This window comes from Cupressus sempervirens, chromosome 11, assembly GCF_028749045.1.
Source record: "Cupressus sempervirens isolate cs-2001-9-10 chromosome 11, ASM2874904v1, whole genome shotgun sequence".
NCBI lineage: Eukaryota > Viridiplantae > Streptophyta > Pinopsida > Cupressales > Cupressaceae > Cupressus > Cupressus sempervirens.
Window position 1 is genome coordinate 163362667 of NC_143128.1, and position 72089 is coordinate 163434755.

The 72089-nt window shown below is 33.3% G+C and overlaps 1 pseudogene; it reads right to left on the minus strand.

Annotated features, from left to right (window-relative positions):
- Window positions 1-23629: 23629 nt before the first annotated feature.
- Window positions 23630-26266, minus strand: LOC149528698 (protein CTR9 homolog pseudogene; annotated as a pseudogene).
- Window positions 26267-72089: the final 45823 nt, after the last annotated feature.

Genomic DNA, 72089 nt, shown 5'->3' on the forward strand with positions numbered 1-72089 from the left:
CCCTTTGAATTGTGTGGGCTCCTTTGTTTTATTGGCTCCTTTCAATGTGTGTGGACTTGTCTTTGACTAGTGTGGATCTCCTTTTATGACTATGGATTCCATGCCCCTACCATTGCTCTTCCTCTCTTTTCGTGGGCTTCCCTACCCCTATCTAGTGGCTTCCTTTATTAACATGAATGGTGTTCTATATCTCCTTCATCAAACAACAATTTTATTTCTTGAGGGTTTTCGATGACTATTGGCATCTCCCCTACTGATGATGTGGATGGTGCTCAGCCTTTTCGTGGCATCCAACAATGTTCTTATCTTCTTTGTCTACTTTACCACATGCCATAACCTTCAAAGCATCAAACTTCAAATAAGTATTAAAAATAAGAGGGAGTTTCTTTTCTCTTGACAGGCTGCCTTCTACTGATGTATTGAATGTGCCTTTAAATCCCCAACTTCCCCACTAGATAATACAAATTTCCTCAAGGTAATTTAGATGCCCAAAAGATGGAAACTCTTTAAGAATTGCACAATCCGATATGGATAATCCATTAAGATCAAAATTACCAAACACTCTATTCACAATACCACAACTAGTCAACATGAGGTTATTGAGCATTCCACATCCATTAATTAAAATTATCTCTAGACACCTTTGGCCACAAATAACGAGAAAGTTTTTAAGCTCTAGACAAACACAAATGTTCACAACTCAAATCATTTCGAATGATATTCTTGATATTGTTTCCAAATTTTTACAACCAATCAGCTCAAAACAAGTTACCTTGACTAACCTATCAACTTTTATCCTCTTAAGACTATTCAACCCATCTAGATGCAAATCAAGCTCTAGCATTCCAAACCAAGAAATTCTAAATTCTAGAAGCTCTAGAAGATGAGATAGTCTTGTCACGCTTTTCAAATGATCACATTTGTTAACTATTATTTTTTCAGGCAATTCAGATGGCAAAGATTTGGCTCCTCAAGCATTAGGCATTCACTAAAGATCAATTCTTTAAGTTTTGTAAGACTAGATGTTGTTGATAAGCTTTTGGGATGCTCGCACTTGCTAAACTTAAGACAATGCAGTGTTTCAAGTCTTGTAAGTAGAACTTCAATAAGCTTCCTTATAGAAGCTAATTCCAAGGATTGAAGCCTTAGATAATAATTTTCGTCAATTAAAATTTTTCCTATGTTTTCTTCTTCTATAATTACTAGATCTTCAAGCAACTCAATGGGGCCTTAACTATGGTAGATTTTGTGCCATCACTCAATAGGTCCTTAAGAGATGAAGACTCTCTAGTAGAAGTTGTAGGGAAAGATATTTAAAGTCTTCTACATGCCTTCAAAATCATTGACTTAAATTTTGATATGTGTTGAACATTACTCAATTTATTTTCAACTTCATTTTCTACATTCCTTTTGACATAAGGTAATAGTCCTAAGAAATCTGGATACTCTTCTAAAAGGGTTCCAAAAAGCTCCAGCTTTTTCAATTTGGAGGGAGCCTCTACATCATCCTACCACAATTTTTTTTCGTGGCATGGAGCTCTTCAATCCATACATAATTCCATCAATCCAATGTAATTAGTTAGGCCCCAAAATGGGTCCGATTGAAAAAAAAATTGTTTTTGAAAAACTAGATTCTCAAAATTGATCCACTGAAATCTTCAAACTAGCCCAAATCAAAATCAAGCATTGAATTATCCTTAAAAACTCATTTTTGCCCGTTAAATCCAACTAAAATTTTAGTACCAAAAGGTCCTTTGACTGGCCTTAAAAATTGACCAGAACACCTGATCAAGCTCTGAAAAATTGCACATTGACTCTTTGTTCTGTACACTTTTACTTTGTCAAATCTTGTCTCATGAAGAATTTTCAGTCAAAAAATATCGACTGTCAAAGTTGACCTCTCAGTACTGCCTGCAAGAAAACATGTCAGAAAATAATAAATTGCATTCGGGTCTGGGTTTGAAAACTAGGTAAAAAAACACTTGGGAGAACGAAGACTAGGGCATTGGTTCACTGTCACAAGGAGAGTATAAATCTAGGATTTGGGCTCATGACAAATAATAAAATGCAAATGGTGAGTGGTCAAAGTGAGCAACTTAGAATTTGCAGACTGGAAACAATGTTAGGAAAGCATTTTTTTCAAATGGAATTGACTTAGAAAAGTGTGCGGACAAATTTGTCAAAATTTGAAAATTGGCACACTTAAAGTATTTTTAGAGTACAATGCAGTGGTATAATCCATTCAATCTCATCTATCAAAAATTTTGAGATATGACATCACAAATAGTGGTACTGACAAATCTGCACTTCTTGACACCAGTAAAAAGTTAGAAATTGCATTTGGAATCACGTTTGAAAACTGATCAAACAGATTCTTCATAAGCTCCAAATGAAAAAATAGTGAGTCTCTAACCTCTAAAATGCAACACAAAAGGAATTTCATCATTTTGGTCAATTGGGTTAAAATTATAATAGGTCAAACAGGGCTTCCTAGAATTCAGAATTAATTGCATTAGCATGACATTAATGAATGACCAACTTTGAGGGATTCAAAACCTAGTCAAATAGATTTGAAATGACTCAAAATCTAAAACATAGGCTCTCTAGTATGGACACTAGAAATTCCCAAAGTAGCATATCATGGAATATTACTAGGTGTCAGATATTCAATTGTAAACAAGGCATAATGTTGCTATTTGACACTTGGGTAAAATTGTAGATTTGACAATTGCTCAAAACGGGGCTTCACAAAATGACTCAGAATGGAAATTCAACTTCATGAAACACATAGACACATTAAATACAAGGTGTTAGAAATATTAAACACCCGTTAGACCTCGAATGGATAGTCAGGTAAATATGCATTTAAAAGCATTTAAAGGGCTTGATCTCTCAATGGTACTCAAAATTTGGGCTTCAATTTTGAATCCCAACAGAGGCTCTATCTAGATTCAGATCTCTAGAAGAAGAAGACGTTTCCCAAAAATAGAAAAACTTCTCTGGAACAACTTTATTGAAAGCAAGGAAACAACTACTCCTACTATGTACAAATGATGGCCCCAGACCACCGAACTTCAACAAGAACTTTTACCTCTGTCATAAATCTGATTCTTATTCCTTTCATCATGAGGTAAGTTGACATTATTACCCATATCAGTTTCACCAATTTCTTCAATTTACAAAACAAAATCATCACCACCATTTTCATAGTGCATGTAAAAACTTGGCATAACTTCAACATCTTGCTCACTATGAAAAAGAACATTAGAATGCTCATGAACATCAACATCAGATTGAAACTAATGCATGAACATCATAAAATGGAAATACAAAGGCCTTATATTCAACTTCCTCAAATGAGTATATATATATATCACTCCTACATTGAATTTGCATCTCCTCAAATGTTGCTAGCTGGGTTTCAAATGAGTAGTTATATTTATACTCAAACGTGTCATCAATGCAATAAGCTAAGACTAATCTAGGATCCTCCAATGGTTCTTTAAAATCAACAAATGGATTAGCTGTCAATTAGAGTATTCATCATAAAACTCATTACAAGGTGCATGCTGATTTTCAACAATTACTTCATCAAACACCTTGTCATCCATCTCATAAGATGCAACATCATCATCTTCACTGTCATACTCAGAAGAAGAACAATCTAATTTCTCACAAATCAGGATAAAGTATCATCATTAAGATCATCCTCAACTAAATCTGAACTATCCATGTGTTCTTCAAAAAGAGGATTGATAACTCCATGCAAAGCACTTTTGTAGACATTATGACAAGTGATGTGCTAATCAATATCAAACTCCTCACCATATAACAGATTAGTGAAAAATTTAAAACCATTTCTAACATCACTATCATGGACACTTTTAGCATATGAAGAAGAAAAATCAAAATCATCACAAGAAGACACACCATCAACTCCATCAACGAAGCATGCAGAATATGAATCAACATTACTTGTGTTGTCTCCATTAAGGTGATTCAAATGTCTTGTAAACAAATCATTATTTATCTTACCAATAGGTGTTGATGCATCAATCTTAGAATCATTCATATGCTGATTATCATTGCACACATCCTCAAGACATTCATCTACGCAATTAGGTAGTCCATCTTTATAAACAATCCATTTATATTCACATTGTGTAGACAACTCTTCTTCAAAACTTTCAACCTCAAGCTGATTTGCGTAATTCTAAAATAGAACTTCACGTTCTAGAAAAAGAACTCATACTTCTACTAGTATAAGAGTACTCACGTCTATCATTACTTTCTTCTTCCTAATCAACATCAAACTCATTTAAAGATGAACATGTAGTATCATTTTCCTCACTTTGATTCGAGTAACCACTCTCATCATCTCCTTCATATGATACCTCTTGATTATATATCAGATCAACAACTTTATTGTCATCACTTGAAACATGAATTTCAGCTCCTTTATTCTTATATTAAGATGAATATCTTTCAACTTAGATTTTATAACATTCTCAACATGATGCAATCTATGAATATGAGAAATCATTTTTTGCTTATCTGACTGATCAAGTCAATCCACCTTACCATCCAGTGCTAAAACATTATAAACATGTGCACTCTATTTTTCTAACCTTAACTAAGATAAATGTGATTCACATTCTTCATCTGGTGTTATCTCTTCATGGCATGTCAAATCAGCAATACCAAATTCATGACTAGAGACATAACTCTCAGCCTTGTCACTTGCACAAGACTGAGATCTAGGTGAAGCAACTTCATTAGGAACAACATCATGTACATAATCAGCATTACAAGAACTCACTACTATAGCTAATCCTTGATCTAAAATATCATCACATTGCTCATTTCTATCAAAGTCTGAAATACATCTTACTCCTACAACATCATGAACATATGTGTCTTCATTTGTAATCAAACTAACCTTCCTTGTACACATAGTCTGATCTGAATTTTCTAATCTAATTATACATTACAACAGGGATGTTGATATTTCTATTTGGGATTAAAGTGTCAACACTATCTTCCCCTTTTCTTTCATAACCATTATACCAAAAATCAATCATAGAAAAATGACCTCAATCAATCCATATTTTAAATTATTTTCAATATCCCTAGTGGTCATAAAAGCCTGATATAATGTCAATGCTTCTTTATCCCTTAGTAGATAGTTCATTTTCTTGTAAAATACATTGAAGTAAATAGCTGAACAAATTTGAGCATTGGATCTATAACTCTTAGGGATCTCATTCAAGGCCTTTTCAAATCTAATGTTAAATTGAGGAACCAATTCACCACTTTCAATGTGAATCCTTAAAATTTTATTATAAGGATCAAATATGCTTACCCTTTCTCCAAATTACTCAATGAAGGTGGAATGCAACTCACCCCAAGATGAAATAGAACATGCTAGTAGAAAAGGAACCTAGTCTCTAGCATCACCTTCCAAAGTTTGAACAAATAACTTCATGTTCACGTCCTCGTGTGCAATCTCATACTCACCCATCAAATCACTAAGAAACTCAACATGATGACTAGCTGAAACAAGATGGTTCCCACCAAACTTAGGCAATTTATTTTTAACATCATTAGGAATGACATTTGGGAAACCATGAATTCCATTGAAATTTAATGGCATTTATTGCTTGGTAGAAATAGATCTAGAAATTTCACTAATAGGTTGCATTGTAGATGAAAGAAAACTTGACATTCTTCAAAAATTTGAAACTCATTCAGCCATAATAAATCTCAAAATTCTTTACTTGCAGTGGATCTAAAAATTGTCTACCAATTAACTCTCTTCAAATTCACTTCACAAACTTAAATACAACATGCTGAAACTCAATCCAATGAAGTGTATGAAACTTTTAAAACTATTCTCCTTTTCTTAGTGCTGAAAATAACTTGATGGAGAACAGACACCTTTTAACAATCAACTTACCTGAAATTATGTTAGGATAAACCACGAACAGAAATAAAAACTACATGCAAATATAACCAATAACAGAAAATAATAGATCACACAGAAATGAACACAAGGCACCAAGATTTAGCGTGGTTCACCCAATCCCTGGGCTATGTCCACCAAACAATAAGTTTGATCTTATTACAATCTAGTGATTACAACCTAATTAAAATCTGATCCCTTACAGCTCAATACTGTCGCAAGAACCAATTTCGCATGACAACATAATGAAAATACCTAACCCTAAAACCTTTTATACAAGTTTTTTATCTATTTTAGGGTTACAACATGTCAGCCATATGTCAGCCATAATATGTCAGCTACAATGTCGGCCATGGCCCAAAAATTATGGAGTATATATAGTACTTTACTAATCAGTCACCATAATCTACAAAAGATAATACATGAAAACAAAAATACCTCAAGATTTGGATGACTAAAAATTCTCTATCCACTACTTACAATAGCAAACCCAAAATCTTATCAATTATTTACTAAACTTTTTGAACCATCACATCACAAATCTTACCAACCATTTGAATCTTTAAACCTATTCAAATATGCTCTTCTCCTGTAGCAACTAATCACAATTCATGTATAGAACTACACTAGTATAGAGATTAATTTTAAGTCACCACTCACCTTAAGTGAGACATGAATTGCATTGGTCTTAAAGATACAACAAAATTATTTAAAGAAATAGTAGTTAGAAGACACCCCTTTAGATTTATCTTGAATTTGAAACCTCTACACAAAACTAAAACATAACTTTCTTGACTCTGAAATTACAGCAGCACTTTGCAGACAACAACCAGCTGAATTGACTAAAGATGAACATCTTTTAGCAATACAATTTACATTCAACCTCAAAGCCACTTCTATAAATGGATAAAACTTGACTAGGGAACATGAATCTTCAACAAAGAAATGGAAAACACTTCATCAAAATGCCATTTATACCAGAGATTCTAGTACTTCTAATAATGAATTTTTTCATAGACTCCTCAGTAGAGTCACCATTTTGTTGGTTCCAGATTTAACAATTTTGAAAATAACCAAGAAACTAGACCATTACATCTAAGGCTAGAAAATTCCTATTATGGATACACTCAACTATAGTCTTTGGCCAACTATAAGGCATAACTCCTTCTTCACTTCAATCTCTACAAGACCAAGGTGGGTTAACCTTAAGGTTCTGATAAATGGTCCTAGTGTAATTAGACATAGATCTGAACCTAATAATAGCAGATGAAAACCCCTTTTATCTTATGATACTTATTCAATGAAATAGGAATGAAATAACTACAGATCACAACCTATGAACTGATAACCTAAGTGAGGGTTAATTCTTTTCAACCACTACAAAACATGAAAAACTAAATTGATCTGATTAAAATGATTTGTGCAAATAACATTCATATCAGCTTGCATCTAATTTAGTGATTAGTGCCTTATCCATTACAAAATAGTGTCATTATGATCAGGATGACCTAACTCGATTGCCTTACAATGAAGTTTGTTAGCTGAAATCCCCAAATCTGATTCTTATGAAATATCCCATTCATAAACCTAGAAACCCTATAAACTTTGAAGCATTTACTTAGCTCCTTAAGTCAAAAGAAATAATAGTTTTGACATACAACTCATCCAAGATACTTTAAATTGAATAAACCTTATTCATTCAATTACAAAGTCAATAGCATATGAAGAATCAAGAGACAAAATAAGAAAACCTAGATAGTTCATTGTAAATCCCTTTTTATATTCATCCTTGGAAAGATTAAATACATAAACTAGTAAAACTAAATGAAACTCTAGACATACCACAAAATATATCATCAATTTCCAATATCTCAGAATAAAAACAAATGAAAATGACATGAAAATATGCACAAGAGTGGATGTATGGCCTTCACTACTAGAGCTTAGCTCAATTAGATAGGAATTAAAACCATCAACAACCTGGTTTCACAGTAGAAACTGGAACCCTACTAGTTTCTCTAAAGAAAACTGCCCACCATATCACTACCATGTGTCCTTTTGTGGTTGATCAAAATTCCACATCATGATTAAGTGATTGCACAAATTGCCTAGCTTCCACTTTTCTTCCTTTGGTTCATCCACATCACTACTATTAGGTCCCACATTTCTTTCTTGCCAAATTTTGAGGTTTTCCAGCTGGTCGCTATGTTGCTACTAAAAAACCTCACCATTTTTTGGTGGTGATATAGGGCCTTGCCAAATTTTGGATTTTTTGGGTGAGTTTCAATTGCACTAACATCATCAGCTTTAATTTCTTGTTAATTCAAAATTTGATGAAGTCACCTCCAGCTATCATCAGTCAGGCCCACACACATGGTTGAGACTTCTAAAAGAAGTGCATCTTGTAGACAATATAACTAGTGATTGAAATGGTTTTCCCCTACTATGGACAATCTATCATGGGTTTCCTTTGAATGTTGTGATCTCTCCCTTTTGAAGTGAGCTAAATGGAAAGACCATGTGGCTATGAGGGGAAACAGTTCTATGGCTATGCCTCAAATGACTCCTACTTCTGCCATTGCAGTCTTTATTTCTTTCCTTGTAGACCATCCCCACTTTGAATTTGTTGTCTTCTTCCTTTGATTTTCATGATGAGTGATGTTTTTAATGCCATTGTTGTTGTTTTGTATGGAGGAATTAAGAAATTGGGGTTAACATTATATTTCCTTCAAATTTCTTGCCTCCTCCTTTATTGAAAAATAGTTTTCTCTTCTAACATCTACAACTTCCTTTCTCTGGCTATGCATTTCAGAAAGCATTTTTTCCTTTGACCTTCCTCATGCATTTCCCTTTCAATGTTGTGGACTCCACTATTTTATCGGCTCCTTTCAATGCATGTGGACTAGTCTTTGACTGGCACGGATCTCCTTTTATGATTATGGATTCCATGCCCCTACCACTGCTCTTCCTCTCTTTTTGTGGGCTTCCCCTACCCCTATTTAGTGGCTTCCTTTATTAATGTGAATGGTGTTCTATATCTTCTGCATCAAATAGCAATTTTCCTTCCTGAGGGTTGTTGATGACTGGTGGCATCTCCCCTGGTAATGATGTGGATGGTGCTCTACCTTTTCCTAGCATCCAAAAATGTTCTTATCTACTTGGTACACTTTATCATATGCCATAACATTCAAAGCATCAAAATTTAAATAAGTATTAAAAATAAGGTGAGTTTCTTTGCTCTTGATAGTTGCATTTTGTTGATGCATTGAATATGCCTTTAAATCCCCAACTTCCCCACTAGATAATGTAAATTTCCTTAAGGTAATTTAGACACCCAAAAGATGGAAAATATTTAAGCATTGGACAATCTAATATTGATAATCCATTAAGATCAAAATTACCAGACACTCTATTCACAATACCACAACCAGTCAACATGAGGTTCTTGAGCTTCCCACATCCATCAATTACAATCAATTCTAGACACCTTTGGCCACAAATAACAGGAAAAATTTTAAGCTATGGACAAACAAAAATGTTCACCACTCAAATCATTTTGAATGATATTCTTGATACTAGTTCCAAATTTTTACAACCAATCAGCTCAAAACAAGTTACCTTGACCGACCTATCAACCTTTATCCTCTTAAGACTGTTCAACCCCTCTAGATGCAAATCAAGCTCTAGCATTCCACACTGAGAAATGCTAACTTCTAGAAGCTCTAGAAGATGAGACAGTCTTGTCACACTTTTCAAATGATCACATTTGTTAACTATTACTTTTTTAGGTAATTCCGATGCCCAAGATTTGGCTCCTCAAGCATTAGGCATTCACTAAGGATCAATTCTTTAAGTTTTGTAAGTTTTGTAAGACTAGATGTTGTTGATAAGCTTTTGAGATGCTCTCACCTGCTAAACTTAAGACAATGCAGTGTTTCAAGTCTTGTAAGTTGCACTTCAATAAGCTTCCTTATAGAAGCTAATTCTAAGGATTGAAGCCTTGGACAATAATTTCTATCCATTAAAATTTTTCCTATGTTTTCTTCTTCTGTAATTAATAGATCTTCAAGCAACTTGATGGGACCTTAACTATAGTAGATTTTGTGCCATCACTCAATAGGTCCTTAAGAGACAAAGACTCTCTAGTAGAAGTTGTAGGGACAGATACTGAAAGTCTTTTGCGTGTCTTCACAATCATTGACTTCAATTTTTATACGTGTTGAACATTACTCAATTTCTTTTCAACTTCATTTTCTACTATGTTTTTAACATAATGTAATATTCCTAAGAAATCAAGATACTCTTCTAAAAAGGTTCCAAAAAGCTCCAGCTTTTTCAATTTGGAGGGAGCCTCTACGTCATCCTACCACAATCTTTTGTTGTGGCATGGAGCTCTTCAATCCATACATAATTCCATCAATCTGATGTAATCATTTGGGCCCCAAAATGGGTTCAACTAAATAAATTTCATTTTAGAACAATTGGATTCTCAAAATTGATCCACTGAGATCTTCAAACTAGATCAAATCAAAATCAAGCATTGAATTATCCTTAAAAACTCATTATTTTCCTTTAAATCCAACTATCATTTTAGTTCTAGAAGGTCCTTTGACTGGCCTTAAAAACTTATCAAAGCACCTGATCAAGCTCCAAAAACTAGCACACTGCCTCTTTGTTCCATACACTTTTACCCCATCAAATCTCATCTCATGAAAAATTCTCAGTCAAAAAATATCGACTTTCAAAGTTGTCCTCTCAGTACTGCCTACAAGAAAAAATTTCAAAAAATAATAAACTACATTCGAATTTGGCTTTGAAAACTGGGTAAACAAACACTTGGGAGAAGAAAAGCTGAGGTGTTGATTTACTGTCATGAGGAGAGTATGAATCTAGGATTTGGGCTCATGACAAATAATAGGACGCAAATGGCGAGTAGTCAAAGTTAGGTACTCAGATTTTGTAGACTGGAAATAATGTTAGAAAAGCATTTATTTCAAATGGAATTGACCTGGAAAAGCATACAGAAAGATTCGTCAAGACTTAAAAATTAGCACACTTAAGGTATTTTTAGAGTACAGTGCAATGGTACAATCCATTCAATCTCATCTATTACAAATTCTGAGATATGACATCACAAACAAGGTTACTAACAAATCTACACATCTTGACACCAATAAAAAGTTAGAAAATGCATTTGGAATCGTGTTTGAGAACTAATCAAACAAATTTTTCATAAGCTTAGAATGCAAAAACAGTGAGTTTCTAACCTCTAAAATGCAATGCAAAACGAATTTCATCATTTTGGTCAATTGGGTCAAAATTATAACAAGTCAAACAAGGCTTCCCAGAATTCAAAATTAATTATGTCAACATGACATCAATGAATGACCAACTTTGAGGGATTCAAAAGCTAGTGAAACAGATTTTAAATGACTCAAAATCCAAAACATAGGCTCTCTGGTATGGACACTAAACATTCCCAAGGCAACGAGTCATGAAAAATTACTTGGGGCAAGATATTCAATCGCAAACAAGGCGTAATGTTGGTGTTTGACACTTAGGTAAAAATATAGATTTGATAATTGCTCAAAACAAGACTTCACAAAATGACTTGGAATGACAATTTAACTTCATGAAGCACATAGACACACTGAATACAAGATGTTAAAAACATTAAACACCCCTTAAACCTCGAATGGATAGTTAGGTACATATGCATTTAAAAGCATTGAAAGGGCTTGATCTCTCAATGGTACTCAAAATTCAGGCTTTAATTCTGAGTTGCAACACACTATTTGAAAGTACATAGTTATTTCCTTTCACATTTTATTGTTAGCTTGTAAATTTGTATTCTTTTGGCATTTGTGTCAAAATCAAGGGAGAAATAGAAATATCATAAACAAGGAAGATATGTATATACAAGAGGGATTACTAAGGGGGAATATATCTACAAGAAGAAATTCATATATAACAAAGCTACAAAAACAATTTTGAAAAATAAAAAATAGAATCAGTGTCTACCAAATTGTTAGCATAGTAGTCAAAACCGAGCTATAGACCCAAGTACATTGATAGGAGACTTTTGACTTATATTTTTGAAGTATTTAGAATGTTGGTATGATAAGTGTTTTTTTAACTAATACCAAATGGGTAGATTGTTGACCTTATGGTCAAATCATTTGTCAATTAGTAACTAAACACTTAATCATTTGGTTGGTTACATTGCTACCAAGATTCATAGAGCCTACTAAGATTCTCAAGAAAAAATTAGTGTAAGTTGAGCTTCATAGAGTCTACCAAGCTTCACAAGTAGAAAGAAGTGTAAGATGAGCTTCACAAAGTCTAATAAGCTTCACAGTGCAAAACATCTAGAAATGTAGTTTTAACCAAGCTACAATCTCTATCGAGCTAGTCATGTTAACCAAGAACAAGGAAGGCAGTGTCAACTGAGTCCTTCAGTGTCAACCAAGTTCTGCAGTGTTCATTGAGTCATCAGTGCTAACTGAGTTCATTGTTACTCCAAAGTGATCAATGTGGACCAAGCAATAGTGTCAACCTAGTGCTAGGGCATTCCAAGTTGACTATGTTGTTTTGTATTAGAATATCACTTGAGCGGTCTTCAAAACCTAAATATTAGTAGTGAGATGACTCGGTAAAGAATATAGAATTTGGTATTATAGTCAACTGCAAAAGTTAATTATTTGGTTTAATAAATATGTAATACATCTTGTCATATCCATATGTGGAAGAGTAACAAGTAAGAAGAAGAATGAATTTTAATAAGAAGAAAAAGGTTGCAAGTAGTATAAAGAGTAGCACAGTCTCATCTATCACTCTAAAGTGATAGTTTTATATCAAGGGATCTCATACAGAAAACCAATTTGTATAGTAAAGATCAACTATTGTCTCATCCTAATAGGTGCTTTAGTCAAATCCTCTAACAAGATGGACTTAACAGTCTTATGTAGAATCTCCTAACCAAGTGCATACTTCATTGTATTGTATAAATCCTTTAATAAGGTGGACTTAATAGTCTATATTGCTCTTAGCTAGGCAGATCACCATAAGTGATCAATTGTAAGCCTTAATAGGAAAACTTTATAGTGCATTCATAAAGCTTGTGGTTATCATCCCCACCCTAATTTTACTTTCTATTTGGAAGGTTTCTAGATAACCAAATATTGTGTCAAGTGTTATGAATTTTTTATTACTTTTAATCTTTCATGCATACAATTAGATTAGAATAGCTTATGAACGATTAGTTGGTGAATTAAGTTAAAGCTTTTTTGGTTTTTTATTCACCCCCCACCTATCCCACCTTATATTTCCAAAAGAAGGTACTTGAAACTAAATATCAAGATGTATAGAAAGGAGGTGCCCAAGCTAAACAAGGAAATTTTTCCTACATGGAAAAGTTTGATGAAGATGCATCTAGGTGGACATGGAGATTTTGCATAGTCAACTATGACCACTACATATATGGAAGTTATTGGGGCCCCTACTACTCAACAACTGAAAGAAAGAAAGAACACAATCAGGCAATGTTGGAGAGTACATCTGCCCTAAGCTATTGAAAGTTTGAAGACATCAAAGAATGTCCTAATGCTAAAGAAATATAGGATTCACTAAAAATGATCTATAGAGGAGAAAAGATTATCCTAAGAGCCAAGGGAGAAAGTCTAGGAGGAAATTTTGATGATATGAAAATGCAAGATGGTGAGACTATAGTTTGGTATTGTGGAAGAATAAAATATATTGTAAATTCAATTAGAGGATCAAATGGAAAGATTGAAGATGAAACTGTGATCAAGTATTAAGAACCATGTTGCCTATCTATGCTATTAGAGTCTCTACTATACAAGAACTAAGGTGTACTATAGGTAGTGATCTGACCCTTGAAGGACTGCTTGGTAGACTTATAGCTTTTCAACTTTCAAATTTTGATTATTTCAAATCTAAGAATATTGACTCTAGCTTCAAAGCTAAACTAACACTCAAAGAACCTAAGAATAAAAGAAAGAAAAAGGCAAAACATGTTGTTAGTGATAGTGAAATAGATGATGAAGATCTAGAAGAACTTGAGCACTATTGGCTATGAAATTTCACAGAGTCAAAGAGCATACAAAGGTAAGTTACCCATCATATGTTTTAATTGTAATGAAGTTGGTCATATTGCAGCAAGGTATCTTGAGAAGAAAAACAATGAAAATGAAAACAAATTAAGAGGTAGATAAGATGATAGTGAAAAAGACTATAATGACAAGGGAAAGAAAGCCTACTACATTTCTAAAGAAGAATTTGATCACGAATCAGACTATCATGATGATGAAGTTGTCTATGTTTCTATGAAAGATGATTCTAATGAAGATGAGGCAACTGCATTGGTATATTATATAACCAAAAGTGATAGATGGATCATTGACAGTGGGTATTCTTGTCACATGATTGATGACAAAAATAAGTTCATAACCCTTGAGCATTATAATGGAAATAATGTTAGATTTGGTAACGATGCACCCTACCTAATAAAAGGTAAAGGATAAATAAGATTGAAAAATAAGATCATGTGTGACAATGCTTACTATGTGGAAGGACTTAGCTATAATTTGTTGAGTGTGTCACAATTGAATAGCTCAGGATGCAAAGTTGAATTTGAAAATAGGAAGGCCAAGATCTATGATGTTGATGGAAAACTTATTGGAAGTGGTGATCATACAAGAGATAATCTATTTTATCTTTTGTGAATAAAACAACCTATCTTCTTGTACAATTTGATGATGTGTGGCTATGGCACAAAAGGTTATAGACCATGTAAATCTTGATAACTTGGTTAGTATCAGTAAGATGAAGAGAGTCAGAGGTTTTCCAAAACTAAAGAAACCTGATAATGTGGTTTGCAAACAATGTCAATTATGCAAGATGATAAAATCTAGTTTTAAGAGTAAGATTCATACTTCAAATAAAATTTTGGAATTAGTTCATACTAATCTATATGGACCAATTGATGTGCAAAGCTACAAAGGTGACAAGTATTTCATCCTATTTGTCAATGATTAATCTAGAATTATGAAAGTGATGTTTTTGAGAGAAAAAAATGATGCTTTTCAAATTTTTAAGTGGTATTTGGAAGGAGTTGAAAAAGAAACTAGTAAAACTAAGATCTAATAAAGGTGGAGATTTTACATCAAATGAATTTAACAATTTCTATAACGATAAAGGAATCAAAAGAAAAACTTCTACATCGATGACCCCTTCACAAAATGGGATAGTTGAAAGAAGAAATAGAGTTGTGATATATTGTGCAAAAATACTGATGATGGAGAAGAATATTGCTTTAAAATATAGAAAGAAATTGTCAGTGCAGCTATATATGCATTAAATCGAATACAAGTCAAGAAAGGTACAAATTTCACACTTTTTGAGTTATAGCATGGGGTACTCACCAAATATCAAATATTTCAAAGTATTTGGAAGCAAGTGTTACATTCTAAAGGACACAGAAAATAAAAACTTGATGTAAAAATTGATGAGGGAATATTCATAGGATATTCAACAAGAAATAAATCTTATAAGTGTTTAAATACTAACACTAACAAAGTTGTGGAAAGCACAAATGTAAAAGTTGATGAATATACAAAAATACATGAAGATGAAAAAAAGAAGGAACTTGAAAATTACAAAACCTTTATGTAATACTATAAAGGTATGTATGTTAATACTGATGAAACTAAGAACCAAGATACTAATTAACAAGAATCAGTGACTAGTGAGTCACAAATAATGGATATCGAGTTACATTCAGAAACCAAGATACATTCAAAAGTCAAGTTACATTCAGATGGCTAGATGATTTACAACAAAGGAATGTCGAGTTACATGGTAGAGAAGTACAAATTGAACCTAAGATTGAACTTCATAAATGATCTATTATTGAAGAAAGAAAAATAGAGCCAAGATTATCAAAATATGTTGAAAGACATCATCCTATTGAACAAATCATTGGAGAAAAAGAGGATGGACCAATGATAAGGAATAGGTTAATAAATGAAACATGTTTTTTAAGCATGCATGGACCTAAAATAGTGAAGGATGCACTAGATAATGAAGACTAGATTCAAGCCAAGAATGAAAAAATTGATCAGATTGAGAAGAACAAAACATGGACACTAGTACCTAGACTAGAGAAAAAGAATGTTACTAGAACAAAGTGGGTATTTAGTAACAATTTATACGAGAATGGTGAAGTAACAAGGAATAAGGAAAGATTAGTCTACAAAGGATATGCACAAGAAGAGGGAATTGATTATGGAGAGACATTTACCCCAGTTACAAGATTGGAAGGAGTAAGAACTCTATCTGCTTATTTTGCTTATAAAGGGTTCACAATTTATCAAATTGATATTAAGTTAGAATTTTTGAATGGTATACTAGAAGAGGGGGTCTACTTTGAACAACCTAAAGGATTTTTTGATCCAAACAATAAAAACATATCATGTTGATTGTAGAAATCTTTATATGCTCTAAAAAAAAATTCCAGAGCATGGTATGAAAGATTGCACAATAATCTTGTGAAGATTGGGTTTGAGAAGATTGATGACAACAACAATATGTACTTAAAGATAGAAGGAGGTAAAGGAATTTTACTAGCTGAAAATTTGTTGATGATATCATATTTGGAGGACAAAATGCATTATGTAAGACATTTGCAAATGAAATGATGAAATAATTTGAGATGTCTATGTTTGCAGAGATGAATTTCTTTGTTGGATTAAAAGTATATTAGATGAAATAAGGAAATATTGAAGAGTTTTTGTAGGGAAGATTCAAAATTGCTTAACAATCCCATGGTGACAAGACATAAATTATCCAAAACTGATGATTATGCTAAGGTAAATCAATGATTATGTAGGCCTATGATAGCAAAGTAACAATATGTAGTTTATAGCAGACTTGATATTGCACTAGTTGTTGGGATTGTTGCAAGATTCTCTACAAATCCTAAGGAGAATCACTAAATGGTTGTTAAAATAATTATGAGATACTTAAAAGGGATAGAAGATTATGGTCTATACTACAAGAAGGATGACAAGATTGAATTAAGAACCTATATAGATGTTGATTTGGCTGGAAACATTGATGACAAGAAAAGAACAAGTGGTGGAGCATTTTTCTTAAGAAAAATATTAGTTTCCTAGACTAGTAAGAAATAGAATTATATTTGTCAATCTACTATTGAAGCTGAATATGTGGTTGTTGTTGTGAATTGTACAAATGTAGTATGGATTAAATAGTTACTCAAAGGAATGAAGGAAGAAATCACTAAATCTATGGTAATTTACTATAACAATACAAGTGCTATAAATATATATAAGAATCATGTGATGCATACAAAGACAAAGCACATTGCAATCAAGTATCATTATTTGAGAGAATTGGTTCAAGACAAAGAACTGAGAATAGAATATGTGAATACAAAGGAATAGATAGTTGATATACTCACAAAGCCTTTAGCTAAAAATGCTCATGAATATCTTAGAGTTAAACTAGGGGTGATACCCCTATCACAAGCTACTTAAAGAAGTAATAGTAGTGTCATGTATCAACCAAGTTGAATGGCATTATTCAAAACTTGATGTAGTAGATCATACTTTAGGAACTTCCTAAAGTAGGGAAGGAACTTAAAAACAAGATTTGTAGTCACAAGCAAGGTGATAGAGGGAGAATCTTATCAAGGAAACCTAAATTGCAGATATCTACATGAATAGATAACAAGTCTTTGGAATTGTTATCAAAGAGGGATAATTTACTAGAAGTAAGAGGGATAGTTAATCAAAAACTAAGGGAGATTTTTTATTGAGTTGATCAAAGAAAGAGAGAGAGTTTATCTAAAGAAGAAGAAAGATTGCAAAGCAAACAATAACCTATTCAAAGAAAGGATAGATATTGATAGAGGGAGAGATTTTAGTAAAAGGTATTAAGTTTCTTTTTGATATTGTTGTTGGTATTGGTTTTCCATCAATAGAAAAGAGGGAGATTGTTGAAAGAAAATTGTTGAAGTATAGAAACATATCATGGGAATAATCAATATTTTATCACTAATGTCAAACCTAATAATTTTTGTTAAGATAATTGCTTACCTTGGTTAGAATGATATCATTTGATTTATTGATGAAGAGGATTTGCAAATAAATAATAACAAGAGTACCCAGAGAAAGGTTGAGTTATATGGTGTATAAAAGGAGCACTAAGACCAAATAAGACTTTAATGATATAGTGTATTATTTATCTACTTAAGGCTACAATGAAAGGGTACTGAAGCAAGGACAAGAAGAAGACTATTCAAAAAGAATGTGTTTGCAAATCTTGATTGAATACATAGTATAAGTCAAGCATTTAGTTCAAGACAAACAGAAAGATAGTATGTGTTGAGAAAAGAGAAGTTTAGTATGTGTCAAACATCAAAAAATTGTAGTACTAGTCAAGTAAATATTTAGTTTATGCCACGCAACCTAGTGTTGGACGAGCATCCAAGGTAGTTGCTATTGAGTGACAACATAAAGAATTTGAATGAATATTTCATGAATTTGAGCTAAAAAATCTGATTTCTTGAATTATGTGAAATATGTTGAAGATAAGCATGATGATTTCATGGCACAGAATTCAAGATAAATCATTTTGAGATAAATTTACTAAGGATTGTAAGAGAATTTTCTAGAGGTAACAAAATGGAAAGAAGGGAGGATTCAATGAATCTAACCTAACCCTAAGATGGATGATTGTGATTAAGCTTTAAAAGATCAAAATTGTTTATTTAAGGGAATTGCAGTAGGGGATATGAGTGAGTTTGACAAATAAGCATATGAATTAGCTGTTGGTTAGCCCTATGTATCCATTTATTTATCTACTATATGCAAAGTCCTACTATCTATAGGGCCATATCTTGATGAATGGGTAGGAGATTATTTATATATGTCTTTGGCTAGAGGAAAAGTGTCTAATTGTGTGATTGAAAGAAAAGAAGTATGAAGTGTTGCTTCATATGGTAATGAAAGGAAGGGATCTACAGTTGGCATACTAAGCAAGAAGGCTTGACGATATGAAATCTTGAAGGGTGAACAAGCAATCAAAGATGAAAGGGAATGAATGCAAAGAAAAATGGAGAGCTAGTTGAGAGGTTAGAAAGTTGATCATTTTGTTATCAAATTAAGTCCTACTATTACTTTCTAACAACTATATCAGTCTAGATAAATCCTTTGGATTAAGGTTGACCTAATCATCATAAGTAAATCCTTTGAAAGGGTAAAATTCTAATGGAATGCTCTAATGTCCTCTAGCAAGGCTCAATTTAAATAGGGTGACTGAAATACTTTAATCAAGTTCACATTTAGCAGTGTATATTGTAATCTTTAATAGTGTTGGCTCCTCACAGAGCTCACTTTAGAAGAGTGAAAATTGGTAGCATGTTACTGGTGGTTTTTCCCAAATTGGATTTCCACTTTAAATCCTTGTGTTAAAATCATGTGATAACTTATGTTTACATTTAGGAAAAGTTCATTTGACATAGGACAATAATATACAAAGGTTTGTGATATTGGATGATCTAATCAATGCATAGACATATACTTGTTAAGTAGTAAAGAGTTTTATTTGTACATTTGGACCTTAGATAACTGATTCACCTCTCTCTCTTAATTATTCTAAATTATTCTAACACTCCTAATAGATCTCATTTCAGAAGAGTGAAAAGTTGTAACTAGTTGCATTGGTGGTTTTCCCAAATTGGGTTTCACTGTTAAATCTTGGTGTCTCATGTGTTCATGTTATTTTCTTAATGCTTTATATTTCTATAGCTAAGTTACTAAAGGTTAATACAAATTAATATCTTAACTCTTCTTTGTTAACTAAGTTACATTGAATACCTAGCTCTAACCAAGCTGAGCAGGGATTTGGTTTACTAAGTGAAAAGTTTGTATTGACATCTAATGGACTTGGAATTTTTTGTGGTAACTGAGTCACCCCTCCCCTCTCAATTACTCATTTCATTTCTAAAATTTGGTATTATAGTTGTTGGTGCTTGTAGGAAAGGTTTCAAAGACCTAAGCTAAACATCAAGATGTCTTAGAGAAGAAAGATCCCTAAGCTTAATCGAGATAATGTTTTAGCATGGTAGGAACTAATGAAGCTATATTTGAGAACCATTGCACATATAAGTCTACACTTCTTATTGAAATAATATGTGGCACCACCTAAGCCTTTAACTATATGGATAAGATGGTGGACATGAAGAACCACAATACAATGATGACTGGTATTGCATCCTCTCTCAACTATTCTAAATTTGATGAAGTCAATGATTTCCTTAACACCACTAGTGGATTTAACCCTAAATGGTAACCAAGTTTTTAAAATGGTTTGGTTGGTCACGTTATAAAGAAAAATTTTGTTTTTTTTTAATAACTAGCCCGTGTTGGTCACAATTGCGATGAATTACTTTGGTCGGAATTGCAACCAACATAGTAGCATAAAACAAAAAAAAAAGGCAAAAATGTAATTCACATTTCATTTGCACTGTGAGTCTGCGACTCTGCGTCAACATTTGCACAAAAAGGGCACAAGGGCATGTCTGCATCAATATTTGCGCGAAAAGGGCACAAGGGCACAAGGGCACGGGTGTGTTAAACTTTTTTGTGACTTATTGCTATGTATTGATCATTCATGTTATGGGAATTTTAGCTCTTCTTTTTGACTTCTCATTTAGAAAAGGTGTTTAAACTTTCTGTCGGCTACTCTTTGCTACAGAAATGCCTCTCCTAGCTGGCTTGTTTCTCCCTTTTAACACTTGCTACATTCTTAATGCAGCTTCTCTTTGTTTGTGCCTTGAAATCTCCCGCAATGGCCACAACTTTCTATCACTTGCATGAATTTCTTCATTGGCCTACTCTCTGTCTTTAATCTATGCGTGAGATGGGAACCTCTTCAATAAGCTTCCTCTTTGTTTTTTGTATGGGTGGCTTTCACTGCATTTTTCTTATATTCAACTACTCGTCTGCTCCTTTAATCAGCTTTGAGTGTAGCTAGGTGCACTTAGCAATTGAGGCATTTTCTAAGGACATAAAATTAAGACCCCACTAAATACACATGGTTTGTGTTGTTAACATGGACTTGGAAAAAATAAAATCCCATCAATACACTCAGACTCCTAAATTTATGAAAAAGGAGTTGAGGAGCATATATGTTGTGTTTTTTCAACCCTAAATGAATCATTTTCACCATTCAATATTTTGGAATATGAAAACTTCAAATACAAAGAGTCTCTCCTTAGGGTTTGAACATAATCACTAATTCTTTTACTGAGCCTTCATGTGGTTTCCTGGAATTTTTTGCAGATGATTTTTCCACTATTGTTTAGATCTTTTCGCCATATTCTCCATAATTTTTATATGAAGGTAACTATGTTTGAGTAATGAGAATATGGTATCCTATTGCTTTCAGACCTTTATAATAACAAACCCCTTATCGTCTTCCTGTAGCATTTCATTTTTATGTTTGGAATAGAATCTGTGGCTTTTCCTACTAAACATTTGGGCATTCTTCACCATTTTAAAGGTATATAGTGGGTTATTACCTCCATAGAAAAAGTTATGTTTTTCCTTTCTATTCTCTGCATATAATTCTTCCATCTTCATTGTAGGAGTTTGAAGAAAATCATGGGGTTCTGAAAATCTGTTATTATTGTTGAACCCAACTTTTTTCCCTATAGAAGATTTGAATTTGTAACTCACATGCAAGTATCTCAAATGTTAGAAATCAAGTTTCATTTTCTTAGAGACTTCTCACTAGATATTTTTGTTGGCATTTCATGAGTATAGCTATTTGGGTCTGGTTATTATCATGTGTGTCTACAAGTGTTTGAAAACTCGTACACTTTTTTCTTTTTAGTTATGCATGTAATATCTCCAATATGTGGTTCTCTTTTACTTCTTCTCCTATGTTTTAGAACCCCTTCTTGCAGGATTATGCTTTGAAACAAGACTCCGACTTATCTTTGTGAGTGACAAAAAAAAATGAAATCTACATGAACAAAATTTCTTTCATTCTTGCTACGATCGTGCACATAGAAGCTTAAACCCCTTCTAATCTTGCCTTCTTTCTATTTTATAAAACCTGAATGTATATATGTTTCTTAATTGTTAGAATTAAATCTTCGGTTGAAGCTCTAACTCATACATTTTATTAAAAATCTTTTGTCTTGATGATTCAGAACTTTGGATTCATAGAATTTTTATTGTGAAACTAATTAGATGGAAGCAATTGAAAACTTTTGAAGAATATGAATATGTTTACATTTTTATTCTGCAATGCATTTGGTGATTCTCGTGGATCACCATGAAAAGTGCTAGTATGAAAATTGTAATTTGTAATTTATTTTTTTAGTATTATTCTATTATGGTATGATTAATATTGCTACAATTGATGAATTAGATGAAAGTCTTCTAGGTTCAAACTATATGTACTAATTTGATCAACGTTTAGTTTCTATTTATATCTACCAATTTATCACATCAAGAAGAAGTGCTTGAAAAAATAGATTACGATCTTCTTCCTTTGAAATGGATGTCGTTTGAATTGACACAGAGTTTCTTATCAAACGCAATTGGCTATTTTGCATAATTTACACTAATAGAAACAGCAACACCAACTACTTGTTACTCTAATAGGAAGATAAAGCATATACATTGAAGTACGCAAAAAATGATATAAAAAAAGGAAAAGTATAGGCTTCCATAAAAACAATAAAGATAAAAAATGTAAAGATGCCCTACAGATGATTCGTTTGAGGCTTTTTGAATATATCTCATTTAATTACGTCAAATAGATTTGGAGGGGACAAAGCATATTTGATTGACTAAACTTTGAGGTATCTTATCCATCGTCATCATATGCATCATCTTATCTTGGAATCTGTTAGGTTAAACCTCAAGAAAATATATAATCTATTTTCAATTATATGTTCTTCTAATCTAGAATCTGATAGGAAGATAAAGCATATACATTGAAGAACACAGAAAATGTTCTAGAATAAGGACAAGAATAGGTTGCCCATATAAAACAATAAATGGAAAAAAAGAAAAGATTTCATACATATGATTCAATTGATGTTTTGACTTGGAACAATGTCAAATAGATTTGGAAGGGACAAGGCATATTTGATTGACTAAATGTTTAGGTAGCTTATCCATCATCACTCTATGCATCATCTTCTCTTGGAATCTATTTAGTTAATCCTTAGGAAGCCTAGACATCATCATTAAAAGTATTGTCTTCTCTCAAACTCTATTTCTGAAAGGGTTCTTCATCTTCAGAATTAGTGTATGCACGTCTCCTTCGTGATTTTTCTGAAATTGAAGAATTTGTCTCGCCATCATCAGAGTCTTCTAAACCTGCAGCTGTAAGAAGATCTTGGGCATTTTTCGTATCAGCTTCTACCTTATCACTCATATAATTTGCCTCATTTTCCATGGCAATATCAGGTTCCTCCATATTAGAATCATAAGCCTTGTGATCCTTATCCTTCTTCTTTTTCTTGTTTTCCTTCTTTCTTTTCTTTTCAGATTGACCAGCCTCATCATCATCATCATCCCTATCCTTACGCTTACTCTTCCATAATTATTTCACACATTCAAATTGCTCCTCTTGTTGCATCACCTGCCGCAATTCTTCTTCTTGCTTTCTCCTTTCCATAATAATCCTTCATTCTTCCTCAGCTTTCCATTTTGCCTCATCAGCTAGGACAAGTTGGTGTGCTACTTCTAGCTTTTGATAGCTTTGTTGTTCTTTGCATTCTGCTGCTTCTCTATGAACTTTGCCAGCATCAAGCAAGTGTTTACAGTAGTCCATCTGCAACTCTATCTTCTTCTCATCAAAGCCATGTGTATGAGGGCTTGGCACTACTGACAGTTGTCTAAACACACGGAGTGCATTCTTTAATTCAAACACTACTTGACGAACCTCATCAATAGTACATTTTTGCTTTTGAAGTTTTGAAGTTGAAAACTTCTGCATGGCAACACCAACATCAAAGTGTAACATGTAATTTGAGGGTGCCAAATGTACTCCTCTAAAATAATGTTCTTTTACAATCTTGCCACTATTTTGCTTCATAATGTGATCAAGCTAAATATAATAAAATTTGGGTGTCAGTGCCAAAATAGAATTTCCTCAAACAATTTTGATACATTTTCACTACAAGCCCAAACTGTCCTTGTACAAAGTAAACATGTGCTAGATTTACCCACACATCAGGCATCTAAACAAAGATGTTTCTTGCTGTAGCTTCTTGAACCTATGTGAAAATTTCCTTTGAAATATCAAAATGACCCCTTTTAGCTAGCACAATGCCTACCCCATTTGTAGCATAGACTTTTCTAGGTCTCTGAGCCAACACTTTACAATACAGTTCCCTAGCCTTATCAAGATGTATTCCCTTCGCATTTGGATCCTTCTTCTCATTGCGTGAAGCTAAAAAATAATTCCAATTTCCAAGAGAATTAATGTCATCATAAGCATCCTTACCATCTGATACATTTTGTACAACTTTAATTGTTTCTTTTGCTTTAAGCCAGTCATCTATTTTTAGTTCCAGGTTGCCAAGCAGGGTAATCGCATTTACTGAGGTTTTATCCACCTTAAGTGCCTCGCCAATAAATTCTAGGCTTAGTTGGATCTCATTTTGAGCCTAGGCCATGGCTACAAGTCATAGATATGCATCCACATAATCAGGAAACTTGAACAATATTAGCCTGTACAAAAGATTTTCCTTTTTAGTGTCATGTAGCTATTCAAAAAGCCTGGCAAGATTAAATAGTATGGTCTAATGATTTGAGAGAAAGAGTTGCGAGACAGATGGAGAGAGAGATAATACAAGTGATAGAAAGACTCCTAGATAATATTCTTGAGGACAATGTGTATTATAGTCCTTACCATGTTTTCCTTTGATCTACCAAAAGGATGGTGGCGTCCTACAAATGGCATGGCTCTTTCTACCACTTGTATTATCTCTCTCTCCATCTGTCTATCCATTCTTTCTCTCAGATCATCTGACCAACATTCCCAAATCAAATCTTGACCCTATTTAGTGGATTCACAACATAAACTTCAAATGCTTCTCCTATCAAATATGTAGATTTCACAATAGCTAAGAAACATAATTGTAGGCATCATAGTCACATTTTTTTGGAAATGTAATTGGGTTGTGTACCCAAGCAATGCAAAGCAACTTCCACACCTTTGATTCCAAGTCTAATTCATCTGTAAGAATGATCGCTTGCCAACAGTTACTAAATACATCTGTAGCTCATGAATAGAAGGTCCTCCAACAAATGTATTCAACAACTGTTGGCAAGCGATCATTCCTAGCTCATAAATACAAGGTCCTCCCACAAATCTATTTAATAGATATTGGCAAGAAATCATTCCTAGCTGCTTTTGTTTTATAAGGTTTGTCTCAATCCCAATAGGTTGTAGTTTCATTTTCTAGATGCACTTCGTCGCTTGGGTATACAACTCAATTACTTTGATTCCAAAAAAATGTGACCATGATGCTTACAATTATATTTCTTAGCTGTGTCCTAAGATCTCTTATGACCCTTTACGACCGTTTATGATCCCTAAGAATAAATCTTAGAGCTCTTAAAATGCCGTAAAGGGTCATAAGAGACTCCTAGGAAGGGCCATGATGAGCTTCCACCTTCACGTGGTTGGCCCTGTTAAGTACAGAATGCTATAGTTTTCACAAAACAAAGAGAAGCTCAATAATTTAAGGTCTTAGTCCATAGACAAATTAAATTAGACTTATTATCCAAAAAACATAAAAAAAAATGCACATAAACATGGTAGGCACTAAATAGAGATAGTTGGAAGAGAATTAAAAAAAGATTAAGGATTATGTTATTTTAAGAAATATTTAAATAACAATTATAAATTGAGTTAAATCAATGAGTATTTGTTACTACTTTTTCCAATATAAATTTAAATATTTAATTTTAAAAAATAAATTGTTGACTCTAAACCAACAAAAGAGTAAGTTTGAAGAACAATATTAGTTTTACAAATTTTAAAAGTGATACGGATTAAGTGACACTAGAATAAGTAACGTATGTACAAGATATCATAACTGAAATTTGTATAAGTAACATTTATTTGCATAGGTGACATTTTCATAACCTCATCAGCAGTACGTTTTTGCTTTTGAAGTGTTGAAGTTGAAAACTTTTGAATGGCAACACCAACATCAAAGTGTAACATGTAATTTGAAGGTGCCAAATAGTAGTAGCGGCCAGCAATTTCATAATCACCTTTTCTATGATAAGATTGTGCAAGATTATAATATGAATGAGATTTCATGAGAGGGTGGTCTGTCAAAACAAGAGCTATCTTAGTCAACTGTTCATTTGGATCTCCACATTGCTAATCACTTGGATCAATGCTTTTCTCTTTCTTCACAAAATAGGTTTGGTCCTAGAGTTCAACAAGTCAAGAAAGTGAACCATTTAGGTTAGTGTCTCCCCTCCCAAATGATTTCCTCAAAATCAATATAGATGGGTTTTGAAGGAGTAATCCACGTCCAATAGGAATGGGTGGTAATAGTAGTGGAACTTTAAGCCCTGTTTAGTTTTTCTTTTCTACTTCCTTAAGTACTCATTCTAAAAATTACATGGAAGCTTGGGCTATTCTCTATACTCTTGAGAAAACCTGTGTATCAGTCTGGAAAATGATTTTTTCAAGATGGACTATGATTCTTGTCACCCTTCTGAATAGTGGAAATTTTCTAGATTGCTCTTGGAGGCTAGCCCTGGTGGCTATGCTGATGTACAATTTAATATGTTTGAGAATGAATATGAACCTTTTTTTTAATATGATTCTAGATGTTAAGTAGTTAGCTATAGATGCACCCTTATGTGTGATCTTTTTTCTTAAATCAATATAAAAAGGTGTGGCCCCTCAAGCCACAATTTACGTGGAAATGAAAAATGTAAAATAAACATAGATATGAGATAAGAAAAATAATAAACAATGGAATAATAACAAAAGAAATAGCCATTTCTAAAGTCTACCCTTCTCATACTTTGTCACTTGCATAAGCTCAAAAAAAGAGATGATATAAGCCCTAGAAAAGACATAGCTATTGAACCTAGGAATTCTCATAAAACTTTTCAATGTGGAAATCATTTCTGATCATGCATCTAAAAAATAAGTCTCGCCGTAGATTTTTCTTAAAATCACAGTCAATGAATTTAAGGCCCCAGTGACATTTTTTGTTGTTCAAAAGCGGCACCATACTAGACTATTTGCAAACAACCATGCAGATAGGCATTCTATAGATAGACTTGGGAACATCTTGCCAAGTCTTCAGTACATAATAAAGCAACTGAATTTCATAATTTGTTTTTTTGATAGTCGATTTGTTTAAATATTGCCCATCAAAAATTACTTAGTACATCTCATCTTTTTTCTACATAGGAGCTTGCAGTTTTGAAGAATTTGATAGCGAAGAATTTGAAGAAGATATTGTAGCAAAGGTATATTTGGTGTTCTTTTTTAAGTGAAAATGTGATTGGAAATTTTATATATTGTCATATTTCACTTGCAGAAAGGTCAAATTGTAAATAGAGGTGAAGTTGTATGGATTTAGGTTTCTTCTTCATTATTTATAATGCTCTCGATTCCTCCTTTGTAGCTGTAAAAATACTTGTTTATTTTCACCTTTCTAGATACCCTTTACTAGGTTCTTCAAGATTCCAAAATATCTTGGGCTGACCCCACTCCAGCATGTCCTAACTCCTACTTGGTTCAGAGACCTAACTCCTTTTTATATGTGTCTTCCTCTTACTACTCCATCTGTAGGTTGCAAACAAATCATCCTTCTTCCACCAACGAGTCATTCCATTCAAGAAAGACCATGTCTGACGATATCAACACACAAAAAAATAGGGAGGCAATTGCTAGACTGTGGTCTAACTTAAAAATAAAAGGTGATGGAAAATGTTATTGTCCTTGCAAAATGTGTAAGGGCTTAAAGACTCGAAGATATTTAATCACAACAGCTGAGCAACATTGTAGGCAACATGGTTAATAGAAGGTCATCATTTTCATATAGGTCAACATCCCTAAGTTTCATGTTATGGACCATGACAATTCAGAGAATGCGGATTTCCAAACGAGGGAACATGGAGGTGTGAATATTGAAGTAGAAGGTAATGATACCATGGAAGAAGATCAGGATGATGAAGATCACGATGATCAAGATGATGATGATGATGATGATGATGGTGATGATGACTCAGAGTTTGATGTACCTTTACTTGAGAAGGCAGAGCAGTGCCTATATGAAGGCTCCAAAACAACTCTTCTTTTTGTTGTATTGCTATTGGTTAACTTGAAGGTAATGAATGGTTTATCCAATGTAGCAATGACACGTATGTTAAGGTATGCCATCTTCTTTCATTATTTTACTCGTAGTTCCCTTACAATTAACATTGGGTTCGTGTAGCAATTAATATTCTTTAAATTAAGAAATTATATTTTTGGTCGTAGGTTGATTGGTGAGTGTTTGTTACCACCGTCAAACATTCTACCTCGCTCATACCAAGAATTATCTGCCATCATGAAAGATATTAGTGTTTGTTACCATCATCAAACATTCTACCTCGCTCATACAGAGAATTATCTGCCATCATGAAAGATATTGGAATGGAGTATCAAACAATAGATGCATGTCTGAATGATCATATTATATATTATAAACAGAATGAATTTGCAACACAATGCCCTACTTATCATATCAGTAGATATCAATCAGATCGATTAACAAAAAAGGTGCCTCGCAAGGTTCTTTGGCATATTCCCATTATTCCATGTTTGCAACGATTATTCAAGTGTAATAGCTTGGCACAATTTATGGATTACCATGCACACAATAGAAGTCAAGATGAAATTATGCGAATTCCTATAGATGGATCAGCATTTAAGGAAATAGAGGAAAAATGGCCACACTTTAAAGAAGAACCTCGTAATCTCAAGCTTTCATTGGCAGCAGACGGTGTCAATCCTTATGGAGAGATGAGATCTACTTACTCAGTGTGGCATGTTTTTGTTATCAACAATAACATACCTCTTTGGTTGTCCATAAAGAGAGAGCACATAATGTTGACACTGATTGTTCCAGGTATTTTTTGATTTAGTGGTCATCTAAATTAATTTATTATTACTAGTCCATCAAATGGTCAAAATAATTATGTAATATTTTTTCTCATTCAACTAGGTAAGTACCAAGTCAAAGATATCAACATATATATTGAACCCCTTATTGACAAGTTGGTGGTGTTATGGAATGGAGTTACTATGTATGACATTTTTTAGACCAATAGGAAAAAGACAATTTCAATTTCATGCAATGCTTGTATGGAGAATACATGATGCCCCTGGGCTAACACATTTTTGTGGTATGTTCTCTTCTTGACACCTCTTTTTTGGTATGTCAAAGTTAACACATTTAATCCAATTATACACGATCTTGTAGGTCTTTAGACAAAGGGTAAATTTGCATGTCCAATTTGTGGTCCAAAGATGAAATCTCATCATTCAAAAAGTTTTAAAAACCAGGTGTTTGATGAGAATAGACACTTTCTGCACAGAAATCATAAGTATTGAATTACCAAAAAACATCTTTTCAATGGTCTAGAAGAGACTACATCAAAGCCACAGAGAATGACACCTCGCCTATGGAAGTTTGCATACAATAAAATAAATTATCAAGGTAATGTCATTCCATTTGATGCTTTTTGTTTCAAATTTATATTTTGATATTGTGTTTTGTTTACTGATGATGTGATTGATGGTTGTGAAGGTCATCAAGACATCAATGCCCAACTTCCAAAAGGACTAAAAATTTATCCTACACAATTTACTAGGTTTTCGTACTATGAGAAACTCCCAATTGTGCATTTGTTTGATCCTATGCATATTGGAAAGAATGTAGCAGAGACATTATGGAAAATCTTGGATGGAAGGTGTGACAAAGATCAAATTGTCAAAACTTGTAGTGACATTGAAGAATCCAACCATGCAATGAAAAATGGTATTTGACCAAATAACAATGGAGACCGGATTGATACAAGTGCTCTTAGTTGGTTATTGTCAGAGCAGCAGAACAATGCTATAAAAGAAGTCATAAAAAAAAATACGATTTCCCACAGGATTTGTTGTGAACATAAACAATGTCATATCAAATAAAAGTGAATTTGGGCAAGGGTTGAAAACACATGATTGGCATAAATTTATTAAGGTAATTCATGTTATTTTGTATTCACTATATATTTATATACTGCACGTAGTTTTAATTGCATTCTTTTATAAAATATTGACAAGATCATTTTACAAATATTGCAGTACGTTCTACCTCTATCTCTCCCACACCACTTTGCTAACAATGTCAATCAGGTTATATATGATCTTGGAAAATACATGAGGTGGTTGTCATCTAAAGAAATCAATAAAGAAGATATAAAATATTGGAAGAGAAAAATTCCTCTTCTGATGTGTGAAATGCAAAAGTGTCTACCTCCAAGTTTTTTCAATGCACAAGAACACTACCTCATACATCAAGTTGAGGAGATTGAATTGTGTGGACCTGTACCAACCAGGTCAATGTGGATGGTTGAGAGGAAATTGAAATTTTTGAAAGGTTTGGTTCAATAGAGAGCACATCCCGAGGGTTCTATGGTGGAGGGATATATGGTATACCAGACCATGGTGTACATTACTGAATATCTTCCTAATTTTGTAGCAAACATCCATGTAGATCGTATTTGGCATCCCAACTCGATTAACAAATTCGAAGTGGATTACTTGATGGAAAAAGGTAGATCGAGGAAAGTGAGAGGTAAATCTAAGATTTTATTGTAGTTAATTAATTCATATAAACCTTCAATATAAGTTATTTTTAATTGGCGTATTTATTTGAAACAGGTGGTCGAGAGTGGGATGCAATACATTTGTATATTGCAAACAATCTTGATTGGATGACGAAATGGATTGAACGATGTCAACAAAATGGTTGCTCATAAACATGGGAAGGTGTTGCTTCATTCGTTACAGAAGCTCATCATAATGGAGATTCCAATTTTATGCCAATGGTAGTTGATCTAGTAAATGGTTTAAGAGGTGGAGAGGTATGTAGAAATTTATTATTAATCATAACTCGACATATGTTTCATATCAACTCACGCTGCAAATAATTTACACAAACTTCAAAAATTGCAGGTCAAGCACCACAAAGTTATGTACTATCATGGCCACAAATTTCGCATAAAAAGGTTGGATGACACAAATAAAACTTGTGATTCTGGGGTAACTCACCAATATATCATCTAGAAGGGACATACATCCTCAACAATCTCAAAATTAATACTATGGCATCTTGGATGATATAATTAAGTGTGAATTTAACACCTTCAAAGTAGTTCTATTTGTCATCAAATGGTATAGGTTATGACTAAATCAAAATGATCTAGATAGAACGATTATTCAACATGATAATGGATTTACAATGATCAATACAAGGTCATTTGAGCCAGTTAGAGATGAGCCCTATGTTCTTCCAACCCAATGTGAGCAAGTGTTTTACTCAGAGGTTCCAAATAAATAAGGTTGGTCATTTTTTGTTAGACATGATCCAAGAGGAAGGCCGATAAAGTATAATGTTATGGAAGAAGAAGATATTGAAAATGATGAAGAAGCAGATGATGAAGATCAAGATGATGGTGATGACGATGATGGTGATGGTGATGGTGATGATGATGATGGTGATGGTGATGATGATGATGATTGCGAGTGTGATGATGGTGATGATGGCGATGATAATGGTTATGATAATGGCGATGATGATGGTGATGATGGCGATGATGATGATGATGATGATGATGATGATGATGATGATGATGATGAAGAAGAAGATAATCAATGACTACAAACGTTGTCACCCCTTCTGTTGATGATCTTGCATTCCATATATAAGGTGAATTTGTTCATGTTTATGATGTTGCATATTGTTCATGTTGTCTTCTAAGTTATTTGTAGCATACACGTATCATGTAATTTTTAGCGAACTTAAGATAAATTATTAACATATGCAAGAAATTTGATTATATATTTATTGTGTTTATTTCTAATAATTACAACATATGTTATTTATAGTTACCAGTGTTTATGTTGTGTCTGATTATGACCCTTTTTGCAAATAGTCAATTGACTACAGGTACATCATCACCCCTTCTGTTGACATGTTTGTGATGTTGCCTATTGTTCATGTTGTCTTCTAAGTTATTTGTAGCAAATTTGTATCATGTAATTTTTAGCTAACTTAAGGTAAATGATTAACATATTCAGGAAATCTGATTACATATTTATTGTGTTCATTTCTAATGATTATAACATAGGTGATTTATAATTACCAATGTTTATATTATGTCTGATTGTCACCCTTTTTGCAAACAGTCAATTGACTACAGGAGATTTAACCCGTTTGGTGTGGATTGTGCACAGTGACATGGATCAATAGGTATAAGTCAATAAATAGACATAATTTTCTTATATTTTTCTTGTTTATCATTGAGCACGTATGTTATAAATAGACATTACATAATCATATAATGTATATATAGACAAAGAAGGTCCGTATAGAAATATAATTGTATAATCACTTTCAACTTACTACATTTTATATATGTCACTTTCACTTTCCATTTGATGGATTGAAGGACCCACCAAATAGGTACTTGTCAGATCTATCTACATCGAATGAGGGAAATGAGGAAATGGTAGATGAAAGCTCTACATGTAGTACAGCTAAAAGAGGGAGATCAACTAGAGGTCAAAAGAATAGAAAAAAATTTGATAAACGCATGCAATTTTTCCTTGCTAATGGGGGGTCATGTTCTAATGATGATGAGACCAAAGGTGACATCAAGGTGCCCTTTCGGTACTCACACATTGATAAAGAATGGATACCCAATGAGCTACCTCCAATTAACATAGATTTTTGTGTTAATGAGAGGATATATCACATTGTTCCATCCTCATTACATGGTTTGGGCCTATTTTCCATGGATGGGATAAAGGTATGTTACAACAAAGTTGTCAAATTGTTCAAGTATGTCGGTCCATGTTACAATTACAATGATTGGATGCAGATTGTTAGATATAAAAAAAGTATGTGTAGGTATGGGGTATCAGCTAATTATATACAATGAAAAGAAAATGATCAAAGTAAAAGATTTTCTATGTACATTGATGGGAGACCAAAAGCAATAGCTAATATAGTAGGTTTTATAAATAGTATGCAACCTGCGTCAACTAGTAAGCAACCCAATTGCATATTTGAGGCGCGTGAGGGGAATGAAGTTTTTTTTTGTGCAATAAAATCAATAAGTGCAGGGGAAGAACTACTAATTGATTACCATTTAAATCTCATAGATACAAATAATGTTACTATCATGAGGGCTGTAAGTACTATTTACCATTTTGTTAATAAGTTTTTTTTTGCTATCTATTGCTTTCAGTTAGCTGAATTTTTTACGTTTAATCTTTGTGACAGGATGATATGGATCCAACAGATGATAGAGGTCAATAGTATGCTACTCCCACCCCTTTTTCAGCGAGGGTAAACCTTTTTGAAATTGTACAAATTAGATAGTTGAAAAATGTTATATTATTACATTATTTTATTTACGGTTTTTGAGTTTTTATGATAGTTTTACTGATATTCCTCTCATAATTTGATGTTCAGGATAAGGGTAAAGCAGTAGCAGTGACCACCGAGCCACTAGCTATGCATTCTGATGAGGCCGATATTGCTGATACTCCCAATTTTATAAAAATGTTGAAAAAAAAATTAGGCAAATTAATTTAGAAGAAATGAAAATTTTGGATGAGGCAAATATGGAACCCGAGGAGATGAGGAAGAGGCTATCAGAATTGAAAGCACAAGCTCAGCGTTATGAAGTAAGCTCCAATGAATATTTAGTTATAACAAAAGTTCAATAAAGATTTATATTTTATAATCTTTTATGTTGTGAAGTAAAATATGTAATATGTGCAAAAATACTTTATTGATGAAATTTTTTTAAAGAGTTGTAAGAAACTTTAACTACTAAATTCCTATTATACAGGAATTTTTGGGAATTGATCCAGAACGTGATCAAGGACAATGCGGTGAGGGCGGTAGTAGAAGAGTTTTGGATGCCACTGGTAAAATAATCTTTTAGTTGAAAAGTTAGAAGGAATTTTTTATTTTGAACATTCAAAACTTCTTAACTCTTACTTTTATTATTCTAGAATGTCTTTGCTAACAATGTATTGTTCAAGTCATCTAGTGTAGGAGACTCCTACGAGGTTGACGAATGCCCGTATGAGATTGCCGACTGCAATGTCGGCAACAAGGGGACATCTAGATGGTAAATCCTTGTTTTGTTATATTTGGTTTTGTGTTAATTATGAGTTGATAATATGCACTTTAATCTTGGGATGCATCACATAGTGTATTGTTTTTTTTGTGGTAGGAGATGCACCATCTGGTAAACCACCAAATGCAGATCATAGTACATCTATTGGTGATAATTCACCGTCATTTCCTGGAGCTACCCGTGTTTCTAGCACGGGATCTATGGAGACATCGTTGTTGATTGACCATAATGAATTAATGCCTTTGAAATGTCCTAAGATTCCAAGTACTTCAAATAATTATTTTTTATATTGTAATAAGGATTTTCTTGCAATATGTAAACATGATAGGCAGTGGTGAATGCAAGGGCTTTTGATGTGGAGTGATGCCTCATGACCTTTAGTGTGTCGTATTGTGCAAGTTGTTTAATTATTCTGGAATTCCTTTTTATTAGGGGTTTTCTAGGATCATCTGAATTATCAATGACCTTTTGTCTATTCTAGTAATTCTCTAGTTTAGTAATTTGGTACATTGCAATTTCATGCTTTGAGTAGAAGATACTAACTAATTTTTCTACAGAGAACCAAAAGTGGGAGTCTTCTTTCATATGATTCATTTTAATGGTTTTTACTATTAATTATCCCATGACATTTTTTGTTTGAAACGATACATTTTATAGGAGGCTTTATGACCTCACGCTGCGAAGATTCAGGCCCAACATACATACTAGGTTGATGTACATCATAACTGAACTAATTTTGTCCCACTATTTTTTTTCATATCATTAATTGGTGCAACATTTTTCCTTTCATTTGAGTCTTTTCTTATACTAGATATATCTAACAATTTTGTGTTTTTTCTTAAAAGGTGGAACTACCAATCTCAAAAATTAAAAGATGAGCTCATCAAAGATATAGAGCATGAGTTTGGTAGTAATATTTTTTATCGTAAGAAATTGTTACAAAAAGCTGCCAGACATCTTAAGGTTGTGAGGGACAAATATAGAAAGAGCCTCATCCACAACTCGAAGTATGAGCGTCCTCCCTTTGTTTCAGTGAGGGACTGGAATGAGTTCATTTTGGATGCAAAGGAGAAAGGGCAACGTCCACCAAAAGAAAGTGCACCAGCAAATCCAAAAAGGTATGCAATAGTATTAACTACTAGTACATTAATGAGAAAATTTAGGGTTCAACTTCAGTATCAACAATTTCAACTAGCTCAATTTAATCTATCTATTGATGAAAGGTATGTAAGTCATATGCTGACACATTGCTTATAAATCTCAATCTCAATCTGGGCATAAATCCCACATAAGATATATTGACAAAATGAAGCCCTTTATTAATATTTAGTAACAAATTTTAGAGCCTATGTCTCCTATGGGTTCTTTTCTCAAATTTTATCTTCGCTGAACTCAAACTCTAATTCAACTAAGAAATTCCTACTCAAAGTTGTGACAACCGAATCTTGTGATATGATGTACCATGTTAGATTTTGAGTCATAAAAATAGGCAACGCCTTGACCACTATACTTTTTGACTTTCCCTTTCTTTTACAATAATTGCTTGCTATCTTGAGTTTCCTATCCCCTGTTTTCTTTTGGGTCATGTGTGCATCAAATCTGCACTTAATCTACATGTAAATCCTGATGAAATCCATCATTGAAGATATCAAATCCCATATTCTGTAGTATTATGTTAACTATGATAACATTATATAATGTTTTCATTAGTGATTGTTATTTTATACTGTCATCAATTCCATTTTGTGCTTTGTTGCATATCAAAAAAGAAGTGCATATACACTATACATTAAATTTAAGTGTGAAGAATCACAAAATCTAATCTCTATCTTCAAATAACAATGTAGTTTGAGAATCCTAAAGAATTTAAAGCTGAGCATTTCCACCACATCTAAAATCCATTCTTCTTTTTTAGTATTTTCTAACCACAATACTTAGTTATATAAAATACATAAATTATAAAATATTAGTATGTTATATATAATTTATAGACGGTGTCTTCATTAATATGGATGACGGATGAGGGGTAAGGATGGCTACGTAATTGTAACCATTGCTACTAAAGCTTTGATCACATGGATTATGTGTCTAAACCCAACCAATAGATTATCCTTTTTAGGGAATCCCTGATTTTTCTCTTGTGGAAACTGTAAAAATGGAAACTCGTTAAGAGATTTTTCCTGATATCACCCTGCTTCCAATCTTTCTCTTCTGTTCCTTAGCTCTTTGCAAGCTTACAAAAGGAATATCAGCTTTGGTAACATGTTAATTATTTGTGTGTAGACTAATTCAAACACATATATTAGTGAAGTAAAGAGACAAAGTACCAAGCCTAACACATCTACCTTGGGGGAGCACTCTTCAAATACAACATAATGTACAACAAAATTCATAGTGTGTACAAATGACTTTTCATGTGAGTTGAACCTTCACCTGCACCTCTTGTTCCTTCACATTCTCATCCTTTTGAATTCAATATTTCTCGCTATGTTGTTTTGTCAAAATCCCTAAAATAGGAGTTATTTCTCCAACATACTACCACGCATAATCCTCAATTTTGGTATTTAAATTTTGTTATTGTAAATATGAAAGGTATGTGATTCATATGCGGACACAATTGCTTCTAAATCTCAATCTCAATCTGGGCATAAATTCTACATAAGAGATATTGACAAATGAAGCTTCTAATATGTTCTCTCTATGACCAAAGGCACTCACCCTTATAAAACCTTCACCTGTGGGTCCAAACCCACTTCCTAGAGTTGTAACTATATGTGTTTTCTCAAGGATCTCAGTAAAAATATCCTAGAGTTGTAACTATTTGTTTACATTGAACCAGATACTATACCAAGCATATCATTCACTCAAGAATCCTCAACTCTTGATTCATCAGTAACTGAGCTACAAAAAGTTCAAACTAAGCCTCAACAACATTCAGACACTACCGAGAAAGTATTTACTGAGTCTGAAGCACTTGAGCCAATTCTTATCGAACCAGAATAGCCTGAACATGAAATTGAAGCACAAGGAGATAGCTATGAAACTCATTTAAGAGGAAAAGAACCTATATTAGCTAAATATGTTAGAAGGCATCATGCACTAGATCAGATCATTGGAGGCAAGTCTAAAGGAACTTTGACAAGAAGCAAACTGAAAAATACTTGTTTACTTGCTGATTTTGAACCTAGAAGCATTAAAGATGCATTAACAAATGATAGTTGGATTGAGGCAATGAACAAGGAAATAGAACAGATAGAAAAGAACAAGACATGGACTCTAGTACCCAAGCCTAAAAATAAGAATGTAATTGCAACCAAGTGGGTATTCAGAAATAAGTTGACTAAAGATGGTAAAGTATCTAGAAACAAAGCCAGATTGGTATGTAAAGGATACTCTCAAGAAGAAGGCATAGATTATGGAGAAACCTTTGCTCCTATTGCAAGATTAGAAGGAGTCAAAACCTTACTTGCATATGCTTCTCACAAAGGATTCAGAGTTTATCAGATGGATGTCAAGTCAGCATTCCTCAATGGAACATTGGATGAAGAGGTTTACATTGAACAACCTGAAGGCTTTGTTGATCCAAATAAAAGAGACATGGTCTGCAATTACACAAGGCACTGTATGGTCTGAAATAAGCCCCTAGAGCATGGTATGAAAGATTGCATAACTATCTTATTCAGATTTGTTTTCAAAGAACTAATGATAATAGTAGCTTGTATATAAAGGAAGGTCCTGATAATAAGATTGTCTTGGCAAAAATATTTGTAGATGATACTGTTTTCATAGGGCATGATGATCTTTCCAAAGAATTTTCAGAACAAATGAACAAGGAATTTGAAATTTCTATGTTTGGTGAAATAAAATTCTTTCTTGGTCTTCAAATTCAACAAAATAAGAATGGCATCTACATCACTCAATCAAAATACATCAGGGAGATATTGAAAAAGTTTGGTATGGAGGACTGTAAACCTGTTGGAACTCCAATGTGTACTAGATTGAAACTTACCAAAGATGATGAATCCAAAGAGGTAGATCAAACATTGTATAGATCTATGATTGGAAAATTGCAATATGTAGTTCATACCAAGCCAGATATTGCCCTTGCAGTTGGTATTGTTACAAGATTTTCAGAAAAGCCAAGAGAAACTCACGTGATGGCAATCAAAAGAATAATGAGATATTTGAAAGGAACTGAAGATTATGGCTTATGGTAAAAATTTGGAGGTAATTTGGATTTGAAAGTGTTTACTGATGTTGATTGGGCAGAAAACCTTGATGACAGAAAAAGAACAAGTGGAGGAGCATTCTTTCTTGAAAAAGATTGGTTTCCTGGACAAGCAAAAAGTAGAATTGTACATCCCAATCTACAGCAGAGGCAGAGTATGTTGCTGCAGCAGTAAACTATTCAAATATTGTTTGGTTTAAGCAATTATTACAAGGAATGAAGATGGAAATCAAAGAACCAATTGTCATGTTCTGTGACAATACTAGTGCAATCAACATATCTAAGAATCCAGTGATGCATTCCAAGACCAAGCATATTGCAATAAGATATGATTTTGTCAGAGAGTTGGTACAAGACAAGGAGATCAAATTGGAATATGTCCATACAAAAGAAAAAATTGTTGACATATTCACAAAGCCTTTATCTAAGGATGCATTTTTGTATCTTAGAGGTAAGTTAGGGGTCATTCCCCTATCTGAAATCCACTAGAAATAAGTTTCTAGTAATGCATCAACGCATACAGGATTGAAGATCTATCTGTTGATGCAACTTCATCAACAATCATTGCATATGAATCAGTACTAAAGGTACATTATAAATCACTTAACTTCTATTGTCTTTGGCATATGTTGTCAAAGAGGGAGAGATTTTACTGTCATATCCTTCTGAAATTTGTGAAGTTTTGAAAAGTTTTCCATGAAGTCCCTTAACAGAGGGAGACTATTGAAAGAGGGAGAAGTCTATTACTTTTTTTCATAATTTCTTTTTTGTTATGACATGTTGTGTTGCCATCAATGCCAAAGAGTGAGATTGTTGGATAATGTTGTCCTTGATGTCACACAAATGTCATATTAGTCATTAGTCTCAAGTTCACCGAGCTCAGACAGTTTGCAATGCAATTTACAGTACCAACCGAGCTCAATCGATCATCAAAGGAAATGTGGAAGATAGTATTAATCGACATAACTCGGTCAATGAAGGAAATGTGAAAAGCCAGTGTTAACCGAGATTCACTCGATCTCCAAAGGGTAGTTTCCACCGAGGTCACTCAGTCATCAAATCAATTATGGAAAAGTTAGTGTTAACCAAGCTTCACTCAGTCTCCAAAGGTTAGTTTCCACCGAGCTCACTCAGTCACCAAATGAATTATGGAAAAGTCAGTATTAACCGAGCTTCACTCAGTCTCCAAAGGTTGGCTTCCACCAAGCTCACTCAATTATTTCAGGAAACTCAGTAATTATCGAGTTCTCCCGACGAGTGATGGTTTGTCATGAAGTTCGCTATATCAACCGAGCTCAGTCAGTTAACACAAGAATTATTTTCTAAACAAAGTTCATCATGCAGGGTCAGCCAGTATAGGGATTTTCTAATTAATTACTTCTAGCCAACTATTGTAATTGTTTGTTTTAGTTAGCGATTTGAGCCGACTCAGATAAATTGAAAGGTACATATGGTCATTCAAGTTATGAATTAAAGTGTGTGATTATGAAAAATTTATGAATGTGAATTATAGTATGAAGAGGCGAATGTTGAGAAAAGTCTAATGGAGGATCAGATGTGTTAAAGGAGCTACAAAGTTGTATTTGATCAGTAAGGATCTGGTCAAACATAACAAAGATCTGCAATCAGCAAAGATAATTTGCACATTATATCAGATCATTTCATTGTTGCTTTCTAACCATTGTAACAGTGTATTCAAAATATCTTAAACAGAGTTGGTTTAACAGCCATTCAATAAATCCTCTAACAAGGTGACAGTTCAGTTGAATTGTTCTAAAGACCTCTAGCAAGGCCACTCCTAACAGGGTGATTAAATCCTTTAACAGGGTTACACCTAACAGTGTGTTTTTGTAACCTTTAATAGTGTTGGCTCCTAACAGGGCTCACTTTAGAAGAGTGAAAAAAATTACATTGGTGGTTTTTCCCATATTGGGTTTCCACATTAAAACTGGTGTCTCTTGTGTTCTTAATTGCTAAATTACTTTGTGCATGATATCATATCAGTTCTTAATATTTATCATTTGCTGCATTATCAAGTTTCAACATTTTATTAATCAGTTCAAAGGTATATTCAAACATCTTAGGGACTACAGAAAGTTTTGTAGTAACTAATTCACCCCCTCCCCCTCTTAGTTACTCTATTCTCATTTCCAACAAAAGTTTGATCTTTTTGATGTGAAAACATGTGTTCTAAGTTTAAAGGGACGATTTCTTTTGTAGGTGGAACATTTTCTCTTTATTCTTTGATTTCTGCCATGCAAATGTCAGCATGATACCCAATCACCAGGAAGAAGACAGGAAACTCTCCTCATATACACTTGAAGTTGCAGGTAGATAGCCCAATAGAGCCATTAGGATAAAGGAAGCTCTTGAAAAAAGTAACTTTGCGAAGAGATGTTTGTTAATACTAGCCCTTGTGGGGACTTGTATGGTTATAGGAGATGGCATCCTCACCCCTTGCATCTCTAGTACATATTATTGTTTTTACAATATGTAATGTTTTTTGTTGTTATTTTTCAATATATTGTATGCTTGTTATATCAATGTTTCAATAGTGTGATCTATTATCATATGTTAGAAATCAAATGATCTCGAAGTCTACTTAATTCACAATAAATCCCTTAGATTGTATAAAATTTGTTAACTTTTTCCTTTCATTTGTTCAAGTAGTTTCACTAACACTTAATTTGTTGATATATTCTAGTTCTTTCAATAGTGGAGGGAATCAAAAGGGTGGACAAGTCACTCAACCAAGGTGAGTTTTCAGCATTTGCTCACATTATAATATTTGAGATGGGTAGGAAGGTTATGGTGAGCAGAAAACATGAACACGAAATTAGATTGATAAACTAATGACATTTCATTCTTTGTCCTATTCCTCAATTTCATGCTTGGGTTTTATAACCCCAACTGATCTTCCTTAAAATATTATTCCATTTCTTTTATGAATTCTGAAGTTAGGAATCTCTAAAATTGTAATGACTTTGCAAGGGATCCCAGCAAATCTCAAATTCACATTCTTTTTTTTCTATCTTAAAGTCTTGCCTGTAGGAAATTGTGATCTTGTGTTGAATACACATGTTAACCTGCAAATTTATCTAACTTTCTCTTTGGACCTTCTTTTGGTGTAATCTTAGAACCCATATTTTTGTACTCGAATTTGGAAGGCACGCTGGAGATGGCATAGTTGTGAAATGCCTATGTTTGGAAAGTTGTTTGGTTTTTATCTTGATTAATGAATAGTTTGCTGTCATTATGTGGATAATGGCTTCGATTACGGGCATCTTATCTTTCCAAAAGCTGTCATACCTAATGACCTAAGAACATCCTAAAATTTTGATGTGTTATTTCTGATTTGGAGGAGGAAGAAGTACAAATGATTCAAAAGGTTGTCTAGAATGAGAGAGTAGTGTGCTTCCATAGTTTTCATCTATCTTATTTTTGTATATTGGAATGACTTGAATATTTTTAAATGCAGGAAGAACTGTGCAAAAAGAACATAAAAATTGGGATGAATTTCGAAGATTGCTGGAGGATCATAAAGCAACTGGCCTGCTTACAGCAAAGACACACTTCATTTGAAGCAGGCTCTTTGCTTTATGATCCTCCAGTTCTTTGATAAAGCAAAGAACTGGAGGATCATAAAGCAAAGAGCCTGCTTCACATACATCTGGTTCACCACCCAAGGATTTGTTTGAAGATGTTGTAGAAGGGATGAAAAAGAAGGTAAGAAAGTTGCATATATTTTAATGATTTGATTACAGGATTTAATTGCACTTTCACAATCAGGCTTGCAATCATTATTACTCAAGGCAATGTATGTTTGATTCCTTTGATGTAATAATTTTTTGAATATGTATCTTTGGCAGTACCAAGAGGAAAAATCAAACATAAAAGATGCTATGGAGTCAAGAAAGGTGTATCTTTTGTGCTTTAAGATTTTCCATTGGATGTAAAATATATTGTAATCTTTTTCATGTAATGATTGCAGCTCACAGTAACATTAGCATGGACTCTTGACAAGTTCAAAGCCTCCATTAGGGAACTATATGATTTGGCTGTTGCATCTAAAACAAATCTTAAGGTTTGTTCTAGTTACATTTCTAGATTTTTTGTCTCAGCTATAGAAGACTTCACAATAAAAGTATTTGGTATTTTCCTTTGAACAATGTTGTCACATATTGTTATGTTCCTAGTAACTACTATTTATACAAACAAGGATCTTATCCTTATGTTCCATATGACTCTGGTTCCTAACTGATTTGATCATTGCACCAGCTATATTATGTTTTGACTCATTTGCACTGGCAAGTAGTTGCTGGAAGTGAATCGCTATCACAAATAAATTAGTCTATTCTCATTAGTGGACAATGGATTTTTATTAGGTTAAACTGAAACAATTGCAAATGTTGAAAGTAATGCAAGTTGTTTTGGGATATATGATTTTGTTAGGTCTTACTAACATCCTATGTATTGCTTGCAGATTGTGTTTGAAGAAGTGATTGAACAAGTAAAGGAAAAGGAAGAGAAAGAAGCAAAAAGGAGGGAAAGGCTGGTAGATGATTTCATGGCTTTGCTTTATTCTCTGAAGGTTTACATTATTCATTTTGGAAAAAATCCTTCTAATGCAGTCTCTTTTTCCTCTACTACTTTTACACCTGGAGTAAAATTTCACAGAGTTTTGTACATTAAAAATCCTAAATATGAATGAATTTCTATTCTTATCATAAATGAATTTTTATCTATGTAACGATAAATTAGTTATATATTGTTTTTCCATTTCAGGAAATTTTTTTTTCCTCAGAATGGGAGGATTGCATACCTTTTCTCAAAGATGCGGAAGCATACAGGTAAAAGAGCCACTATCAGGAATTAATCTTATTGTGAGTAATTAAAGGTAGTTATCATGTACCTTACACTAGTAGTAGCTATAAATATATTGGATATGAATATTCAGGGCAATTAGTGATGAAAGCTTCTGTCGAGAGATATTTGATAAGTACATTGCAAATCTTCACGAAAAGGTTAAGGAAAACAAGTGCAAATGAGATGAAGAAGAGGTACATGACCTGATTATCATTTCCACTTTCATATCTAATTTTTTCAAGATCTAATTGTTGTTTAAATACCTTTTGAAAGCATATTTGGGTGAGTGTTGTACTAAGAATGCAAATTAGACCTCCTTATGAAGATAATTGTATTACTAACAAGTTATTTTAATTACTTTTACAAACTAGCTATTAGAAGTTAAATTGTTGCAAACTACCCTTTATCAAGATCTGATATGACCTAGATAAGATGAGTTAGGCTTAGTAGACTAACCAACATGAAAGGTCATTCCATGTTGAACTAGAAAAAAATAATTTTAAAATTTAATATGAGAGGCACCCACCAGATAAGATTTGGATGTTGTCTACAAGCACAACTCTTAACTATGAAATTGTTATAACATAGTGTGTTAAGGTTTGGATGCCTTAGTTCAATTTCCTCTTGGTAGAGTTTCAAACATTAGCTCAATGCAATCCTTTTGGTTTAAAATTTGACAAAAAAAGTTTCTTAAAATTCTTATAAATGAAAAAAAGTTTGTAAAAGAAGCCCTCATATTTCCATACAGTGAAATTTCTTTTTAATTACAAATTAGATTAATTGAAATAGTGAACTTCACTATACTATGACCATTTCTGCCACTTAGGATAGCCCATACATTGTGACTAGTCTTTTTCTTGTATTTGCAGCTTAAGTAGTTCACCGCCAACAATTTTTCTCTTCAATTTTGCTACTATTAAGTTAATCCCTACGACTAATTTCTTTTTATTTGAGATTCTCTTCAAGGCTCTCATACATGAGGAAAATGGGGCAAAATTAGTGCCTTGGCTGTATTGATGTTTTCACATATTATTCACCAGACCTGATTAGAACTAAAATATGAGAACTTTCTACTGCAGCAACTTTAGTAAGCACATTATTTGTGGAGTAGATACAATGTTCTGTCTCTAGCATTGAATGCCTCGTAGATGGAGAAGAATTCTAGTGCCAAGGTTTGTACATTCCATAGAGATTTTTGCTATCTTGATCACATGGCACCATCATTTTTTTGTTTGAGGTATAATACAAAATGGCGACATACAAAATGTAAGGTTGCTCAATCAAATTATATTAAGCTCCTCATTTACAAGAATAATTTAAATAGTTAATACTACAATATATTTCATTATTATTGATCAGTTTTGGAGGATGATGAAAGATTTTTAGGATAAGCAATCTATGGTTCAGAACATTTTGTTGTGCCATCATAAAAAAATCAACTCTTCAATGGGCAAGTGAACTACAACTGTTGTCATCCTAACTATAATGATTACAAATATATGTATACATTATGGTTAACTTCAACAAAAGTCATTCTATTGGCACAAGATTCATATACATCGGCCATTTGTGAAGCAAATATTAGCCCAAAATAGTTGGAACACAGTCATCAATGTTAAAGCCAAAAGAAATACAAAAGTTGTCAACAACACTCTTGACATTCTCTATGTATATCCTAAACAAATGTGCTATCATCAAATGCACTTAATGATGATGTTAGTCATTCCAATATGCATGCAGCTTTAATGTTAAATGAAGATAATTCTAATGTAACAATCAATCATTCTAGCGATTCATTTGGCCACAACTTCTTCCAGGCTAAAATCTCTTCCTCTATAATTAACTTTGAAATGCCTCCATAGAATCCTTCAACCTCACCTCCTACTTCATGATGACATTTCCTATTGATTGGAGCACGTCTCCATTGAGAACCAGAGGTATATTGATGAAGAGATATTGAATCTTATTAATATAACAACTAACTTGATAGCATTAATATACATTACGGATGAAGAGATATTGAATCTTATTATGGACCTTATCCTTGGTGGCTATGAAATGACATCTAACTTGATAGCATTAATTTTGAAGTTTCTAACTAAATGCCCTAAGGCATTGGAGCATTGTTAAAGAAAACATCAAGGGATAATATTTGAATTGTGGATATTTGTAAATTATGTTGGTTTTAGACAGTTATAGTTATAGTTATATATGCACTCTTATGATGATGTGATTGGGACTATAAGTTTTTTTGTCACGTTTATCTGTTTGAAAAATAGATGAAATTATTGGCTTTCATTCTTGATAAATAATTATTTCCTAATTTTATTCTTCCCTGCAAGAACCAAAATTTAGACGCACTGTGCCAATTATTACAAAGCCTTTGCTCTCATAGGAGCCTTCTAAACTCAACAAAATTTGAGTTGTAAAGCATAATTTCTTAGTGGAAATAGGATATCATGCACATTTCTTCCTCCTTCCCATTGTTTTGTATAAAATAAATCATTTGATGAACAAAAAAATGGTGTGGAGGAAGAAATGTGCATGATACCTTGACTCTCATGCATTAAGTAATTATGCTTTATAATCAAGTTTTGTGCAGTTTTGAATGCTCCTATGAGAGCAAAGCTTTAAAAAAAATGGGATAGCGCATATCAATTGTGACCAATCTTCGTCGCAATTGAGACACCAAACTGGCACCATTTACGTCACGAGTATGGCTCCGACGTCGAAAGCTAAGGGTTTTTTGTCAGAATTCCAACTCAAAATTGGGCAAGTTTACGTCAAAATTGGGAAAATAATAGTTTAGGCTGGATAGAGAAATGGATGAAATTTGTGTCGGTAAATCGACATTTATGTAGTCAAAATTTTGATGTGCAATGAATGTGGCAGAAAACTAACCAAATTTGTTCGATGATGACTTTGGTGCTTTTAGCGACCAACTTGTGTCAAAATTGAGACCTTTTCGCGTCGCAAATTAGGCCTATTTACTAGTGTGCCTATTACAAGTGAAAAAAAACTATAAAAGATCTATGGAGGAGATGATAATGTGAAAAGAGCCAAAGTAGAAAGTCTAAGAGGCTAGTTTGATCCGATGAAGAAGAAAGAAGATGAAAACATTACAAAATATAATAAAAGAATCAAAGCAAGTGCAAGTGCAATAAGAGTTGTAGGATGAAAAATAGATGATACAACTATAGTCATCAAGGTATTAAGAAGTATTTTTCCTATTCATCCAATTAGAGTTTCATCTATTCAAGAGATGAGATGTGACCCTAAAAATGATATAACTCTTGGTAGAAAGGGAGAAAACTCAAAAGGAAAATAGATTGACGCTAAAGAAGATGATGATTTTAAAGATGACCTTGAAGCTACTGAAGCCTTGTTTGCAAGAAGGTTAGAAAAAGGAAAAGGTAAATATAAAGGTAAAATACCATTGATTTGTTTCTCTTGTGAGGAGGTTGGTCATATTGCTGCAAGATATCTAAACAAAGAAAAAAAAGATGGTATAAAATTCAATAAGTTCAAAAGAAAGAAAGATTTCAAGAGCTACAAAGACTACAACAACAAAGGTAAGAAATCTTGTTACATTGCTAAAGATTCTAACAGTGATGATCAAGATGAAATGGTATATATTGTTGTTAAGGATGAATAAGATAGTGAGGAAAATGAAAAGATGGCACTTATTTCTCATGTTAGAAAAAATGACACATGGATAATAGATAGTGGTTGTTCTCATGGTGATAAAACTAAGTTTTAACACTTGGAGAATTATGATGGTGGAAGTATTAGATTTGGAAATAATGAACCATGTTATATGAAAGGAAAAGGATGCATTGCATTAACTAATGGAATAAAATGTGACAATGCCTACTAGGTTAAAGAACTAAGGCACAATATTCTGAGTGTGGCATAGTTCAATAACATTGGATACAAGGTAGAATACATGAATGGAAAAGGAAACCTAGTTGGGACTGGAAATTAGACTAAAGGTAATATATTCTATCTAGATTTTACTAAAAGTTCATATTTTTTGGCACAAGTAGAGGAAATGTGGCTATGGCATAAAATAATATGTCATGAAAAATCTGGTAACATGGTTACCATAAGCAAGAACAAAAGAGCAAGAGGTATTCCAAATCTGAAAAAACCTAATATGGCCATGTTCAAACAATGTCAAATTAGAAAAATGGGAAAAGTGGTTTCAAAAGTAAAAACTAGTATATAGAAAAAGTTTTGGAACTAGTTCATATAGATATTTATGGACCAATAGGTACAGAGAGCTACAGTGGAGATAAATATTTCATCTTGTTCATTGATGATGACAGTAATATTCCTCAAAGACAAATTTGAAGCTTTTTAAAAGTTCAAGTGGTATCTGGCTAGAGTTGAAAAAGAAACAAGGAAGAGTCTTAAATGCCTAAGGTTAGATCGAGGAGGTGAATTCATCTCTAATGAGTTCAATGAGTTATGCAATGAAAGAGGAATCAAAAGATAAGTATCTATACCTGACACACCTTAGTAGAAATGGAATAGAAGAAAGAAGAAATAAATCTATCATGGATTGTGCATTAATGCTAATGATTGAGAAAAGTGTTGCAACTAAATACTTGTTGAGTTTTGATTTTATACAATGCTTAATTGTAGGAATCCTTTCAAACTCCTCTCTTGAAAATCCGATTCAGGATCAACTCCAATGTTTTAGGCGATCTTGTGATCTATTGGAATCTGCTCAGTTGAAGATAAATGTTTTTGTTCTCATGGATGCCTTTGCTGGTTCTAACCAATTTTGGATAAGATGATGAATCTACTTGCTATCTCAAAAGAATAAACACATAAAAAGAAATATATTTTTCTATTTTTCTACTTTTTGATGAATGCAATCTAACAATGCAACTATATGAATTCCTAATTTAACCAAAGGTTATTAAAGCAAATAAAAAAGATAGGGTAACAAAAAATTTAAATAAATGACTTGAAAAGAAAAATTCCTAATGAACATAAGCTGTAGAAATAATGCATCTACAAGTTAAGCTTTTCAAAAGATTAGTAGGTAACCGATGAAAATAGGAGTAGTACTTCCTTAATTCCACTAATGAAGTCATCGATGGAAATTCAATAAATATAAGATATTTCACTTTTCATCAAATCACAAGGCCATAGAAAGTGTGCTCATGAGAGACAAAAAGCTATGCATGAACAAAATGGATGATCTCTTCTCAAACTAACTACATTAGTAGAATTTGTAAACCTATAGCAAAAATCAAAATTAAAAGATCACTCAATCAAAATAATGCAATAAAACTATTGGCTCAATTACATTTTATGAACAAACATTCACAAAATATAACACACTTAGGAAAGAATCACTATAGGCCAAATCCAAGCACCAATAGCATTTATTATTGCATAAAAATAATAGCTTGGAATACAGATTACATTCCTAAATTTATAAGAAATACTCTCCTCAATTTGTGTTCAGAGTGAGAGATCTCTTTATGCAAACATATGATTCTAAACAAATAAAACAAATCTATTTATCTACAAACTGACTCTCTAACTAGTGCTAAGTAGGAATCCATCCTTATTTATATCATTTAATAGATGCATGAGCCTTTACATGTCTTAAAACAAAGAAAGCATGAGAAAACAAGAACAAGAAAGCCATTAGATAATGTAGGAGTGTATGGAACTGCCAAAAAATAAAGCTCCATCTTCACTAGGTGTTTGCAAGAGTTAAACTATCACCAAAATGTGTTTCCAATGCATGGAAAGAACCAAATTTAGAACTAGAAGTTAACTGTTAGTGCATGATGAGACCATAATATGGTCTATTTTTTCATTACATTTTTAGTTTAATTCACAAACTCTCTAAAGACTTTTATGTTCAAGAACATGATGTTTATGATGATTTTAGAAAAATGTGTGTACTTACCTTTTAGGATCGAAATGAATATGCAATGAAAAGAGATGTCATTTAATTAAAAAATAGTGTGATAATGATGCTTTATCTTCCTTAGCTAGGTTGGGTAGTTCTCCTATAGCAATGTGACATGGGGTAAACTAATTTAGATAGAATGTTTTGCATAAGTCTTGAAGCATGTTATTGTCTTGGAAGTGCTAATATTTTGTAGATATAAAAGTGAGTTCAACTCAACCAAGTGGGAGTTAAAGCAATTTCTTGCATTATTATACTAGCACCAAGCAGAGGAAATTCAAGCATCATGAGCTCCTAGATTACTATTCTTATTGGTGCCAGAATTAATGAACCAGCTGTAATAATCAATACCATTATTTTCTTTGATAATTGATGAGTGCAAAATCTAAGAATTACGTTCCTAGTCTATGTTTTTAAATAACTGGAAGTCTATGTCCCAAAGTGTTAAGTTTTTAGTCACTTTTCAATAGAAGAAGTTTGTTGAGTACTGAATACAATCCTTTTATTTATCAGTATGTACGTGTTATCATTTTTTTGAATGAAAGGAATATTTTAAGTTTTCATCTCTAAGTTATTCTACTTCACTTTTCTATGGGGACCCACACAAGAAGTGAACTAATTAGTTAGCATAGGATTTACATTTAGTAAATAGAACCAAGGTATCTACTCTGTTATTCCTGTAGCCACTAATAACAAAATTAGTGGGTTGTTCCTATAGCATAGGCAGTTGAATTAATTCTTAGTTGTATTTTCATGCTTTGTTAAAATAGATTTGATTCTTAGCTTTAGTTTAAATCTCTTGTAGCTCAAGCATTTGAATTTCTTAGAGTAGTTCTTAAGTTGAGAAAATTTTGAAGCATATATTTTGCAAACACCATTTCAAGTTTGCACCCTTGGTTGATAAATTAAATGAGTCCAAAAGAGTTGGGTAAGAACAACTTGAGATGTCCAATCTTTGGTTAAGCAATCCATTTTTGTAGGATTTTGATTCTTTTCTTTGGCCAAGCATTTTTAGCACCTTTATTGGGGATGGTGTTAATTCAAACTAATCTTTCTAGTTGTATTTCTATTCCTTATAGAGTAGAGTTTAGTAGTAGAGAAGTATGGTATGCATAGAAGAAGAGACCAATTAGGGAGATTCCTTCCTCATGATAATCAGGAAGAGCCATTCAATGATCCTCAAACTGAGATAGATGAACCCCAAGGAGAGAATGATGAAGACAAACACTTTGAAAATCCATTTGTTGATAATGATGTTTAGAAGAATCACTCCACTTGAATGAACTTTTTGATGAGCTTGAATATCAAGATAATCCACTACCCATTGTTATCTATCAAGCACCACCTCTCCTTCCAACAATGGTTGTGCCTATCTTTCCCTTTCCTATCCCATGATAGAAAGGGAACCAAAATTTGAAGAACATACCTGCTATTGAACTTCTAAAATTTTATGGTCTTATTACAAAAGATCCTAAAACCTTTCTATTTAATTTTGACATCCTTTGTAGGACCTATGCCTAAAAAAATAATGCCCATAAGTTGAAATTGTTTCACTCCACTCTGAAGGATGCTACTCTTCAATTGTTCATGTGATTGGGTGAAAATGTTGTAGCAAAGTGGATTGAAATGACTAACTTGTTCCTTAAAAAATATAAATAATATTGCAGAGGTCAAGATATGAAGGGGGATGACAATTTTAAAATGTCACAAAGGGAGGGTGAAACTTTGGAAGACTATTTTTCCATATTCTTGTTTAATGTGCAATGAAATACACAACATAACCTAAATCAAGAATCCAAAAAGCATCCTTTTCTAAGAGGTGTGCAAGAAGAAAGCATGGAAGCCCTAGACCTAATGGTTGGATGAGATGTTACACAAAAAATTTGGAATGACATCAAGGAGATATGTTAGATTTATTCAAGGGCTACTATGAAGAAAGGCAGAGGACTAAGGAGCCTACCACATAAGACCAATGGCGGGTTAGGAGTGTCAAAGATGGAGTTATCTTATCTACTATTTGACTTCAAGAAAGATATAATTAATGATGTTGCTACTCAATTAGATACCATGCAAGCCTAAAGCAAAAAGGATGAAGCTAATGCCATGCTAATTGAAAATTTGCTCTCATTGTAGAGAAATAAAGAATAACTACACATGCAAAACCATTACAGAAATAAATGCACAATCAATGCCCACTAAGTTTAAATAAATTGACGAGGACACAAGAGAAGTGATTTATGTTGCTCAAAGGAAACCATAGGCTTAGAGATAAGGTATGTCTCAATACCCTCTAAATAATTTTGGTTATAATAACAATTAGTGGTAAGGTAATATTCCCCCAACTTTTGTCCCTCAAGGATAGAATTGGAATAATAATTGGCCCAACCAGCAACCTTAGTATAATCAAGCCTACCATCAACCACCTCAGTATCCACAGAAAAATACTCAATAGCCTCAACAAAACAATTAGTATCCTCAATGGGGCCTAAATCAACAACCTTTGTATTAAGGGAATTGGTATCAACCACCTTAGTGGGGGCCTGGCCAATCACCTCAACAACAAGCCTTGATGCCTCCACTTTAGCAGAAATCCCTAATGGCTCTACCTCCTATAGCTAATGCTAGCCCATAGAAGAAACCACAAATTCTTGTTCATCCTACACCAAATCCCAACAATAAGTAGCATGCATATTTTTTGTAGATCAATGATATTCATGTAAGGTTTAGAACTAAGTTGTCTGCACCTAAAGGACCTATTATAACCAAGGTCATTGATATTGAAAATGGTCTAGCATGTCAACTATTTAATGTCCCAATTTCTCCATCTATTCAATCACCTACTCCTCCATTTCCACAAATGTTATTTCATGTAGCACCATCCAAACCAAACCCTATAGCAACTGATCTCCTAGACCAGCTTAAGCAAATGACTATATAGATTCCCTTATTGGATGCACTTAAGGAGATTCCTCTTTAGAATAAAATTTTAAAGGAAGAATGTGTCAAGCATTCTACTAGAAAGAAAAAGGATCCTCATACTATACATGTGTTGGGACAACTTTCTGATTTAATGTTGAGCAAAGCCCTATCACCTAAATATTCTGATCTAGGAAGTCTTGTTGTTACCATACATATAAATGGCATCCAAATTCATAATGTATTAATTGATTTAGGAGAATCAATTAATTTCATCACCAAAGAAGTCTTGTTAAGTCTTAGCATTATTGGATTAAGGAATACTCATATAATACTCTAGTTTGCAGACAATTCAACTATCAAACCTGATGGTATGATAGAAGATATCATTGTAACCTTGGATTCCCTAGATTTTCCTTCAAACTTTGTTGTGCTATCACCAAGTGTAACCCTTGGAGGATATCCATTAATCTTAGGAAGACCTTGGTTGGCCACTACAAATGCATGCATTGCATGTCGGTCAAGAAAAATGACAATATCAGATGGTACCAACACTAAGCAGTTAACCTTGTACTCTCATGCACAACCTTAACTAGATCTTGACCAAATTTCTTGGCCAAACCTTAGCAATGATCCTCCAAAATTTAATTATGTTTAAAAACTCATGATGTTAGAAAAAACCCATTTTTTGTCCTTGGAAGAAGATGATATACTAGCAAAAATCCTTAATAATCAGTATGATGTTGAGAAGTCTACTTCTAAAAATCTTGCCAGCTCCCTGCAAATTGTATTACCTAAATGTGATGCACCTCAATCTCCTATAGCACCTAATTAATTTCACACATTATTACCCCATGAAATTAAATCTCCATCAATTGCAGAGGTCTTAGTGATGGACAAGGTAAAGAAAGTAGAAATTATTGTAGGAAAAAAACTCAATATTAATAATGAATTTATTGCATCTTAGATGACAAGTATTATTAAACTATTGCAAAATAGTCAACAAGCTTTTGCATGGGACTATACTAACATGAAGGGTTTAGATACTAGTATTTGTACACATAGGATATTCATCAACTAGTGTAAGCTAGTAAGACAACCTCAGAGGAGGGTAAACTTGGCATTAAAAGATATAGTCAAAGAAGAGTTACAAAAACTTCTTAGTGTTAGATTTATTTATCCTATTCCTGATAGCTAGTGGGTGTCACCTCTAGTTATTGTTCCAAAGGGGGGGGGGAATGGAGAGTATGTGAAGACTATAGAGAGCTTAATAAAGCCACTACAAAGGATCATTTTCCTCTACCATTCATTAATCAAGTATTGGAAAACTTGGCAAGAAAAAGGTATTTCTCATTTCTAGATTGTTTCAGTGGCTACAACTAAATCCAGATCTCTCCAAAAGATTAGGATAAGAAAATGTTCACCTATCCATGGGGAACATTTGCTTACTCTATCTTACCATTTGGATTATGCAATGCACCTGCAAATTTTTAGCGAGCGTTACTTAGCATATTTTCTAACATAGCTACAAATTATGTTAAAATCTATATGGATTATTTTTCTACTTATGGTAACACATTTGAATAGGCTCATGAAAACTTGGAAAAAGTATTAAAAATATGACAAGATTAAAACCTTTCTCTTAATAGTGAGAAGTGTTATTTCATGATGAAAGGAGTTGTTCTTGTGCACTACCTTTCCTCTTTTGGAATTCAAGTGGATCTTGCAAAGATTGCTATCATTACTAATTTTCCAACACTAACCAAGCAAATAGATGTTAGAAGTTTTCTTGGACATGCCAGGTACCATAGGAGATTCATCAAAGATTTTAGTAAGCTTTATGCTATTTTGTATAACTTATTTAAGAAGCAAGATGAATTTGTGTGGACAAAAGACTGTGAAACAACATTCCAACAATTGAAAGTTGTTTTGACAACAACACCTATTCTTATAGGACCTAATTGCAAGCCACCCTTCCACATTCATACCAATGTATTTGAGACTACTTTAGGGGTAGTTCTAAAAAAAAAAAAAAGGTATTTTTGAGTATGTCATTTTACTATAATAGTAAGAATTTACAAGGTGTTGAGCTGAACTATACTGTCAATGAAAAAGAATTTCTTGCTATCGTTTATGAACTTAATAAATTTTGGCATTATATCACAAGCTATGAGGTTTTTTTCTACACTAACCACTCTACTATAAAATACTTGATGAATAAACCTACTAGTTCTAGTAGACTAGCACATTGGCTACTCCTCATGTAGGAGTTTAATGTGAATATAATAGATAAACCAAGCTGAGCCAAAATAGCAGTAGATTTTCTATCATGACTTCAAGTACCTAATGATCCTCTAGCCATAGATGATAGCTTTATTGATGAGCATTTTTTTTCAATAGAAATTTATAACCCATGGTTCACAAATATAGAAAATTACCTTGCTCTAGGAAGAACACCACCACACTTTTCACCAAAGCAGCACCATCTCTTGGTGGAAAAAAGTTTCAATTTCTCATGGATAGCTGGATTGATGTTCTACACTGGACCAAATCAAGTAACCCATCGATGGGAAAGGGAAGATGAAACTTATGACATCCTACGAGCATGCCATTATGAACCATGTGGGGGTCATTTTGTAGCACAAAAATAGCCTATAAGATTTTAACAACAGGATACTACTAGCCTACTCTTCACAAAAATGCAGCAAAGTACACAAGATGATGTGATCAATGCCAAGACATGAGAAGACCCACTAGAATTGATGAAATGTCCCTATAGCCATAGGTGGTAGTCTAACCTTATGAAAAATAGGGTATTGATTTTGTTGGTCCAATAGAGTCCTCCTCTTATGTAAAATCATATATCTTAGTATGTACTAATTACGCAACTAAATGGGTTGAAGCACAAGCTATGGCACATGCAAGAGATCATAAAGTAGAAAACTTTCTATATGAATGCATATTCACCAGATTTGGACTACCTAAAGAAATTATCATGGATCAAGGAGCTCAATTTACATTGAACCTAATCACAAAACTCATGAAGAAGTACATCTATCATGGTACATCTTCCCCATACCATCCTCAAACTAATGGTCAAGTAGAAATCACAAATAGAGAAATAGAAGCCATCCTCACTAAAATAGCTACTATTCACAAGAGGGAGTGAGTTACCAGGCTTCCTAAAGCAATTTTGGCTTATAGGACTATATGGAAGAGCACAATTGGGTTTACCCCATTTGAATTACTTTATGGTAAATCCACTTCTATGCCTATTGAATGTAAACACAAGACTCTAAAAACTACTATAGAGCTAGATGTTGATCTTTCTAGAGCTCCAGAAGATAGGTTATTGCAACTAAATGCCCTTGATGAATACTGTAAATCTTCCCTACATAATACAAAGATAATCCAACAGTAGCAAAATAAATGACATCATAATTTCATCCATGATAAGAAGTTTTATGTTGGAGACTGGGCCCTCCTATATGTTTTCCATTATCAACAAACTCTAGGAAAATTCCAAACCCATTTTCTAGGACTGTATGAAATCATTTATGTGTTCAACAATGATGTAGTATAGCTCTCTACCATTGATCATGTTCAATTCAAAATACTTGTTAATGGACACCTATTAAAACTCTACCATAAGCGATCTAGTCATGAAGAGTTCTTGCAGCAATTCCAATCACCTTCTAATCCATGAATCCCTACAGTAACTATAGATGAATTTCCCACTCATTTTCTGTCCTCTCTCTAAAATCATTTCACTCACTAAAATAAAGTACTTTCTTTATGAAATTATTTTCTCCATAATAATTCCACCTCACCTTACCCTTCATCAATTTGCATGATGGTATCAAATGATAGCACAACTCAATAGGCCCATATGTATACTCAAGTTTAAACTTTCTCTTGATGTGTCATTCTATTTTTAGTTACCTTTTTCACTAGCAATTATAGGAGCTATTGCCTAATTTAGTTGGGGGGAGGGGTATTATTATCTCATTCATTTTTTTTTATCATTAAATGTCCATTATTCTTTATATGCCACCACATGATAAAGAGAATAATGTGATGTGACCACTATTTTTATGTCACACATTTTTGAAAATTGGTAAGTACATATTTAATGCATAATTAAGTGATATTTAATGCTAAAAATGTTAGTTTCTTTAAAAAAAATTAATTACAATTATTTTCTCATCTTGTTACAATTTCTTCCATTTTTAAAATTACTTCTATAATCAGTTCAAAGGAACAATGGGGGGTGGCTTGTTGAGAAGAGAACCAATTGACCATACAATATTGTTGGGAGACCCAATTTATCTGTCTATATTTCAAGCCAAGGAATGGATGAATTACATGTTCAAATTGTCTACATGGAATGAGGAGCTTGCCTTAGAATTCTTGTGAACGTTGAGGGATGGTTTTGCTACAATTAGAGGAGGAAAGGTTCTATTTTCACCAAAAATTGTAGTAGATATAATGGAATTTCCACTAGATGGAGAATAGTTTTTAGATACATTTGATGTAGCATTGACTAGAGCCCAATTTATAGTGCATACAGACCCATGAATTTAGATAGACTCAAAACAAAGTACACTCTGTACATCTTTACCACAACTATTTAACAAATGTGCTCTCTATGTTGTGAAAAATTTTACTTGTGAGGGGAGACATTCATATTTGGATTCCCAGCATTTCAAATGTTTGAGTTGCCTAAAACATGATGATTTCCCTTTGAATGTTCCTCATTTTATGTATCACATTTTGTTAAAAAGAACCACTGTAATACAAAAAGAAACCCCAAAGGATGTTTCACACCACTATTTTATTAAGCTCGTCATAGAAAAAGCCCTTGGGAACAATTGGGGATATCTTGGGATGATTTCATTGAAAACAAGGTTAAAAACCCTGTTAGGCAACCTGCAAAGCAAGTTGAAGAGAAAATAGAACCTTAGGAAAATCCTATAAACCTAGCTCTAGGCTCTTCCTTAACCAAATCTAGAAGATCACAAAGAACCTCAATTTCTACTCTCGTAGCTTCTACCTCTATGTCAAGTCTAAAATCTAATAATGGAAAAAGGAAAGTTAAAATTTCTCCATATGTTGACTCTCCTATAGCTCCTAGGGTTCTTAAGAAAAAGAAGAAAGGGAATGTATAGGATATATCTTCAAAACTTCCTATAGCTTTAGAGGTAGTAGAAGTACCCCTCAGGTGTAGAACTTGAATAGGCCAATCATCTATAAAACCTAATGAGGATGTGTCATTTCAAACCCCTCTATTTGAAAATGTCACTATTGAAAAAAAGAAATCCTCTTTTTTGATAAAAATAAGAATATCATTGAAGAAGGTGAAAGTGCAAAACATGTACCTGTAGTAGTAGGAACATCCTCTGACCAGCCACCCATCATTTCCATAGATTCAAACACTAAAGACAATGTATCTATTAGAGTTCCAAATTCTCCTCCACCTCAAAGAGAAAAATTTCATGAAGAGGATGTTTGAATAAATTTTGATGTAGTTAACACTATTGTTGAACAAATTCTTTCACAAGGAGTTGATGCTTTAGCATCCGTAGCCTAGAAAACTATTCCTAATGATCCTTCACCTAAGACACATGTTACATTTAGTCCTGGTTCCACTATTTCATTATTCAGTATCATTCCATAGTTATCTAATTAGTTAATGAGGGAGAGGGAAGAATGGAAAATAGAGAGAGAGAGAGAGAGAGAGAGAGAGAGAGAGAGAGAGAGAGAGAGAGAGAGAGAGAGAGAGAGAGAGAGAGAGAGAGAGAGAGAGAACACTCTTCAATCAAACTTAGGATTTGAGTGAAAAGGATGAAGAGATTGACCAATTAAGTGGTAAACTTACAAAGGTCACTACCATGATTCCTAAATTAATGTCTTGTCACTCTCCTTCCCCTATTTATGCTCTCTTTTTGAAAAAATAGTTTATTAGTTATCAGATGACATATGTAATATAGGGTAAGAATTTAACATTGAATATTCCTCATGAATTCTTTCAAGCCTTCTATACTACCATTGTAGCCATTAAAAATCTACTCTATGAACTCTTTTTACATAATTTAGTAGTCCCTCACCATAGAGATTGGAACCCTCTACCTTATGTGGGTGATATTCAACTCAAGGCATAAATGTCTTGGATCCAAAATGAAATTAGTAGAGAACATCAGGCCCATCATTTTAGAGAATTAGAATATGAGACTCCACTTCTTCTTAGGCTTGAAGCTAAGGATGCTATAACTATGTACTATGAATGGATAAAAATTGCTTACTCAAAACTTGGAAGCCAGATTATTCCTCCTTTAAGGGATGTAGCCTATCAAGAATATAAAGCTATGGCAGAAATAGGTCTCCCTGTAGCAAAGTAGGGGAATCAATGGCAATGGATAGGATTGAATGAAGACTTACAAAACAAAGAACCTCATTCTCCATTGAATTTTATTATGGCTACTCGATGAGAACTCTAGTATATCAAGTTGGGAGAAGAAAGGAAAAATGGTTGGATCCATTTAACTTTTTAGCCTCCACTATTATTATCCTCGTTGCTTGCTAATCAGAAAGATTTAGAGATAGTTGATATGACAGAAGTGCTTCACAGATGGGAAAGGTACAAGGAGAATAAAGGTTTTCATTGGAACATTGCTATAAAAAGTAAAGGGCAGAGTATTGCTTTAGATTTCAAGATGGTTGCAAGGGTGAAGAATTTTATGTTTTCTTGAGGACAAGTCAAAGTTTTAGTTGGGGAGAACGATGAGACCAGAATATGGTCTATTTTGTCATTGCATTTTTAGTTTAATTCACAAACTTTCTAAAGACTTTGATGTTCAAGAACATGATGTTTGTGATAATTTTAGGAAAATGTGTGTACAATTACTTTTTAGGATCAAAATGAATATGACATGAAAAGATATGTCATTTAATTACAAAATAGTGTGAGAATAATGCTTTCTCTTCCTTAGCTAGGTTGGGTAGTTCTCCTATAGCAATGTGACATAGGGTAAACTAATTTAGATAACATATTTTGATTAATTCTTGATGTATGTTATTGTCTTGGAAGTGCTAATATTTTGCAAATATAAAAGTGAGGTCAACTTGACCAAGGGGGAGTCAAAGTAGTTGATTGCATTATTAGACTAGCACAAAGTGGAGGAAATCTAGGTGTCGTGAGCTCCTAGATTACTATTCTTTTTGGTACCAGAATTAATGAACCAATTTTAATAATCAATACCATTATTTTCTTTGATAGTTGATGAGTCTAAAATCTAGGAATTTTGTTCCTAGTCCATGTTTTTTAAATAACTAGAAGTTTGTGTTCTATAGTGTTAAGTTTTTAAACACTTTTCAATAGAAGAAGTCTGTTGAGTACTAAGTACAATCTTTTTGTTTATCAGTATGTACATTTTATCATAATTATGAACAAAAGGAATATTTTAAGTTTTCATCTCTAATTTATTCTACTTCACTTCTCTATGGGGGCCCACATAGGAAGTTAACTAATTAGTTAGCATAGGATTTACATTCATTAAATAGAACTAAGATAGACTATGTTGTTCCTACAGCCATTAATAATAGAACTAGTGGACTATTCCTATAGCATAGGTGGTTGAAGTAATTCTTAGTTGTATTTTCATTCTTTGTTAAAATAGATTTAATTCTCAGCTTTAGCTTAAATCTCTTGTAGTTCAAGCATTTGAATTTCTTAGAGTAGTTCTTAGGTTGAGAGAAGTTTGAAGCATATATTTTGCAAACACCATTTCAAGTTTACGTCCCTGGTTGATAAATTAAATGAGTCCAAAATAGTTGGGTAAGAATTACTTGAGATGTCCAATCTTGGGTTAAGTAGTCCATTGCTATAGGATTTTGATCCCTTCCTTTGGCCAAGAAGCACACCTCTAACTTCTTCAAAAAATTCCAATGTACCTTGGAAGCAATGTAACCAGTGCACCTGGTGCACCTCAACACCTTAGAAGTAGATCCAAAAAAAGAAAAATTTTACCAAGTGTCAAAACTAAAATTCTAGCTTCTAGGTTTTGTTCGAGAGCTATGTTTGGGTATTTGTTCTTGAATTTTTCAATAATCTCTATGACTTGGGTTGCATCCAAAATATCTAAAGCTTCATATTTATCCTTCACTTTCTACCTATAATTTCCTACCTCAATGCGAGTCTCCCCAAAATCTCCCAGTTTCACATCCAAGTCTAGTAATGCTTCCTCAATCCTAAATTCTTGTCTAATATCATCATCATTAGAAGCTTCTTCAAAAGTCTTTTTGAACTATTCAAAAATTGCTTCTACATTCATAAACTTATCCCTTGAATCATCTTGAAAAATATATAAGCATGCATCATGGTAATGTTTCTCTAACTCCAAAATTTGCTCTTGGGTTTGATCCTTGAGCTTATGAATATCTGCATGTAATGTTTCCATCACTTTATTACCATCCACAATTTTCTCTATGAAATCATCAATTTTATGTATCTCCTTTGCTATATACACATCCATTAACATCTGATACCTTTGACCCTTGATTGACTATAATGCTTGTAGGTCCTCACCACAGGTATGCACTTTGTTCATTAACCCAAAATCTTGGTTCAAAATGGCCACTAGATTATCCACATTATTATACATATGGTGTAGCATTTTAAGATTATCCTATGTAATATGCAGACCTTTCTCTTAGGAGTTTGTCATCATTGTTGACAAGCTTTCAAAATTGGATCTATCTACATAGCCTCCTTATCCCTTTTCTCTAGTGTTGCATTTAAAGTCTCCTCGGGACTTTTAGGATCTAATGGACCAAAAAATTTATTCAAATACCCCTTTAGGATGTCATTCTACTTCCAAAGTGTCATCAATTCTGTCTCATCTTTTTTTAAGTGCCTAAACAAATTTTTTATTCCCATTGTCACCATTAATTTGGTGGTGTCTATAGTGAGTTTTCTAAGCACAAACTCTCTAATTTGATATCTCTTGGAGTCAATTCCTCAATATCTACATGCAAAGAAAGGATAGAAACATGTGCAAACAAGTCTTGATTCTAATCACTCATCACAAAGGCCAATGCTCATGCATCCTATTTTCCTTAAGCTTTTCACAAACCATCTACCTATCCACCTATCAACTATTATAGACACCCCATCCTTCACAAACATTTCCATCTCACAAAAAACCAAAACATGAACAAACTTGTACATTTGTAACATATCTTGGTCTGTCAGCTTGTACATCCTCTTTATCTTAGTACCATTGTATCTATCCGTCTTTCATGTTAGTTCATCCTTGGTCAACATCTTGCACACATCGCACACCTTGGTTAGATATTCCAATGCATCCTTTAGCTAGATCTCCTATCACCAAAGTGTTATCCTTCTTAATTAAGCTTGCCAGATGCATCACTCATCCAGATCCATCAGCTTAGGTGCTCTTTGATAGATTTTTGCAGGATATAGCTTTCCTCATGTCTGATCTTGGTCCGTTAGTACCTCGTCCTATCCATCTCGTTGGCAAACAGTTCTCTTTTGGATTTTCACTTTCTTTTGATTTGGGATCTTCCCTTTTGGGTCTTGAAATATCTTTTCCAAGCAATCTCCTTGTTCCCTCCTCAAGGTTGCCATGATCTTCCATATCATGGTATGCTACGAATGGGGCAATTAGAGCATAAGGTCTTGATCAGGTCTTTTGCTTGTTTTCTTTTTCTGCTTGTGGGTTACCTAGTGTCATTTCCACGCTGCTTCCTCTGGGATTCATGTGTGATACTGGGGCAATCCTTGTGTGTTTTTTTTGAGTCAGTTCGTCAGTCCTCTGGACGGTTGGTAAAAAGGCCTTGATGTTCTTGGTAACCCTGGCAATTAACCAACAGTCTTATAGCAAATCTACTGCTCAACTACATGGTGGTACTTATCTTTGAAGTATCCCCCCTGCTCAAAAAGCTTCAATGGATTCCCTTCATCTCCATTATCCCCCCCATCCATATCCTACATCTGTCGCTCCTACCCCAGCTTATGCATCAGTATCTCTTTTAATCACTCCTCACGCTTAGCTTTAGGAATCCACCAAGCCTCATCTTTTGAGATCCACAATCCTAGTCCTAGGGATCCCCGAAACCCATCTTCTGCCAATCTGACTCTTTGAAATCTTGTTGCATCAGCTTTATCATTATATCATCCATCTCCCTACCATGGATTCCTTTTATAGAACTCCGCTCCTCCATCTCCCCCCCCCCCCAATCCTGGAAAGTCTTAAGCTTGCTTTACTATTGTGCCTCTGATTTCCCTTTATCATTCTCCCGTAGTGAGAGTTTGAGCTAATTCAGCCCCTTCTCTTCGCCAACCTGCGTCTCAGCTCACCTCAATTTCTTGTACTTTTCAAGAAGTCGTCGAGCCTCATTTCTCTCCCCATCGCCTTCTTGAGGGGGCATCATCTAAGTCTAGTCTCTCCTCTTCTTATCCGAGACTGGGGCAACCTTGTTGCTAAAACATCTTCCTCATGTCGTCTTCATTCAAACTTCTTTAAAATAGTGTTGTCTCAACACTATGTCAAAGAGGGGCAAAATGTAGACACCTAAATTTGATTACACTATTTTAGTAATCCTATTTAGTTATCTAAAAAGGCATTATTAATTAAATTTCTATTTAATTAATCCTTTGTCATCCCCTAGTTGATTAATTTAATTAATCATCTATAGTCCTAATTGATAAATCAAATAATCTATTATTTATCAATTAAATCCTATTCTTCTATCTAATTCCAAAAATCCCCATTTATTAAATAAATCTATTTGATAAATGAAATCCTCAAATTCAAAAACCCCTAACCTATCTCTAATCCTCCATTTAGCCTAATCCACCCCATCCACCCATGCTAACCAAGCTTAGCCACTAACTCACCCACCCTCATTAATGCCATCCACTTGCACATCTCTAACATCCCTAATCTAATCCTAAAACCAAGCCTAATCCACCCCCTAATGTTGTCACATTCCTTAAACAAGTTTAAGACTTTCCTAAACCAAACCAAAGTCTTCCCTCAAAAAACCCAACCACTAAGTCATGAGTGCTCTTACAAAACATAAAGACTCTTACAAGCCCACTCATGACTCTTACACCCATCTTCCACACTCTTCCCTCTTCCACACTCATTCCTCTTACATCCCTCTTACATACTCAACCCCACTCATCATGACTTTAACCAACCCTTAACCCTACCCTCTCACACTCATCCTCCTTGTGACAAGTGTCACCTTCCCATTGGTGCTAAACAAGCACAATCCATGTGCTCCCCTTTGAGTGCATCTTAGCCCTCCTTAAGCCTTCATCCATCCTTGCATCTAAGCCCTCCATCCCTCTACCCCTTAGCCTATAAATTGAATCCCATCCCAAGCCATTTCATCAACAATCTTTGAGCTAAAGTTACCATGCTATTTTGAGAACCAAAGCCATCAACCATACCCTTATAATGCCAAATTGAGAGCTCACAAAGCTACCAATTTTCCATTATCCATCTCCATTGAAGCAGCTTTTGAGCATCTTGAGCATACATCCACAGCAAAAGGACATATCTACAGAATCAAGAAAGCATGGAGTGTTTTCTCTTGTGAGGTTTGCACTTCTTATTTTCTTTCTTAGTCTAAGCATATATGTGAATTTAGTTTTTGGTTTGTGAATGTTTACTTCATTTGTTAATGTTCTTTGCATACTGATTCTAGTTCTACACCCATAGGCATAAAATCAATGTCTAATATCTAAAAGACATCAAACCCTTCATTCTCCTATTCATCAATGTACTAATGCATCTCATCCTTAGAAGTTTTAGACTAAATAGGCTTTGTGGGAATGGATGGTGGTGTAATATTGTAGTTTATTCTCTATTCTATCTATGTTTCTCTATCAAGATGAATCCTCTAACTCAAAAGAAGGTTATCATCTTTGTCTTCATCAACCTCTTCTTCCCCTTCTAGAATGACTTCTAGAAATGATGGAAAAGGAATAACTCTTCTACTCAACTTGTGTCTCCTCTTGACCAAGGTTTTAATTTTCTTCTCTTAGGAACCAATGGGGAGGCATGTACTTTTTATTGAGGAGGAGACACTATTTATACTTCTATTTTAGTTCCTCCTTTACCTTGATCTAGTAATGGCACTTGAGGATTATCCTAGGTCTATGTAGCTTCTACACTCTATGACCCTTGTACATTCTTTCCCGCTTGTTGTGGCAGTGCTTGATTTGTTCTTTCTTTTGCTTGACTTGTTGAGGTGAAGTTCTTTTCCTCTTGTCTTTACCCTTCTAAGCCCTATAATATCCAACTTCTCTATCCAATTGGTTTAGTATTTTTAGCCTCACTGGGGACTAAGCTATGAAAGTAGGCAATATTACCTTGGCTCCTCTACCTTTTTTTGGAAGGGTTGTAGCATGGAAGACTACCACTTGAAGAATCAAATCAAGTTTGAAAGGTCTTTTGATCTAATACTTGGTCAATTTGATGATGTGCCTGGCCATATGATTAATATCTAAATTTTTTCCCTTATCAATCTCCACATTCATAATGGGTCAATCAAAAATATTATTTTTATTATATAATGGATCTAAGAGATCTTTGATACCTTTTTGCATTACCTTTAAAGGAAACTTTATGTTTAAAACACTACTCGCCAAATAGAGAGTCATCCTACAATAATCCCTTATACAGATATCATAGTCAACTATTGCACTCATCCAACGGTCCTTAATTGCATCTTCATTTTGGAATGTTTTTCTCACTAAGTACTACATTCTTCCAATGTTATCAAAATAGGGACAAGGAGAGTTGTATTCTATTGGAAATATCATGATAGGGTAAATTACTAAGAGGGGAGGGTGAATCAGTAACTAATAAAACTTTATCCTTAATTAGCAATTAAGCCTTCATGTATATTTTGATCTAATTGCATGCATAAGAAACTGAAAACATTAAAACATTTGTAACACTTTAAAACACAAGATTCAACAACTTAGAAACCTTCCAATTAGTAACTAAAATTGAGGTGGGGATGATATACACAATCTTTAGTACTACAGCATAAAGTTGGCATGTTAAGTCTTACAATTATCACTTTTGATGATCTGCCCTATTAGGAGCAATCAGGAGTGCTAGGTCCACCTTGCAAAAGGATTTACAAACATACAATTAAGTATGCACTTAGTAAAGAAATTTACATAAGACTATTAGTTCTACCTTGCTAAAGGATTTGACTAGTCCACCTTTTAGGATGAAGCAATAGTTGACCTCTAATCTACAACTTAGGTTGCTAAATGAGATTCCTCTGAGTGTACAAATCATCTTGCTATGATAGATAATCCTTGTTGCTCCTTATACTATTTTCCATTAGTCCATCAGTCCAAAGGTGAAGAAAAATAAAAAATACAAACCCTAATAATGACCAAAATATCATCTAGAAGCCTCGACTCTCAAAAATTGTTTTAAAACAACAAAAAACTTAATTTCCTTACCTTGAAACACAAAATATTAGCACATCTAGTGCACCTTGGAGGTGTGCTAGGTGCACTTTACCTAGACACCAACTCTATTAAGGGTGGGCATCTAGTACACCTCATGGGGTGCTCATCTATAGCACAAATAGATGCTTAGTCTAAATGAATATGCATAATTGCACTCCTTGGATAGGTGCACAATACCGCACCTTTCACTTGGTGAAGGTTTTATCTTTAATTTTTTAAAGGTTTTATAGTATTTTTAAAACAAGGTGTGAATCTTGTGCACCTTAGCAGGTGTGCCAGATGTGCACTTCGTTGCCTTTAGTTTATTATTGTCATGTTGTCTGTGCAAGTGTGAGGGTAGTCAGGCACAATAATGCACCTCAAGAGCTATGTAGGTACAAGTGTCAGAGCTCAATGGAAAAAATAAGGTGAGGAGGGGGGAGGGTCCTAGGTTTTATAGAACTAGGACTTAGCACACCCCTTGGAGGTGTACAACGTAAAAGTACAAAGCTATGTCACCTTTCAAGCTGACTTATCAGAATGATTGAATTTGAGTATTTAAATCTAAAAATCAATTTGTTCATACATATTATCTAGATAAATTCATTCTAGCTAAGATATATATGGCCTCACACTTTTCCAACTAGAAATGTCTATTAAATGCATGTTTTATACTAGTTTGTATGCAATTACTAAAGAAATAAAATAATTTCAGAAAATTGGTGTTTCAATAACTCTTACTATTTTTTACATGATATATTTTTAATAACATATAAACACCATTTTGTAGAGCTCGTAGTCAAGACTATTCTCATATAGAGTTTCTAGTGTTTTAATTATTTAGACTATATTATAATCAAAAAATTCTATAACCACATATTTTAACACTCGAAAAAATGTCAATTTTGAGAAAGAAAAAAATATTAAATAATATAGACAAAAAAAAAATTATATCACGTTCTAGAGGAGAGAGTCCTCTTTTAGAATGTATAATTTTTCTCTTGGTTAGAATAGATTTATTTTGAAATATGTGGTGGGAGATGAAAACTATTAATTTCAAATGAGTTAAAATATGAATCATTATAAAAGAGAAAATATAGGTCTAAAGACAATTTTTTTTTTTTATTGTTCTAGCTATATATGTTATCTATAAGATAGTTTGAGATCAAAGGAAAATAATTTTATTTTCATATAGTTTTATGGTGGGAACTAGACCCTTAATTTTAGCATTTTTTAGTAGCTAAAAAATTATCTATAAAAAATAGGAAAATATATCAATTCTTATTCCAAATAATTATTAAAAATTATAATTCTAAACTTCATCCATTTCTACAAATTTCATTAGTTTACTTCATTTTAAAATTCAAAATAATACCAATTTTATGTTATTCAAAGTGAATAGTTATACTTTTGTTAGTCTTTTCCTTTACAAAAGAATGACACAGGTTTGTGCTTTTACCCCATAGTTGTGCACTTCCAAGAGCAAAGTGCTTTCCTTTACTATTGGTGCACTAGTGCACCTGGTCAGGTGCACTAGGTACACCTCTAATCTTTATAAAATTAACTTTCTACCTTAGAAACTAGGTTTCTAGCATCTGGGCTTCTAGGCAAAGACCCAGATTAAGAAAAGAAAAGTGAGGAAAAACCCTAAATGGACTCAAACCTTAGACTAGGGATCTAGAGAGCTTAAAAAATAAAGTGGGTGTCCCCATTTCTAGGAGAAATGGGGTGTGCATTTTGAAACCACAACAATACTGGAAAGAAGCAATTAGAACATCAATTCATACCCTAAATTGGGTTCAACTAAAGAAAGGTACAAATAAAACACCTTATGAATTATGGTATAGCTTTAAACCTAATATTTATAATTTCAAAGTATTTGGAGGAAAATTTTATATCTTGAAAGAGAAAAGGAAAGGAAAGTTTGACCAAAAAAGTGATGAAGGCATATTCCTTGGCTACTCCAACAAGAACAAAGCATATAAATGTTTGAATATTTATACTCACAATGTTATAGAAAGTATACATGTGAAAATTGATAAGTTTGAATAAAAGAGTGACTAAAAAAGCAGCAAGGAACTCAAAGACTATAGAAACTTTGTTTACTATGAGCCTAAGACTCTACCCAAGTCACAAGCAAATGTGGTCAGGCAACAAAAGACTATACCACTCAAGTCACCTAAGTCTATAGTGAAATCCAAGTTGTAGCTAATGCAACATGAGCTAGAAACAATTCAAACTAAGTCACAAATAGAGGGAATCAAATCTTAGATAGTAGAACCTGAGCAAAGATCAAAAGTTCACAAAGTCATTGAACATGGTGAATCAAGTGAAACAATTCCAGAATCTAGAAGGAAGGAACTTGTACTTGCTAAATATTTTAGAAGGCATCATGCACATAAAAAAATAATTATAGATTAGATAGGATGCATAATGACAAGGAAAAAACTAAAAGGTGCATTTTTTCTTACTAAATTTGAACCTAGATCAATAAAAGATGCTTTGAATAATGAAAGTTGGATGGAGGCAATGAATGAAGAAATTGAGAAAATTGAAAGGAACAATAACTAGACTCTTGTTCCTAGACCCAAGGAAAAAAATGTAATTGGTACAAAGTAGGTTTTTAGAAACAAATTGAATAAAAAAAGTGAAGTATCAAGGAACAAGGCAAGGCTAGTGTGTAAAGGATATTCTTAGAAAGAAGTTATTGACTATAGAGAGACATTTTCTCATGTTTTAAGACTTGAAGGATTCAAACACTACTTTCATGTGTTGCACATAAAGGATTTAAAGTGTATGAAGTCGATATAAAATCAGCTTTCTTGATTGGATTTCTGGAGGAAGAATTCTACATTGATTAGGCTAAAGGTTTCAATGATCCAAATAAAAGAGACATGGTCTGCAAACTACACAAATCTTTATATGGTCTAAAACAAGCTCCTAGAGCTTCATATTAAAGGCAATATAAATATCTGGTAAGGATTGGTTTTTAAAGAACAAATGGTAATAGTAGTATGTATATTAAAGAAGGATCACAAAACAAGATATTGCTAGCAAAAATATTTGTAGATGATAGTTTATTCAGAGGAGATAATGACTTATGTAAATCATTCTCTAAAGAAATGAGGAAATAATTTGAAATGTCAATGTTTGGAGGGATTTTTTAAAAAATTGTTAATTTACAAGTTCATCAAATGAAAGATGGAATTTACATTACTCAGTGAAATTACATCAAGAAAATATTAAAGACCTTCAGAATGGAAGATTCAAAACTAGTTGGAACACTTATGTCTACTAGACATGAACTATCTAAGAATAATGATTCAAAGGAGGTAAATAAGACCACTGACAGATCCATAATTGGAAAAATTGAGTATGTGGTCCACAGAAGGCTTGATATTGCATTAGCAATTGGTATAGTTGCAAGGTTTCTACAAATCCTAGAGAAAATCATATGATGCCAATCAAAAGAATTTTCAAATATCTAAAAGGCACTAAAGACTATGGTTTATGGTACAAGGAAAAAGGAAACTTTGAGTTGAAATCCTTTATTGATGCAGATTGGGCTGGAAGCATTGATGACCAGAAAAACACCAATGGAGGAGCATTATTTATTGGAAAGAGGTTAGTATCATGAACAAGTAAGAAGAAAAATTGCATCTCTTAGTCTATAGTAGAGGCAAAACATGTTGTTGCAGTAGTTAATTATTCAAACATAATTTGGATCAAGCAACTGTTATCAGAAATGAAAGAAGAAATCAAGGAATTAGTGGTTATATATTGTGATAACACAAGTGCAACCAATATATCAAAGAACCCAATGATGCAACTAAGATAAAACACATTGTAATCAAGCATCTTTTTTCTTGGGGAATTAGTGTTGAAAAGAATTGGTTAATTATATATTATCTTTGATGTTACAAAAAATGTCATATCTTTACCAGTTAGTGTATCCAAAGATCAGTCAGGCAATGAAGATAGTTTCCTATGTTTTTCAAGCATTCTAGTGTTTGGATTTTTCAAAAGACAGTGTCTATTTAGTTCACTTAGGCATCGAAGAGAAGTTTGTAGAAATTGAGTGTTAACTTAGCTCACTTGGTTAACAAAGGAAAGTTGGATGGAACCAGTGCTAACTAAGCTCACTCGATTACAAAAGGAATTTTGTGAAGATGCAGTGTTAACTGAGTTCACTTAGTTAACATAGGAAAATGATTTCATGGTTAGTGCCTACTAAGTTGGGTTGGCTAATGCAGCATTTTCTTGTTTTGGCATATTGAGTTTAATAGATTTGTTTGTTGGTTCTAGCCAACTAAAGAGATAAATATTAATTATTCTAAGGTGTATTCAGTCCAACTTGACAATGCATATGGTATAAGTATAAGGTCAATTTGACGATTGAAAATGTGTGAGAAGGTATGGAAGATAAGAAGATTCTTAGAAGAAGTGAATTGGAAGGATAAGCAGAATATGCTTGAGGAGCTGCAAAGATATATTTGACCAAGAAGGATCAAGTACTAAAACTAGAATTGAGATCTAAAATAAAAAAAGATAAGTTTACATCAAAAATCAATTCATATCATTGTTACTCTCTAACCATTGTAGCAGTGTATCAAATCTCCTAATAGAGTTGGATTAACAACTATTTGTAAATCCTCTAACAAGGTGACATTTCTAGATTGAAGTGTCTAAAGGCCTCTAACTAGGCCACTCCTAATATGGTGATTAATTCTTCTAATGGAGCCAAACTTAACGATGTGTTTTGTAACCTTTAATAGGGGTATCTCCTAATAGGGTCACTTCAAAAGAGTGAAAAATAATAACTAGTTGCAATTGGTGGTTTTTCCCAAATTGGGTTTCCACATTGAACTTTGATGTCACTTATGTTCATGCTATTTCTTTCATATGCATGTAACTAAGTTAATTATGGTTAATCACAGTTAAACATCTTAAGATCTACATGTTTATTATTTTCCAAGTTACAACATATTGTTAGTGTTAACCGAGTGCCTATGTATTAATCGAGTAATAGTAGTTTCAGAAGAGTTTATGTTTTGTATTGACATCTAAGGGATCTGAGATTTATTTTTGTGGTAACTAATTCACCCCTCCACTCTAAGTTAATCCTCTTATATTTTCAGTTAATGATGCATTTTTTTATCTAAGAGGTAAGCTAGCGGTCATTCTCCTATCTGATTCTCAGTAGAATATATATTAGTAATGCATCAATAGAGTTTCAGTAACAAAGTATCAAGTTGATGCAAGGATTTTAGAGCACATTGCAATTGAATTAGTACATCATGTACATTGAAAACTCATTGTATAATGTCTTTGGAATTTTATGTCAAAGAGGGAGAGATATCTAGATTGATGTCATGTCAAAGAAAAGAATACGAGGAAGGGATTTGTATAAGAGAAAGAGGGAGTGTTCGATAAGACAGAGTCTAAAGATAAGATGATAGAGCGAGAATCTTAGAGGGGGTTCTCATGGATGAAAAATTAGAATGAAAATAAGGATATTGTAAAATATTATAGATCATTATGTTGCTCTAAGTTTTCTTTGCATAATGACATGTTGTGTTTGCATCAATGCCAAAGAGGTAGATTATTAGAAACAATTCTTCAATTTGTATATTGTCATTGATCTTACACAAATGTCACACTCTAATCGAGCACAAATAGTCTTAACCAAACTTATTCATACACTATAGAAGACTCCAATATCAACTAATAAAAATTTTGTATGAATTGAGTTTAGTTAGTCATCAAAGGAATTCAATGTAAACCAAGTTAAGCTACTCAATGAATAGAGTTAGTATTAATCAAGTTAGGTTAGTTATCAAACAAAGTTATGTATTAACCAAGTGATCAGTCCAATGTTATCTAGCTATCAACAAATTACTTTTTTTAATTATATTGTTAATACAATCTAACTAGATGGATGTTGAATATTTTTTTGGAAGGGTATTCAAGAGAATGTGACATTGAATTTCATATATACAAAAGGTCAAGTTGTGGATTGAATAAGAAATTAGAAGAATGAAATAGATGTGATATAAGAAGGATATCTAATTAAAGAAAAAATAGCTAAGGAGCTGTAAAGAACATTCTAATTGGGAAGGATCAAGAAGATAAACCAAAATAATGATTTGAATCTG